This window comes from Lissotriton vulgaris, chromosome 9 (genome assembly GCF_964263255.1).
Source record: "Lissotriton vulgaris chromosome 9, aLisVul1.2, whole genome shotgun sequence".
Taxonomy (NCBI): Eukaryota; Metazoa; Chordata; class Amphibia; order Caudata; family Salamandridae; genus Lissotriton; species Lissotriton vulgaris.
Genome location: NC_141697.1, coordinates 724,386,422 through 724,458,510, shown reverse-complemented (window position 1 = coordinate 724,458,510; position 72,089 = coordinate 724,386,422). Strand labels below are relative to the sequence as shown.

The following is a 72,089-nucleotide window of genomic DNA, read 5'->3' as shown; positions in this document are numbered from 1 at the left end:
TGTTGCTGAACTCATGGCAGGGCCCAACCTATCAACACATTGTGGCAGAAATTATGCAATTTATTTGTTGTGGATAATGAGCTTCAACAATAAATGGCATGTACTCTAGGTTCTGCATAGTCTGTTCTCCATCTCTGTCTAAAGATGGTGTATAATTGAAAACACGTGTTACCTCATCCAAACCTGGGCAGATAGGATTCAGATTTTTAACTTCCTCCATGCTCCCTCGGAAAAATATTAAACACTTTGAGTTCGAATATTCTGGAGGTGCCAATGAACATTATGATGTGTGAGATATGAGCAAGGTAGATTTTTAATAGAGACTATCCTGAGACCAGGTCGCACCTTGACACAAATCGTTGAATTTATCACCTTTCTGTATTGTGAAATGCCTTTTTTTCCTATATATCTTCTGCGATAAGAGAAGTAACAGTATGATTCAAATGGTTTGTGCGCGAGTGGACTCACAAGCCCCAATTTTGAATTTATTTTCTTAGATGGTTCTTGTTTTGGAAAACTGAAAAGAGGCTTTTACAAATGTACAACGTTGCAAAACAAGCCAAAGTATCACGCTTGCTCCCTTTTTCCTGAAGATTAATTCAATGCTAACTTGGTCATCACCCTGAATTAGTATACTGTAAATAATGAATATTCATAAACTTTTTGGAATGTATTCACGACACTTGCATAGTCACAAATTCATTTCAACATGGATCACGTGTACCTTACGCATTAGTATACAAAGTGTTGCTAGGTGCACAAATCAGTACATTTCTAAAATAGAAGGTTGGAAGAGTAGGCATATTTGTAACAAGGGAAAACGCTGCAAAAGTAATACAACATACTATAAAACTCCTAACCCTCAGTTTCCATACTGCACACTGAGTTCAATCACAAAAATCTAAGTTCAGGAAAATTGTTGTAAATCACCAGTGAGCTTAAATACCATGACGTGTCTTTTTTACCGACTCGAAAACTAACCAGGTAGCCGTAAATTACTCTTTACACTTGTACATTTAAATCTTCTTAATCAAAGTTCTTGTGTGTTTTTGGTGACCCTTGAAGTGTTCCAGTTTTGCAGACCTCTTGGCTACCTGTACAATTTGACAGAAATCCACCCGAATACGATGTAGTTTGCCGAGCTCTGAGCTGATCTTTTAAAACAGCCAGAGAGTGTCACACCTGTTTGGCAACCCTTAATCCAACTGTTTGCTAATCTGGGTCCCGCCCTCCTTATAACACGCAGGCCATGTTTCCGTTCCGCCTTTTCAACCTGCGTTCATTCGCAGGCTAAGTTACATCAGCTGTGCTGGTCGAGGAGGTCTGGTTACAGTTCCCTTCAATATGGATGCCAGCTTTTAAAAATATACGATACAATGCGGATAAGAAATGGTGTGAGTATATTTCTTCTTCAGTTAAAAAACAGTTGTTAAATCAACATTATAGTTAGGTGTTGGAATGAATCACAAGCAAACATTAGAAAAACAAAGAAACCACTGAAATATGGCAGTTGAAGTTTAGCGAACTTTAACTTGCGACTTCTTCATGCACTACTATGACCTCACATATTACATCACTCATGAAATGCTTAATGACATAATTGATGACATCACTGATTATATTTAAATAACAACTAATGATTTGGACAGTGTTCTGTAGACTTTGCGAACAATCACATAGATTCATCATCGGCATGTTTTGCGAGTCTGTAATAGCGATTATTAAGGAATCGCTATTACAGACTCGCAAAACGGGATTCATGTAGAAATCGCAATATTTATTGCGATTTCTACAGCTTCCTTATTTGCGATCAGCTAATTGCTAATCGCAAAAAAGGAATCTCCCCATTCATTCCTATGGGCCTAAAGGCCCATAGGAATGAATGGGAAGACATATCAATGTGCGAATCGCTATTAGCGAATCACATGTAGAGTTTGCGATTTCAAGGGTGCAGGGGTGTCCAAAGAACACCTTGTTGCACCCCATAAATGATATTGGATGCTGGTGTTACGCACACACATGTCCCAAGGACATGTGTGTGTGTGTAACATACAACTTAGAAAAATGCACTTAAGTGCATTTTTCTAAGTTTCCGCTATTTACCACAAGGTTTGACTTTGCGGTAAATAGCGGCCCAAAATTGCGAATTCGCAATTTGTACATGTTTCATGAATTGCATTTAAGGAATCTCAAATAGAGATTCCTTAAATGCAAATCCTCGCAAATTTGCGAATTCTGTAATAGCGATTTTTGCATTTGGGATGATGAATCCCAAATGCAAAAATAGCGCTCGCAAAGGGCCAGATTCTCAGAATCTGGCCCTTTGCGAGCCGATTTTGGCTTCATGAATCTACCTGTAGGAGTAACACAACTACCCAATCGATGGTTGGACTTTTGTTGTAAGTTTTTAAAAGATGCAAAAGCAATTGTATAATTTAAAAGTGAAGTTACTTGCATTCACTCAACGGATGGGTGAAGTGGGGGTAGGTCACTTGCAGAGCGATGTCTGCTGAACGTCACTGAACAGGCCCTTTTGTCAACCATTGCTATGAAGGGCTGAAGGCTGAGCAAGTAAGGTAATAGGTGGTCATGGGCCAGGCCAAAGGGCAAGTCCTCCACTCCATCTCTATAGTATGTTGGCTGCAGGGTCTGGTGTGGCCTTACTGACTACCTTCACTGTGTAAATCCAAAGTCTGTGCATAGTGAGGGTTGGCAGCATGGAGGGACGGGGGGTTGCTACAGTACCCTGGCCACAGGCTAAACCCTGTGTCAAACGTGTCCTTCATATGGATGAAGATTGTGTGTAGTGGAGGTTTGATGCTCGCAGAGGGTTGTGCGCAAGACCTTGTCAGAGCCTAAGCACTGAGTTAATGTCCTCCTACGGATTGGATGCAAGGTCTGGGCAGAAGCTATGACTGAAATATCATGAAAGATGTTATCATTTATTTCATGTATCATGTCACTAATGATGGCTGCCCGGCAGCACTAAATATCCTACCACTCAAATGAGCCGCGATGCCTGCAATGCGTGAAGGCTGTTTTAAGAAGTGCACCCACCGGATTTGCGGCAGGGACCTGGATATTCGCAAGAGGTCCTGGTGCGAGGCCGGGGTGACCAGGGAGCTTTGTATTAGCCCCAGGGCTCACGAAGCAGAGAAGCGGCAGACGAAGAAGGTACAGACGGCATAGAAAGGTGGTCTAGTGCTTGGCCCCTCTGCCCCCGCAGGTGAGGACTCTGTGGTGCAGGCCCCGCTATGGTCGAGAGTGGCCAGGGACCAGGAGAGACAGTGTCAGAGGACTTGGGTGGGCCCCTTGCCGCATAGACCCGGTGAGAGAGTCCTGGAGGCCTGGGGAAGCCAGAAGAACCCCCCACAACTCGCACTGATCGGAAGCGGAGCCTGGGCATAGCGGACTCACCTCTGTCCTGGGGGGCCCAGAGAGATGACAGCCATGAGGCTTGTCAGGCCGCCTGGTGAAGCACAGCGGTTGGAATCTGCCTCAGGTCGCTCATCCACGATCGACACCCACACCCCTCCCCCAGGATACATCAACTGGCTGAGGAGAGGGGAGTGGGTTCAGACACACACTGGTACAGACACGATTTTGTAGTAGTCACACTTAGTGAGGAGTGGGTACACTTCATGGATGTGGAGGCACAAGCCTCTTGGCGGCAGGTGGAGGGAAGGTGACGGGAGTGGGAGCCGGGCTGGGTCCGAAGACTTGCGATGAATGATAGATCATGATGGAAGGACCCACAGGCTGTCAGGATCCACAGCACAAGTTCTCCACATGTGTCACAAATCATAGGAATCATAAGAAACACAAGATGTTGGAGGGTGGCTTGGAATAAAAACAACTCCAAGATGGCTACTCTAGTTTTCAACTAAGAACAGTTCTAGTCTTTTCACAGCCCGTGAGCCCAGAATTCTAGAGGAAACGTGCGCCATCTAAAAATAGCACACTTCACTGAAGTGAATTCCAGAGTACGTACCTCACAGGCTTTCGGCTGTTGAATGTAGAGAGTCAATTTACATAAAGTTCATCATCTTTATAGTTATTCGGTGAGGAGTTTAGGGGTCGCTTTACAGTAGTCTGTCGGATTTCAGTCTCCTAAATTACCCGAAGGCAAAAGAGTTCTTTAACTGAGTCTGCGCCCTAGGGAAGATTTCCCTTTCGCGAATGTTCAAGATCAGTGTTCCCCTCTCTAGTCATGCGTGCGACTCCACGTTCACGTTATATCTGTTTTTTGTAGTTGACCTTCTTCATTAAAATCTTTTTGTAAATAAAACTTTTTGTATCTCCTGTAACAATCCGGTTTGTTAACTCTATGGAAGTCTTTCTTCAACAATGCAGGGGACATGTGCTATTTCTCAATTCTCAGTCTTACTGCACATGCGCGAAGGAACAGTGCTCTTTATCGCGCCCATCTCCTCCCTCTTAATTCACGCAACAAACGCCCCCAACGACTTATTAACCAACTGTCGTCTGGTATTAAAAGGGGTAGGACGATACAATGAGTTCCTCCCCTTCCGCTTGGTGTAGAATCGGGGGTACCGACGGACAGGTGAGTTACCTGTCAGGCTCTCTGCTTCTCTCGTAATTCACATAGTGGGGAGATGACTAGAAGGAGTCTAGAGTACCCCTCAATCTTATAGACTCTGTTGTCCTTCGTGGACCCTGTTGAGTTACAACATTTAAGGGACTTAATAAATATCGCAGTTTGTTTGCTCTAAGTGTCCTATGAGTACCTTGCTGTGGGTAATCCTGAGTTTAGGCGGATGGGTTTCCAACACACGTTTGTTGAGTTAGATGTGTAAAACAATTGGTTTGGACACAGTAGATTTGAGTACTAACTGTGCCCCTTTCTTTACACTATAGAGCGGGGCCCTCATACTCCCGAGCGGTCGCCGGGTGAGGTGAGGTCTTCACCCACATAAAGCTGGGTGAGTATCACTATGAGGAAATGCCTCCTTGTGATAAAGCTAATATGCTTTCATTTACAATGCAGAATGCAAATTATTCATGCAGGTGTCTTTCCATGCCTTTTCTGTGTATTCATGCGACAGTGTGTGTGAAACTTAGTGCTGTTGAAAGAAAAATGTTTTTGTTTTTTGTTAGGAAGAAGACATGCTTCTTTCCCTCCAGTGGACTCATAATCATTCAAGTTCCTGGTAGATATGTAACTTTTTCTCATTACATCCTGTTATTACTCACCATACACATGCTTTGTAGTTGCAGTAGCCATTATATATATCTTAGGTCCTGAAGAAAGCCAGGGCAATTCCCTAATTGGCTGAAACATGTCGACCGTCCTGCACAGCGCCAGTGGGCAGTCTTTCCACTTTGGCATGTTTTTAATCTTGGACACATAGACTTTTATTCGGACCTACGTCGAAGTCTGAGTAGTCAATTTTAATTTTCACTATCACTGGAGCACTGCACTGTATCAATACCACTCTGAGATGAGCTTCATAGGTATAGTACTGACATTCATCCCTACACCGGCACGACTAAGTCGGATGTGGCGTTGATTGTTCAGTAAAACCCCCACATGACGTTAACTCCAGCAAATGGCTGGGCTGATGGGTTTGGTTTGTAGCCCATGTATCTCAACAGCATCTGCTCACACATGCGTTCACCTGGTTCACAGTTATCAGCATGGGTAGACACCATTCCTTGACCTGGTCTGCTCTGTTGTGTGTTTTGTACTTTGTCAGCAGGGGAAGGAGCAGACAGGTCGTTAAAACCTTCCCCAGGACCCTCCACACACATTTTTGTTTTTTAGTCGCTTTACAGTAGTCTGTCGGGCTTTCAGTCTCCTAAATTACCCGAAGGCAAAAGAGTTCTTCAACTGAGTCTGCGCCCTAGGGAAGTTTTCCCTTTTGCGCATGTTCAAAATCAGCACCGTAACGAAGTGCAATTCAGCTACATTTGGAGTCTTCTCTAAGCGCATGCTGAAAATTTCACTGTTGGGAAGCTGAGGCGGTCCAGAGCTTGAAGTCTGTGCAGTGGTTTAGCATTTTCTTACACCTACGAGCTCTCGCTTCTTTAGAGAATTCCTTTATGACAGAACCGCAGTGGTGTTGGCGATTTTTCAGAGCTCTTCAGTGACTAGAGCTGTGTTCCTCAAACCAGAAAATAAAGCTAAGTAGAATTTTTGGGGGAAACTGCTTGTAGTATCGTGTAAAGTACATTATACGTTAAGACTGAGCAGAGAAAGAAAAGAGACAATAGTTACCAGAGTTTCGTTCCTCAGGAATCATTCACCTGTTAAAAAAGAAAAAGAAAAAAGTTAAAGATTTGCAAGAAAAGTAGTTTCTACATAATAACAATTATACTATTATACGAAAGGTTTTTACTTAGGATATCATCTACTCGCTTCAACAGAGGAGGAGCACAGGTCTCGGATTTACTGGGTATGTTAAGTCAAGTGAGAATTTTAAAATGTATAAGTATAGTAAGTGTCTAGAAAACTATTGTCAATCTTCAGAACTCTAACTACACGTCATGTTTAGTTTTGTAGGTACTCCAGAAAGAAAGACGCTCACATCAGAACTAGATAGAGGAGGTCTTGATTGAAAAAAGTAACAGAAACCAAGAAAACTCAAGGCAGTCTCTTCTTCTTTTATTATTTTGTCCCTCAGGGTTTCCAGTAGATAGTCTGGTCACCTGAGGAGTTCTGGGAGAGGCATTGGGAAAGATCATAATTCTGCTCCTATGTAAGCCAGAGGTAAGACTCTTGATACAGTGAAGTGCCCCCTTTATCTATACTTGCACCTAGGCAGAATGGCTGAGGGAATACATTTACAAACTCTCAGGGAGGTGTTAGAGGCAATCCAAAAATAACTAGTGGCAGTCAGGAAAGAGAATACAAATTTGAGACAGGAATTGGTGACTTCAAGAAGAAAACCCTCAGACCTAGCCTCTAGAATGACTGGGATAACATCAGGGACAAATTTTTGATTTCCCGTCTCAGAGAATGAAGCATCTAGTGCAACCGCAGGTCCCACATCTAGTGTAACCACTCAAGTATTGCATTTGTTATCTCCAGTAATAATATTAACTCCACCAGAATGCTTTAGTGGGGACCCACTGAAGGAACAGATTTTCCCTGATGCACAATCTCGTTTGGCATTCATCTTATCATACCTTAGTGAAGATTTTGCCTCTTGGTCAATTCCCTTAGTTTCTCCAGATGACGCATTACTCTACAATTTTGAGGTTTTCAGAAAAGAGTTTTCTTTGAATATTTGACCAAAGGAAGATTTCACAAGCCGTTGATAATTACCTTTTGTGGTGTTAAGGCAAGAAAATGGAGACTTGGTTGCCTACCTAACACAATTCAAAAAACTAGTGGTAGAAACAAATTGGCCAGAAAGTAAAAGAGCAGCAGTTTTTTATTGAGGTTTGAGGGAAGAACTCAAGGACGATTTGACACAAATTCCAAACAGACTCACAGAAATATCAGCATTAGTGGACTTGGTGCTGGAGACTGATTTCCATCAAAGTGAAAGAAAGGGAGAAAGAAGAAAAGAATATCGACTTAATGTACCGAGTTTCAACAGGGTAAAATTAGGGCCTTCCAGAATGATTAAAATTCAGCAAGGGGCAGAAACAATGCAGAGAGGAGCAATTCGGGGTCCTTTGACAAAAGATGAGAAGGATAAGAGACGACAAAACAATTTATGTTTGTTTGACGGTGCAAGTGGTCACTTGTAAGGCTATGTCCAAAGAAAACAAAAACACCCCTGAAGGTGAAGGAAAACTAGAGGCACCATCAGTAGGTAGAATTTGACTGATGAGTGCAGACGGGGAAATAAGTATAGTTGGACACCAGCTGGCTAATACCTTACAAGAGTCATCCCCTCACTTGATTTAATGTATGTCCCTAAAATTTAGACAAATCATCCTATCAGGCAATTCTGTGATGATAGATTCTAGAGTCACAGGACATTATTGTGACCTGAAGTTTTTGCCAGAATTGAATGAAGAGCCATTTGGAAACTCAAGAGTGAAACTGTATGTGCTGTGGATGGAACAAACCTGTCTTCTGGACCAACAGTGAGTCATACCGAGCAAGTGGAGTTAACTTCTCAGGAAGGCCGTAAGGAAGGAATCCAGTTCAACTTAATTGTCACCCCCCAATTTCAAAACATTTTGGGATTGCCTTGGTTCGCAGAGCATAATTCAACCATAAATTGGAGTGTTGAACAAAGGTTATGGATTCAGATTTCTGCAAGGAGAATTGTTTTGGATAAAGAGAATGGTCAAGCGAACCGAATCCAGAACCTCCGTTATGTAGCACAGAAGCATTGGTGTGTGCGATACATGCAAATGAGATACCTCTTGGGTACAAGGATTTTGAAGACATGTTCAATGAGGTATAAGCTGATAGACTACCACCTCACCGCCCATACGATTATAAGACAGATCTAGAACCAGGTTCTACTTTACCTTGTAGTTGAGTCTATGCATTGACGGAGAAAGAGAATCAGCATTTAAATGAATATATAGAAAACTACTTTGCAAATGGATTAATCAGACCCTCTCAATTCCCCGTGTCATTGCCATTATTCTTTGTACCAAAGAAAAAAGGGGACGTAAGGGCTTGCATAGAGTATTAAGCAATTAACAAAATCACTGTGACGAATCGGTATCCCTTATCACTCATATTAGTTCTGCAGGACAAGGTGAAGGGAGCACAGATTTATATGAAGCTTGATTTGAGAGGAGCTTATCACCTGTAAGAATGATGGATCGTGACAAATAGAAGACCGCCTTTCGAACAAAGTTTTGTCTTTTTGAGTATCAAGTGATGCCTAATGGGCTATGCAATGCTCCGGCGGCTTTTCAACATTTTATTACCAACATCTTGAGTGAATTTATTGACCAGTGTGCCATAGTGTACATAGACGATATACTGATCCCTTCCACTTCTGAAGAAAAATATTGAGAGCAGGTACAGAAAGTCTGACAAAAACTACAGGAGAATAAACTATACATAACATTGGAGAAATGTGCCTTCAATGTAAAATCTGTGGAATTTCAGGGGTTTGTGCCTTCTCCAACAGGAATCACAATGGATAAATTGAAAATAGGAGCAGTGGCGGAGTAGAAATCACCAATGTGTTAAGGAAGTGCACAGCTTTATTGGCTTCGCCAATTTTTATAGAAGATTCATTAGTGAATTCTCGCACTCAAGAAAGGGGTTCAGTTCAAATGGACAGAGGAGACAGAGAAGGCGTTTGAATCCTTGAAGAGAGATTTTACCTCAGCACCCATCCTCCTGCATGCAGATCCCTCTGACCCCTTTTACTTGGAAATGGATGTCTCAGATCAGGTTATTGGAGGTGTGCTATCCCAGAGATACTATAACTGGCAAAAGTACTTACCAGAACCAATTTAGGGGAGAAAGCACAGATGCTGGGGCCCTGATTGGCAGGATCCAAGCAGACTAGGTCAAATACATGCTGACACCAGTCATAAAGCAGGGCTAACCATGAAAGCAGATCCTCTCAATAGTTATTTAAAATTGTGGTTTAATTATTTTTCTAGCTATTCCCATTCCTGAGATACAGTATTACGATTGTTAATCTGTTCTCTGGTTTTCTACATAGAACTGCTAGGCCTGCCATAATGAAAAATAGCGTGTGGGTGCTAGTTACTTTAAGGACATCTTAATTCTAAATTTCTAGATGTTCTACTTTTAAATACTGTGAACCCTGACTTTTGGGCATCACGGCCTACATGTGGGCAGGGGGGGGGGGGGGGTTATTCATATGTTAAAAGGAGGTTTTGACCTCTCAAAAACTTTTATTTTAGCAGGTTGATTTGCAGTTTTTAGACTGCTACAGGTCTGAAGCCAGGTGTACACAACCACTGTAGTGGAAGGCACAATAGTCCACAAGTGTCATCTAATTTCCAGGCCCTGTGTCATACATGCCAACATTTTAGAGCAGGCAAGTGGGAGTTTAATAAAAAATAGTTGGGAGAACGTATTTTCCCTGTTGACTTAGATTGAAGAAGAGTGAATCTGTCTGAATCTGGTCAATTGGCTTGTATGGTGACAGACAATCAGTATTTCATTTTTGGCAGTTTAACCTGTTTACCGCGGCGAACATTCCTCCGCGGTGCTGGCGTTCTAAAGGGTGGGCAGGGCTGCGTCGTCCAGCGGTCGTTCGCAGCACCAGGGAGGGAGTGCTCCCGTTGGCTGATGGGAGCACGGAACGGGTCAATTATATAGCGCAAAAACAAAACAAAGTTCTAAACTCTGATTTTTGTATGCAATGTGTAAAACTGCCAAAAATTAAAACATCTAGGCCTGTCACACACTCTTATCTCCACCTCCAAGAATTAAGGGCAAAGCAGATTTCTTACACAAGCATTCTATTACCCTTCTGCTTTGTTCCTGTGCTGAGGTGACAGCTTTTGAGTGTTACACTGGTACAGCGACCTGAATTCTATTTGCAGTAAACTGCGCAGCTTTATTCAGGAGAATAATCATACACTGCACAAGCGTACTTTACGACTATGAGGTCACACCCCAGGTCCTTTTATTTTATATCCCCCATCCCGGCCGTGACCATTGGGAATAGACAGGGAGGGTTACCTTACAAAACACCCCTCCTGAGGTTAGCATAGTGGGCTAAACTTACTAATGTAAACATAACATTCCTCTTTTACCAACAAGAAGAAAAACAACATGCAGAAAGGAAAAAATGAAAGAGAGTGCATAACAGACATCAACATCAGGTATTCAATGTAACAGAAAATCCTTCAAACGAGATGACCTCGCAGGGTGGGGTCGAAGATGGTATCTCTCTGTCCCTTGGCAACTGGCATCTCCACTTGGCTCATTTGGCACAACAGGCAGTGGTGTGGTGTCTCTAGCAGATGGCCCAGACGAGCACAGGGGCAGAGGGCATCGACCCTGTGGACTTGAGCGCCGCAGGATGGCTAACTGGCAATAGCTCTTACTCAGACAGAACTTCGACTTCAACCATCATGGGCCTGTTCACAGGAGTTTGATAAATCTTGAAAAACAAGACATTTCTGGTGATGGTCACTTCAGCTCATTGCGCCGTGATCATGGTTCCTTTCACTGTATGCACCTGAGGTTCTGAAAATTACGAATTCGTTCGACCTCAGCCTCCATTTTGAGATCGTCGCCATTTTGTGTTGCCCTCACTCAGGCAGCTCGGCGAACGCAATGTTTTTGTCATTTCTACTTTGAGCGTCAGGTGGCTTCCTTGACTATGTTTACTAACGAGTGTCAGGGTCTGGCCGAGTACACTAATTCCTGTCTGAGCTGAATAATCCCCGTCCGGACTACATGTCATTTCACACTATTGTTTCCTTTAAGTTATCTTATCTGCTGTCCTTCGCTACACATCTCATGCATTCTCCTGTTTCTCGACTGTCCTTCTACGACACACAGCTGTGTTTTCTATGCCAGCAAACTGTGTTTTCTCTGCTAGTAAATTGAACTGTGTGGATTCATTTGTGGTTTACTTAAAGGGTCGAGTGGCAAACATACTCGGGAACTTGAGTTGTTTTGGACTTAAAGTATTGTCTATAACGTTTGCCTATAGTTTATGTTTGTGTGTGATTGCATTTTTGCATTGTGCTGTATGATATATAAACCTGTGCGCCACGGAGTTAAGTGGCAGTCTCTTTTGAACCTCGTTGTACTGACGACTTCTAGGACCACTGTACTAGCTGCAGCTAATAAATACCATCTTCTACGCCAGACGAAGAGTCTGTGTCTCTGTTTTGACAAGGCCGGTGAATCCCGGGGATTTCAGGTGTACCCTGCGCCGCCGAGCCTTAAGGCTGTGGTTCTCCAACTGGCGCCCAACGTGGGGCGACTTCAGCGGTAGCGGTTGAGCCCGAGGGTCGTGAGGAGCCCCGCAGGAAAACTCCGGAGGAAGCGCACCATGTAATCGACCCCTGCATGTCGGAAGTGGACCGAAGGTCTTTGACGGCGCGGCTACTCCTTTCCAACGGCTGCTGACGACTGCTGCCCTGACTGTCGCCCTGCCTTGGACCCTTCTGAAGTTTTGGTAGAGCGAGACGATAGATGGACCTTCGCTGGATCAGAACGATTTTTAGTTAAGTATTTGGTGGGTCGCTCCCACAGACCTTTGTTTTGTTTTTATTCTTAGTCTTTGTTCAGTCATTGCAATTACTGAAGCCAAGGGGTAAGTATGATTGTACTGTATCATTGATTTATACCCTTTGTTGTTTGTGATCAGTCTAGAGAAGTGACGATGCCTGGGCTGAGTAAGTTCAAAAGATTTTGTTGTTTGGGTTGTACAAGGGATTCCCAGTTGGAGGAGTCATGTCCAATTCCTCCGGTTGGAACTCCGACTTATGAGCTCTATTCGAAACATGGTATTGGTCCCATTACATTTAACGAGACATGGGTCCGATATACGAAAAGTAGTGGAGTTTTGAGTTGGCCACAGAATGGTAGCTTTGATCCCGCTATATTAGATAATTTGGAAACAATTCTTTTCAGACGAAAAGCCCGGCCGGCTATGTTTGACTCCTTTCGCCTCTGGCGTAAAGAAGCCAAACAGAAAGAAATTAAACAAGCGAAAAAGGATAAGAAAGCACAAGACATGTCAGTCCTTCAGGCTGCCCAGCAGTTTAAAGATAACGAAGTAGATGATGTGAAGGAGATATCAGAGAGACAACATCGTATGGCGATAGATAGATGCTATCCAGTGTTGCCTACTTCCTCTTCAGCTAAGAGTAAGGAATTGGAAGAAGATCCCCTAATGACTTGCTTATTGAGTTCACCTCCGCCCTATGTTCAGAATGCGACTGCACCTCCATTACCCCCTCCTGTTGCTCAACAAGTGGTTGCTCAATTACCGATTGTCCAGCGACCAGCTCAGCCCCTAATGCTTCCTTGCCTACTTCTGCTTTGCCTTCACAGCTTGGACTTCAGCCCCCGCCTTCCCCTTCTCTTATTCGTCGACATGCTACGTCTCAGTCTCCGTTGCCTTCTACATCTACGATACCCCTTATTCTTTCAAGGGATTCCCCTGTTTTACAGAGGAGGATAGCAGATGCTGTTACAAATTTCTTCTCTCCTTTTGTTAGGTCCCTAAACATGTCTCCAGCCTTTTCTAGGCGACAATCTCGTTGCCAGCTTCCTTTTGCAGACGAGAAAGTAGCTCTGGGTTCTCTCGCTCGCAAATTGATTGAGCATGGGCCAGAATATACTACAGATGATATTAAGAGTTGTTTTCATCAATGGGGGGAGCCCACGCAGAGATATGTTTTCAACATCATGTGTCAAACTCTTATCAGAGGCTGGGAAGATATGGAGTTAGATACAGTACCTTCGGACCTTCTGAAATTACAAGGTGATTTTGATAAAGGTTTTATTGTAGGACACCGAGTTGAGGAGGCGGTAACTAGACTTATTGCATTTCGAACAATGTTTTTATCCCTGTCCTTTTCTGAGGTTGATTCCGTTAATAAAAAGGGTAGTAAGAATTATCTGATGCGCAAAGTCCCTCCCATATGGAGAGACGCGGTGATTGGTCCACCTGCTGTCCCTGCTCATTTCCAGCGTATATGGGTTCACGAACCCTGGAAGAGGTCTGAAGTATTGGCGCTTAAACAGACTCTTCCCGATCCCCGTAAAAATCCTGCTGGATATTACAAAGAATTGTCCCAAACAGTTGATGCCTGTATCATGAATTTAGCCGACATTGATATGTTATTCTGGAATGTCGTTCCACAAGGTATATGAGCACGGATTCGTAGGGAAGATCATTTGGTCGAATTAGGTGGTGATTGGGCTGCTATTAGAGCTGCGGATGCGAATCAGGTGGGTGGTGCAAAACCCGAGGATTTGATTACCGCTTTTCCAGGTAGAATAATTGAATTGATGAAGACAATGATGCCGGCGGTACGATTAAATTGGGATAGGTTGGCCGCGTGTAAGCAAAAGAAAGATTAAAGTGTCTCGGATTTCTTCACTCGTTTTGAAGAAACGTTTATAGACCATAGCGGTCAGGATTTGAGTGTAGAGGGTGGCCAGCGATTGTTTGTGGACAAGTTTGTATATAATTTACTCCCAGAATTATCGAATAAACTAAAGAGTTCTGAAAGTGCATGGGCTGCCTCTTCTCCTGCCAAAATATTGGCTACTGCACAGTATTACGAGAATAGGGATAAGGAGGAGAAAGAGAAGTAAGAGAAGAAAAATAAGGATTTGAAAACTAAAGTTCTTTTACAGCAGGCGTATCCGCCTCTTTCGAATCAGCATCAGCAAAACACTCAGTTCCAGCAGCCTCCACAGTTTCAGAGACTGTTGCAGAAACCCGAGAATTTTACGCCGAGGCCTTCATTAGGTCCTAATCAATGTGCATATTGTAGGGAGGAAGGACATTTTAAGAGTAGTTGTCTAGTCTTATTACAGCGTAATAGTGGGACGTCTGCTTCTCTAGGTCGAGGTAATTTTCAGACGGGATCTAGGGGACGAGGACGAGGTACGCCCTCTCAGGAGCAGCGTTCTCGTGTCCCATCTACATCGAATTACTTTGAACAGCAGGCAGTTCGGTCTACACAGTATTCCAACGATGATTATTACGTTGAAGAAAGTGCTGACAATTTTCAGACTGAATAGGACAGCCAAGGACGAAGTGAGGGAGTTGTGTCGATTCCTGTAGATCAAGATGGACCATATGTCACTGTTAATACCATGGGTGTCTTAGAACCGTTTCTTTTGGATACTGGTGCGATGAGAAGTTTGATTATTCATTCTAAACTCCCTGGGGCCCCTTTGTCTGGCTTAATAAATACTTCTGTGGGATTCTCTGGTGCTCCAGTTTGTAATCCGGTTTCTAGCCCCCTGCCTGTGTCAATTGGTCCTTATGATTTGGAAGCTCCACTGATATTGACAACTGGTTGTAACGAGAACTTATTGGGTTTAGACTTGCTAAAAAGGTTGCATGCAACATTGTAGATCCCCTTCTGGTGTGCATCTCACGTTGGGAAAAAGATTAATGTCCCCTTTGTATTTATCACGGGACAAGTGTCCACCTGAGTTCTCTCCCAGACAGTCTTTGGGCCACGGGTCCGAATGACGTGGGTCGTCTTGCGATCCTACCGTATGTCGTCACAGTTAAGGATAATGTTCGAATGCCACGCATTCCTCAATATCGTCTCTCTAGTGATGGAGAGAAAGCATTATTAGGGATTGTTGATGACTTCATTCAGAAAGGTGTGGTCGAAGAGACTAGAGGCAATGTCTGTAATAGCCCTGTTCTTCCGATCTTTAAAAGGACGGATCCTTCACAGCCTCCTATCTATAGATTTGTTATTGATTTAAGGGAAGTCAACAAAATAGTGGTACCACAGTTTCCTGTTGTGCCGGACATTACAGCCTTATGGACGATGATTCCTGCTTCGGCAGCTTGGTTTTCAGTGATCGACCTTAAGAATGCTTTCTTTAGCATTCCCATTGCTGAGGAGAGTAGAGATATTTTTGGTTTCTGTTTAGGTGGCCGAAGTTTTCGCTTTAAGAGAGCTCCTCATGGCTATTGTGAAACTCCCTGTATTTACGGTAAAGCTCTTAAATGTCAACTTGATACCTTTCATTTGCCTCCAGGTGCTACGCTTGTTCAGTATGTGGATGATTTGCTGGTGGCTGCTGATACGGAAGATGTGTGTAGGGATGTGACTGTGGCGTTGTTACATCATTTGGCTGCTTTGAATCATAAAGTATCACCCTCCAAGTTACAGTATGTCCGACAAGAAGTGACCTATTTAGGTCATCTCTTGTCGAAGGAGGGAAGGCGATTGACCCCAGAACGTATTCATGCAATTTCGCAGATGTCTGTACCCACCACACAGAGAGAAGTGCGTGCCTTTTTGGGTATCACTTCCTACTGTAGACAATGAATTCCCAATTTTTCTCTCTTGGAGAAACCATTGGTGGCATTTGTGAGAAGTTGGCCTGGAATATGATGCTCACTAGTTCTAGTGATCACCTTGTACCATGCCAAGCAACCCTTATGATGATTGGTTGTAAGTCAACCTTATAGACCAGCTATCCTAGTAGCGTGGACAAAGCAGTCTTAGGCTAAACTCTGTAAAGGCATGTGAAGCAAGCTGTTTTACCATACACAATCCCCTTGAATACCAAATGAAAGGACACCACACAGATATATATTGAAAATATATATATATATTATTTACTACAAATCCCCTATACTCTTTATGAGCACAGAAGCAAATGCGTTAAAACAAAACACAGTTTAAATACACAAATGTTGCACAATATGGATGAGCCCTAGGGGCCACCTAAACCATATACTAAAATAGTGGTATAAGAACCACCTAGCTGAAAGGAAGTAGGACTATGGACTATGGCCTTGGGAATCGCTGGAGCTGTTCGGGACTAACAGTGAAGAAGTCGGAAAAGGCCCGCGGGACTCGGGTGCAGCGCTTAAAGTGCACGCATACACCAATGCAATGTCAATGGTGCGTAAAAGTTATAAAGTTAGGGGGTCATTATGATAGCGGATTTTCCGCATCCTCGGGGCCGGCGGAAGCCACCGCCGGCCCCGAGGATGCGGAAAAATCGCAGCGGACTGACCAAAGACCCACCGCCAGATTAGGATGGCTGGTGGGCCCTGGTTTCCGTCCGCAGCTTTTCCGCCGCGGTCGGATTACAACCGCGGCGGAAAAGCTCTAATATGGTGACGGTGTCTTCCAGACACCGTCCACCATATTAGGATGGCCAGTAAAGTATGCTTTTCCGCGGCGGGTTTTCCGCCGCGGAAAAGCATACGGAACGTTGCGGGCCCCCTAGGTGAAGGGGGGGTGGGGGGTGCACATGGGGGGTACCTATGGTACCCCCCTGCATTTGCATGCAGAAAGCGGCAGGCACCGCGCGGTGCCTGCCTCTTCCTGCATGCAAATGCAATGCGTGCATTTTTAACATTGCCGCGGGTGCAGCTTGAAGCTGCACCCGCGGCAATGTTAAAAATAGAGGATGTGACCGCCAGGGTGGCGGTCACATCCTAATTGCACCCGTCCGCGATCGTAATCGACCCCTAAGTGTTTAAGGAACCTTCTGAGTGACTTATAAGGATAAAACTTAAGACCTACACACTAGAGGTGTATACTAGTGTAGGAACGCCGGCGTTGCTGAGTTACCTCACCCACAGGAAGCGGGTGCACAGGTGTGAAGTAGTGTCGGGTTTCGTCACGCAGGTCGATGGTGCCTGAAGATGAAGATGCTGCAGGCGGGTCATCGAGGAGAGTTCCGGTGGATCCAAGGGTGGATCTGAAGTGGTGAAGACCTGAAAGCAGAGGGGACAATGTTCAAAGTCACTAGCCAGTGACTACCGTGGAACCAGGATGGAACCGGGCGATGTCGGGTGCAAACAGGCAATGAGGTGTAGCTTGTCTCTGCAGCCACGTGGACACGAAGAGGTCGAGGACGTCCAGGAGTCGATCAACAGCTTTCCCACGAAGGCTATAGCTGATGGCAGTGTCGGAAACTTGATTGGAGCAAACAGGCCTTGGCTAATGCAAGCCACCCAGGAAGTGAGGAAAGCTTATCACTCGGACCAGCAAGGTCAGAGCGGGTGCTCCTTTTCAGGGGAGCGAGAGCAAGTCTGGAGCAACCAGACCCGCAGTGTTGATTGTCGGTTTTTTATCGCCAAGATGGCCGCTAGCCACGTGGCAAGTGGCCGGATGGCGCGTCGAGTGGCAAAGTGCAAAAGGCCCCCACGCAGATCGTGGAGATGCTGGGGAGCTGATCTTTGGTGCAAATGCTGCTCGGTGGGGGGCTTCTCAAGCCCCAGAGCACAGCGTCGAGGGTGCCTCGGGTGCTGCGCAGTCAGCTTCTCGGGGGTCTTTTGAGATGTCCGGTCCCACGTCTCTCGGTGCCCACACGGGTCTCTTCTTTGCAGGGACTGTGGATCGGACTCTGAGATGTCTGGGAGTCTGGGTCTCGTCGGGCTCTGGGCTCGGGCTCCGGCAGGAGGCGGTGGCAAAGCAGACGTTGAGTTGCTGGATGGTGCCTGTGTTCACAGGGTGGCCACTCCTAGGCCACAAGGGAGATACTCTTCAGTCTTCTGTGCAGCAGAATGTCGAAGTCCAGTCTTCTTCTTTGTTTCAAGTTGATTTCAGGATGATCTGAGGTGCTATGGCACTGCTCCCACTCTTATTCCCAATCTGAGGGCTGGATCACCTGCTAGGTCCCTCCTCTGGGTGAGAACAGGAAGGGGGCAGTTACACCCCCTTTCCTTTGTCCAGCTCCACGCCAGGACCGGGGCTGGAAAGCCCCAGCACCGGTTTGGACTGGCTTATGCACGGGAACACCTTGTGTGCCCCAGGCATGTCTCAATCTATTCAGCCCTGTCCTACCCAATACACAAAATCCTGTCTGGGGTGGTGCTCGCACCTCCCAAGGCAGGAAACCCTTTGTCCAAGCCTCCCTCGCTGGAAGGACTCCCAGCAGCAGGAGGTCAGACTTGTGTCTGTGGTGGCAGCATCCATTTTGTGATGCTGAGGCTCTGGTTAACTTTAACTGGGGTTCAGGTTATGTACACGTCGTGTCCCTCTAGAAGGGTGGAATGCTATCCCCGTCGACAGGACTGTCGAGGGGATAGTATTCCAAATCGTATGACACCTTACTCGACATGTTTTGATAAAGCCAAACCAAAGTTAGCATATAACCGCGAGGATTATAATGCACTTAAGAGTATATGGTATGGCAATATCCCGGAACAGCTAAGGGAGTGGTTCCCTACACCTGCAGACGGGCTCAGCTCGTGCCAGAGCGTCATCTCACATGAAACCAAGCACTCTGCCTCCAGGATTGCTGAGGCCTTCCATAGGAGTGGCTTATAGGTTAACATGTGTCCAGTTAGGTTAGATATAGGGATACTATGTCTAAGTAAGAGGTGATTACACCAACTTACCATAGCTGAGGTATCAGCCAGTTGTGTCAAATATGGAGGCCAGGCCAGGGCTGGCACAATACATGCTGCAGCCCCTGGTAGGTCTTGGCTTTACCTATCCCCTGGGTACCTATGGTACACTGTTACAGGGGCCTATAAGTTGAACCAATTCCAATTGTGTATGCACCTAAGGTACATGGAGTCCATTTTAAAGAGAGAGCAATTAGCCTGGGGCCCTGAATAGCAGGATCCCAGGCCAACTATGTCAAAAACCAGCTAAACACCAGGCACAAAGTTTGGGGGTAACCATAGTCAGATATCCACCTTTCTACAGCATTAACGCTGAAAGATACGCCCCATCCGCTCCCTTGGACGGATGAATGTCAGAAAAGTTTTATTGATTTACGTACTGCTCTGTGTTCCGCTCCAGTGTTGGGTACCCCAGATTATAGTAAGATCTTTACACTGTACGTTCATGAGAGAGAAGGTTGCGCGTTGTCAGTCTTGACACAGCAATTCGGAGAGAAGCAGAGGCCATGTGCCTATTTCTCCGCTACACTAGACCCAGTAGCTAAGGCTTTACCCAGTTGTCTTAGAGCTACAGCAGCTGCTGTAATTTCTATTATACAGTCTGCCGGATTGGTATTAGATAACACACTCATTGTTATGGTTCCACATGCAGTGGATACTTTGTGGAATAGTACCAAGACGCAGCATCTCACGAGTGCTCGTTTGTCTGGTTACGAGCTGACACTTCTAGCGAGCCATGTACATATCAAAAGATGTAACACGTTAAATCCAGCTACATTGTTGCCACTCCCAGATGAAAAAGATGACCAGGAAAAGCATGATTGTTTTCTTCGAATAGAAGAAGAGACGAAGGGGAGGATTGATTTAAAGGACACTCCGCTCAAGGACCCGGACGGGATCCTATGGGTGGACGGTTCTTGTTTTAAACTTCCAAATGGAGAAACCACTTCTGCCTATGCTGTTACTACCGTATGCACTATTGTTGAGACGGCACGTATTGGACATAATTCAGCCCAAGCAGCTGAATTAATAGCTTTGACTAGAGCTGGTGTACTGTCGAAGGGAAAGAGAGTGAATGTGTATACAGATAGTCAGTATGCGTTCGGCGTTGCGCATAGTTTTGGAAAGTTATGGAGGGAGAGAGGATGTTTCACCTCTCATGGGACAAAGATTCAGCATGGTCAGTTGGTAACTGATCTTCTTGAGTCACTTACTTTGCCAGCACAGATAGCGATTATAAAGTGCAGTGCACAAAAGAAAATCACAGACGATGTGGGTCGTGGAAATGCGTTTGCAGACGAGATAGCAAAAACCACAGCTAGAAACACCACTAGTCGAATGTATGTGGCAGGCCCTGCAAATTGGGTGAGGGAAATTGGAATGTGTGAAGATACGATTGAGAGTGTGAAAACGATACAGGGAGAAGCTACTGAGAAAGAATTGAGCGTGTGGAAAGAAAGGACAGGAATGTTAGATCCAACGGGTTGTTGGACAGAGTTGTCAGAACATCAGCGATGGTCGTTACCGGACGCTTATGTGTTGCCGGTCGTGACTATGGCTCATGGCCCGGCTCACATTATTGCAAAAGGCATATGTAAGCTCTTGGCTCCAGTATGGCAGAATGAAGGAATTCCGAAATGTGCAGAAAATGTGGTTAAACATTGCATTGTTTGCTTAATGCATAACCCAGGGAAAGGAACCCCAACTCCAGCAGGCCATTTTGCTCCTCCGTCTTATCCTTTTGAGGTGTTGCAGATCGATTACATTCATATAACAATCTCAAGTATGTTCTGGTGGTGGTATGTGCCTTTTCCCGCTGGATAGAGGCCTACCCCTTGAAAGATAACACTGCTTTGTCAACTGCTGAAGTGCTAATTAAGGAATTTTTCACCAGATTTGGTTTGCCGCGCATTGTCTGGAGTGACAATGGAACTGAATTTGTGGGCCAGATTATGCAGCAAGTGTGTTCTGGTCTTGGTATTAGGCAAAAATTCCATGCGGCAAACCATCCACAGTCAGCAGGTTTGGTTGAGTGTTACAATGGTACGCTCAAGCTTAAGCTGGCGAAGATTCAAGCCAGTACAGGTCTTGCTTGGCCTGATGCCCTGCCCCTAGCTCTTTTGTCAACCAGAAATACTGTGCACTCTCGTATGGGACTTAGCCCATATGAAGTGGTATTTGGATGCCCAGCAAATGTTTGGGGTGTCCCTCGTCCCAAAAGATACTCAGATATACCATATCCTTTGTTAATTGACTATCATCACGATTTGACTACTAAATTGAGTGTTATTCGTCAACAGGTACAAAGTGTTCTGCCAGAGGCCTCCACAGACCCAGGTCACACCATCGTTCCCGGCGACTGGGTCTGTGTGAAGAACTTTCAACGGACCAAGAATTTGGAGCCTAGGTGGTCCCTGCCTACGCAGGTGCTGCTCGCTACTCGCACGGCTGTCAAGGTGGTGGGAAAACGAAACTGGGTACATGGAGTGCACTGCAAAAAGGTGCCATTTCCATTACCCTTCAACCAGTGGACTCGTAGTGGTGTAAGAGAATCAGACACTGCAGCTGTTCCCAGTTTTGTCCCGTTCAGCGATGCTCAGATTTATGGGACTCTGTCTGAAAAAGTGGATGACGATATTCTTCAAGCCGCTGTGCCTGTGCATCGTCGAATAGACACCACCAATCCAGAGATACTGTTTAACGATCAAACCGTGCCGAGCAAAACACGCTACAATTTAAGGCCAAGACCTAACGAACTGAACTCTTGAACACTTTTTTTAATTAAAGACATTCTTTTTGTTCTTTTTGCTTTTTGTGTGATATTAGTATTAGATGTGCCATCTGTCTCCATCGCAGGGTCATGGTAGGAGACTCAGACTGTAACCTGATTCTGTTCTTTAGTAAACGGCTAGCGCCTCAGGTATACAGAAGTGATTAGCTGAGTGATTGGAGAAGAGTGCCGTGAGCGACATTTTTTTTAGATAAAGATGGATGGTACAATAATTGTAGGTAGGGAAAATAGGAAGCAAGAAATGAGAGTAAAATATTGTAAACTACTACGTAGTAGATTTGGCGTAGCTTTCTGTGTTCTTATTTTTTTGTGTATTTTATTAGCATGCACAGGATGATTGTTCATATCCTACAATCAAGAAATGTTGCTAACACTACGACTTCTTTGACTTCTCGACTTTCTGTCTTTTCACATAAAATGCATACTCTACCCCCACATGAACGGATAAGGAGAGCCGAGTATATGAATAATACGTTTATTCAGTTGTAGCATCAACATCAGTTGGCCATCAATATGACTGATTGTTGGGTGTGCGGACTCATGCCACACAATACACAAAAGGGAATGCCATATCTGGCTCTTCCTTTTTCATACGAAGGTTCAGCTTGGGCCTATCTGACAATGTTTTCGGCCGCATACCACAACAGACTTAGAAGCCCTGTGAGAACGCCTGGGAATGGATTAGATTTCAGTCATAGTTCCTTGATAAAAAGCATAGTGGTAATGGCCAAGATTGTAGAGAAGAGTAAGATTCCATTGGATGAAAAGAAAGCTTATGATGGATGGAATGTTACCCACTATGTCTCCATTCTCAGCGATAAAACTAGAAAAGGCGAGTCTTCCCCGGTGTGGACTGTGGCCCATAAAGGAAATCTTTGTCTCCAGATTAATAGCAAGAAGATTGATGATATCCAGAAATGTACATACACCTATGTTCTTTCGTCTCTTGATTTCCCTCCGCTAGTTCCATCTCAAGGAACATATTTTGTTTGTAACGATCGAGCCTACACTTGGTTACCTTCTAACTTTTCTGGAACTTGCTACATTGCTTTTCTTCTGCCCCCTACATATACAGCTTCATCAGACCATCACAGAGTTAGACATAGCAGAGGCGTATTCAATACCAAAGACACGGTAGAGCAAGAGGGAGGAGATTTCCTTAAAGGATTCCTTCCCTTTTGGGGTCCAATGGTGAACAGCAGACACATTAGGCAATTGGTTCGAGTGGTTGAGACCACTATTAATGTTACTGCAGGTGCGATAGGTAACATTACAGCAGAGCTTCAAGCGGACCGTCTTATGACACTTCAGAACCGAATTGCGCTAGACGTAATTCTAGCAGATCGAGGAGGTGTCTGTAGATTGATCGGATCTAGTTGCTGCATTTATATTCCAGATGACGCTCCAGCAGTATACCAGGCCATTTCCAAATTGCACACAGCCTCCGAGTCGATACATCAGGATGAAGGAGATTGGTCTTTTATGGGATGGTTTTGGGGAATACTGTCGACTTCGGGATGGAAAATCTTAACGTTCCTTGGAGCAATTCTAGCTGTCATATTCTCTTGTTGTTTGTGCATTCAGTGTGGTCCTGCAGTGTGTGGCCTGTTGGCTACCTTGTGCGTTCCACAATCTGCTGCTCAGAAGACAGAAAATATTCAAATGATGGTGCAGCAACAACTTGAAGATTTCATGAATATCAGTATTGACTCTAACTCAGATTAGCATGAATTAGTTTGTTTTGCCTGAGTAATGGCAAAAGGAGGGTCTTAGGTTCTGAAAATTACGAATTCGTTCGTGCTCAGCCTCCATTTTGAGATCGTCGCCATTTTGTGTTGCCCTCACTCAGGCAGCTCGGCGAACGCGATGTTTTTGTTGTTTCTACTTTGCGTGTCAGGTGGCTTCCTCGCCTATGTTTACTAACGAGTGTCAGGGTCTGGCCGAGTACACTAATTCCTGTCTGAGCTGAATAATCCCCGTCCGGACTACATGTCATTTCACATCATTGTTTCCTTTAAGTTATCTTATCTGCTGTCCTTCGCTACACATCTCATGCATTCTCCTGTTTCTCGACTGTCCTTCTACGACACAAATCTGTGTTTTCTTTGCTAGCAAACTGTGTTTTCTCTGCTAGTAAATTGAACTGTGTGGATTCATTTGTGGTTTACTTAAAGGGTCGAGTGACAAACATACTCGGGAACTTGAGTTGTTTTGGACTTAAAGTATTATCTATAACGTTTGCCTATAGTTTATGTTCGTGTGTGATTGCATTTTTGCATTGTGCTGTATGATATAGAAACCTGTGCGCCACAGAGTTAAGTGGCAGTCTCTTTTGAACCTCGTTGTACTGACGACTTCTAAGACCACTGTACTAGCTGCAGCTAATAAATACCATCTTCTACGCCAGACGAAAAGTCTGTGTCTCTGTTTTCACAAGGCAGGTGAATCCCGGGGATTTCAGGCGTACCCTGCGCCGCCGAGCCTTAAGGCTGCGGTTCTCCACACCTTCCATGGAACATGCTCAAAAGGTAGCATGAAGTACCCCCGCAAGAGTCTATTCCTTACTATCACCAGGTCACCCACTTTGATTGAACTCTGTTTGGCTCTGCGAGTTCGGGACATGTGTTAATTTCTTATTCAGCGCTTCTGCAACATGTCCGCAACCTGTTCTTGCCTTGCTGACACAACTTATATGTGCGGAATGACATCACCGCTGGTGCGATTCATGCATAGCGAACTTGGACTGGCAGGAGTTGTAGAGTGAGGAGTCAAACATACTCCCTCAGAAAAGCATACAGGGCGCAATCTATGTTCTGTCCATTGTCCAAGGCGATTCTAATTACCTTTATTTAGAGTGCGCATGAAGCGCTCCGCATCTTCATTCACTTGTGGCCAGTGGGGTGTAAACTTCCTGTGGCGGACACCCCAGGATTGAAAATATTCAGTGAATGCTTAGCTCAAGAACAGAGGGCCATTGTCAGTGCGCAGTTCCTTGAGTAATGAGTGAATAGCAATAATTTTACCAAACGAAGAATAGTCTGACTGGCGGTGGTGGATATATTGAAAAGTCATCGATGACCACCAGCATGTTTCAGGTTTCAGGTTTTTATTAACTGTACAATTAATTAAAATCTTTACAGTAAAAAGAGAAGGTACAGAGAACAGTAATTCTAAAAAAAAAGAAAAAGACTTCTTTGCTTGTTTAAAAAAAAAAAAAAAGTGTACCCTGTGGTAATTAAAAGAATGGTATAAAAAAAACAAAATGAGAAAGAAGGATACAGCTCCCACAGTCTTAGTCCCATTGATTGGCGTTTCCCGGGATTGTATGCGTTGGGACAAGTCCTTACTTTCTTCCATATGGGGGCATGCAAGTGGCATTGTCAATGAAACTGCGTGACGATTGCACTTCAACTCTGATCAGTTGCTTTTGAGGTGAGCCTCCTGAATGATGAAATAATCTCATTATGGGTTTTTAGTGCTAAACTAATTTGGTGAACGAATTTCGCTAATCTCGCTAGGAACATAGTGTTGGTGGTGGACAAACACAGGGCTGATGCTTCCGAGCATGTTGTTATGCTCCGATTGAGGCAAATCGGGCGCAACAGTCGCCGGCGTTCATTCTTGAAGTAAGGACAGCAACAGAGAAGGTGCAGCCAGGATTCCCTTTTGTACGTACATAGCCTGCAGGATATGGAGTCCCCTCTTTGGGCCCAAGCGGGGTTGAAATCTGCTATCTCGAACGTGATCAGCCTCGTGGATAGAATTTTGCTTCGGGCCTGTGTTGTGATGGCCTCGCTTAGATATGATTGTGCTTTGCCCACAGTGTAAGAGTTGTTTAGGGGTTCCAAATTGGGGCTACCACGAAGGGATTTATAATCAAGTTCAAAGGAGATTTCGTTCACTTGTTTGTTAATGGCTCTCTTCCAAACGTTCAGCGGGATGTCCTGCCTCACGAGATTTTCTTCCACTATCTTAAGAGCTTTAGTTGCAATTCCCAGCCTAGTGTGCCATGTCGATGCTGGGTCTTCAAAGATGTATCTCAAGTGGTGTTTTAGGGAGTTAGCCGGGGCCTTTAATATCCTCAGGTGCAACTTGATAAGGTCCCCCTGGCCGATCACGTCAGGCCTTGCTAGGCCAAGCTCCAGTCTCAGCCTGGTTCTTCTTGCAGACCTAGGTATATGTAACACCGACTTGTAAGCCTTAACTTGGGCAGAGTTGAGAAGTGCGTCCAGCTTCGCAGGAAATGCCAGATGTCCGTAGGAGATTGCAGGAAGAAGCTTTGCTCTTAAGGCTATCAGAATTGGGCTAGCGGAAGGGCTGATCAGATTCTGGCTTAGTTGTCTTAGCAAATGTGTTACCTTGTTGGCTTTCGAAGTCAGCTGATTAAGGTGAACATTGCTTTGGCCCGTTCCGAAAACCAGACCCCCAGGTAGTTGTAAGAGGCCACAGAATGTATTTGAGCATTTCCCAGCTGCCACTGTGCTTGCCGTTTCTGATGGTAGGATCCGAAGATGATGACCTTAGTTTTCCCTTTGTTGACTGTCAGGCTATTGGCGATGTTGAAGCTGTTTAGGGCTGTTAAAGCTCTTTGTAGGCCTATCCTCGTGTGATCCATTATGGCTGTGTCATCAGCGTACTGTAAAACTGGTAGCCTCAGTCTTCCTAGTCTGGGGGCTACTAGACTGGCACCTTTTAGGGCCTCACCCAAATCCGCGGTGTATAGATTAAATAGGATGGGGGCCAGCACGCACCCTTGCTTCAGCCCGTTTACTGTGGCTATTTTGCGAGTGATAGTGCGAGTGCTTGTTTTAACCCGCACCCAGGTGGCCTCATATAGTGACCTAATAGCCTTTAAAAGTTTCGGTGATATCCCCCATTTTTCTAATTTCCACCATAGGCGTGACACTCATGCTGGAGACTACCAAAATCTGCACTGGCCCTCTGAAAGGTGAATGGCAAGATGATTTCAAAGATAATCGGTACTGGCGGATCCGCAGGACCTGCAGCTTGGCAGCGAAAGCACTTGTGAACAGCCTGCTCTACTCGAGTATTGAGATTGGGAAACCGTTGTAATACTTTATTCGATAACACAGTATCATTAAAGTAACTGGAGATTCATCAAATGTAAAATGAGGTTGGCCCAAACAATGGGGTCATGGAGAATTAGATCGCCAGGTAAACCATCCGGGCCAGCAGCCTTTCCAGGGGCTATGCTGTTAATGGCTGCTTTGCACCTCAGTCGAGACTTCGTCCTGACGACCCCTTGATGGGCTAGATGGGCAAGATCAACCACTTGCTGTTGAAAAGTCCCACAAACCACTAGATGTGACCCTCTCATGTGACAGCCTTCCGGGGACACCACCAGCTCCTCGCGACCATTGTGTAGGGAGTCTAATGTCAGCCTTGCATCGTCTGTATGGTATGTCGTTTTATCATGCAAGGCACACCATCTTCCAGACCGCACAGCAGAAATGCTCAACTGGATGCACTTGTCGGTGTTGGTGGCTTCGATGATCTCCTCAAGGGAGATAGGGAGTGGTCTGGAGTGCTCAACAATTAAACAAATGTATTCCCCCACCTCTTCCGCATCAAGCTCTTCACTTTCGGTAGCAGGATGAGCATGTATGGACAGGTAGACTCCAGTGTTCTGAGCTGCTGGGTGAAAAAAGACTGTGAATTGATATTCCTGCAACTGCAGAATCCATGTTTCGATTCGTGGCAGGGGCTTGGATGATGACCCCATGATCAACGGAATGAGGGGTTTATGTTCAGAGTGTATGACGAAAGGTTGGCCATGAAGGTACAGATGAAAATTACAGCATCCCCAATGTACAACAATGGCCTCTTTTTCAATGTGGAAATACCCCTGCTCCTCCTCAGTCAGCGATCGGCTGGCATATGCCACTGGAGCCCAATCTCTGTTACTCTGTTTCTGAGACAACACTGCTCCAAGGCCAGATGGGCTGGCATCAACTGACAGTTTAGATTCTTTGGAGGGATCAAAGTAGACTACAGTGGTGCCAGCCAATAGTGCCAGCTTTTGAGGCCTCGAAAGCCTTCTCCTGATCATGCCGTCAGTTCCAGACGGTGTTGGATTTACCTAACTCCCTCAGGGGAGCGGTGAGGTCAGTGAGATTATGAATGAACCGGCCACGATACTTGACCGTGCCCAGGAAACTTCTCACTCTGGTCACATTGGTGGGTGCTGGGGCAGAAAGAATGTCCTGGACTTTGACAGGATCAGGTGACACCCCATTTTGGGAAAAATTATATCCAAAAAACGCAATCTCCTTCTGGAGAAAAGCATACTTTTCCCTATTAAGCGTTAGTCCATTTTCTTTGAGGTGTTGAAAAACGGCCCTCAAAAGATCAAAATGTTCCTCCAGCGTGGGTGCGTGGACTAAATTGTTGTCACTGACATTGAGAACTCTGTCTAGGCTGACAAGTACACTTCGGATGGTGTCCTGAAGACCTCTGCATCAACAGATTCATCTGGTAATTGCCTTGCATGACACAGCAAAAACAGTTCTTAATCAGGGTTTGCTAATGGTTCGAAATAGGCTGTTAGGGCCATACGTGAACGGTGGCCCAGCTTCTGCTATGGACTTTCCAAACTGTCCCTGCACGGAACGTCTGTCACATCGAGGTCAATAGCCGCAAATTAGGTCTCCAAACGCTCTACCCAGTCTTTCCACTTTGCTGCCTGCGCCGAGGGATGGACGTCAACCAGCTGTCATAGCGATCATTCAGGGTTGCAAAAAGTGGTGTTCTGCAGACTAATTATCCCGTCCAAACCTCCCTTCTGTATGAAAAGGGTGTACAGTAAAAATATCAAGTTTTTTTTATCGTTTACATTAATATTGATTCAAAAATATAGAATGGACACAATATCGACTGGACAGAATATAGACTACAAAACTATCGACTAGAATAGCAATAATATTGATTCCAAAATATAGAATGGACAAAATATCGAATGGACAGAATATAGACAACAAAAATATCAAATTATTGGTAAGTTAATATCAATTTTTTAAAGTGTTTTTTATGTTACTATATGTGTGAAAAGTGTACATTTAAGTTATAATTTATTGTAAATAATTAATTTTATGGTATTTTTTGTTGAGTAATATAAATCAGTAGCGGGTTGTGTGTTTATAGGGTGGGAAGTAATTTAATTATAATTAATTAAATATGTTAATTTATTTATTGGTATTTATTTTGAATTGTTAATTATGCATTAATTGGTGATTAATTAAAATGTAATTGGTAATTCATTTTAATTAATTGAATAATTATTAATTATGTTAATTATATTAATTTATTTTCTGTAGCGGGTTGTTGGTTTATAGGGGAATAGGGTGGGAAGTAATTTAAATAAAAATAATTAAATATGTTAATTTATTTATTGGTATTTATTTGGATTTAATTTTTAAATAATTATTAATTGGTAATTAATGAAAATGTAATTGGTAATTAATTTTAATTAATTGATTAATTGGTAATTAATTAAAATATAATTGGTAAATCATTGTTAAATAATTTATAATTGGTAAGTAATTAAAATATAAATGGTAATTAATTTTAATTAATTGATTAAATGTTAATTATGTTAATTTCTTTTCAGTAGTGGGTTGTGGGTTTATAGGGGAATAGGTTGGGAAGTAATTTAATTATAAATAATAACATTGTTTAATTTATGTATTGGTTTTTGTTGTATTAATGTAATATTATTTTGTAATTGTTCATTAATATATTGTTAATTGTTGAATACTTTTTATTAGTAGGTAATTTTTTTAAAAATATATTTTTTATTTGTATTTTTAATTGATTAATTTATTATAAAAAATTATTAATTATTTAAAAAATTATTTATTGGTAATAATATTTAATTAATTTTCATTCATATATGAAGTATTAACTTTCCCTACTGTTGCACTCTCTGGAGTGGGAATAGTAATTATTACCCCTACTCTATCCAACGCTTTCCCTACTGTTGCACTCTCTGGAGTGGGAATAGTAAATTTTACTTCTACGCTATCCAATGCTTTCCCTACTGTTGCACTCTCTGGAGTGGGAATAGTAAATTTTAACACTACGCTATCAACGCATTTCCTACTGTTGCACTCATTGGAGTGGGAATAGTAATTTTTACTCTCCCGCTATCCAACACTTTCCCTACTGTTGCACTCTCTGGAGTGGGAATAGTAAATTTTACCTCTACGCTATCCAATGCTTTCGCTACTGTTGCACTCTAAGGAGTGGGAATAGTAAATTTTACCACTACGCTATCAACGCATTTCCTACTGTTGCACTCATTGGAGTGGGAATAGTAATTTGTACTCTCCCGCTATCCAACACTTTCCCTACTGTTGCACTCATTGGAGTGGGAATAGTAATTTTTACCCCTACGCTATCCAATGCTTTCCCTACTGTTGCACTCACTGAAGTGGGAACACTAATTTGTAATCTCCCGCTATCCAACGCTTTCCCTACTGTTGCACTCTCAGGAGTGGGAATAGTAATTTTTACCCCTACGCTATCCAATGTTTTCTCTACTGTTGCACTCACTGGAGTGGTAATAGTAAATTTAACCCTCTCGCTATCCTACGTTGAAAATATTGTATATGTTTTGTTAATAATATTTATATATATATATTTATATATGTATTAAAATTATTTAAAAAAATCTGTTACATTAATAATTTTTTTATTTTAGGTTTATTTAAGTATTTTAAGTATGTTTAAATTAATTATATTTATTACTATATTACTTTTAAATTACTTTTAAGACATGTAAAAAATTCGATATTTTGACTGTCTATATTTTTTACAACGAAATTTTGGAGTCGATATTTTTGTACTTCTCTGTTTGAACATAGGAAGTCGATATTCTGGCATTCTATATTTTTTACACGATATTTTGGCAGGTCGATATTTTGTTCCTCGATATTCTGTCAGTGATCCGTATGAAAAGAGATAGTTTGGGCACAGCCACTACCCCTGACAGAATTCAACGAGGTAGGCAGAGAGCACCCACAGCAGGCCCCTCATCTATAGCCAAATGCAGTTGGGCATGTGTGAAAAAAACAACAGAGGGTTATAGTCCTCCAACCTGGGGCTGCTGGGATTCACACTTGCAGGTTATAGAGGATAGGACCTCCCATTGAGCCACTTGGGAGTCACTACGATGAATGAGACACAATGTGCAGCATGAGGTGCACAGGCCACGCTCCCTCAGCACCCTGGGGCGGGCAGGAGAGCCGGAGAGCTTCAAACGCCTTGCACGGCGAGCCAGGACATGCCCACAAGTATCACCGTACCGGCAGCTAGGCTTCCCTCCTCCCCCGTCCTGTGTCTCAGCCCGGGCTGCTGCAGTGCAGCTCGCGCTGCTGGGTGCTCGGCTGGGCAGTGTCTGGAGTGTTATCTCCAGCACGCCCGAGTTTTTCACAGGTCTTTAAAGACCATTAGCATATTTACATGCCTTTGTTAACTGGTTACCAAGGCTTAGTTTTTTTATGGTTCCAGTACCCCCTGGAACCTCACTCACCCTGTAGTCACTCCTTTTACCCTACTCTCACATTGTTGCATTGCTCACTGTGCATTCACATGAGCACTCTTGTCACCCACACAGTGCAGAAGGTTAAAGTGCCTAGTACAAAGAAGATGTACCATGCACATCACAGAACTGAGTGTGAGTAAACTATGAGTAGTGCTATAAAAAATGAAATGTTTGTCAGACAGGTGCTATAGAGAGATAAGGTGTATTGTAGGTGACAGGTAGTGAGGGAATTCATGGAGAAGGTGGAAAGACTGTTGCACCGTGTGCGGCCACTGCTAGGGCCAGTCCTGGCTGGGAGTGTTACCCCCCGAAGTTCGGGTGTAGTGGATTCCCTGCTTCTGCCTATTATTATTTACATTTGTAGTGCGCTACTGTTACCAAAAGGTGTCCTGGGGCTAATAACCGTCTGCCTGCAATGTGAGAGAGGGGTTGGGAGAGGAGAGAAGAGAGGGATGGAAGGAAGGGGGTGAGAGGAATGGTGCATGGGTAAAATGCTTAACTCTGCACAAGACCGCAAGGTTTTGGAGGGACCCTTTCTGCTCCCGGTAATTGCCAGGTGAGCTTCTAATGTGGCAGCGCGTATTCCTGTGGAGTGGGAGGCCCTTCACAAAGGTTGACTAGACATCTTTCTGATGTTAATTGCTGTATTTTGGTTATAAACTGGTACTGATGGGGTGAAATCTTTCCTCAGTGTTACTGTGTTTAAAAAATTTCAAAATAATAAAGCAATGCTATCCCAAAATACGCAGCATCACAGAACATTATTTACATTTTCTACTCACAAAGTTTAGTCAAGCCTGTCGCATAGTTTGGTCCTCACCTGCCTCATAATTCCAGTAGCCCTGCCTAGAGGTTTAGAATTTTTTGTCAGGAGGGGGTCCTTACGCCTGAAAATGTTGACAGGGGGGTCCCGGCATCCAAAAGTTTGAAGACCTCTGCACTAGTGGGTGCAAGCGTGACGTAACTGCCGGGCGGGCGGCCGGAGATTCAGGAACCGGCAGCAGAACCCTCGGCACAGCGTTGCACGCCAAACTGTGTGTCACCAAGAAGAACACTGGGCCTACAAGGGTTGTCACGGCAGGGCGCTCGAGGAAGCAGAGCCCAGCAGATGAAAAACACACAAGGTAGGTGGCGGATCCAGACCCTTTCATCGCCAGTTGGTGGGTGTTACACTAGTACAGCAGCCTGGCTTCTACTTGCAGTAAACTGCGCAGTTTTATTCAGGAGTATGACACACTGCACAAGCGTACGTTATGACCATGAGGTCACACCCCAGGTCCGTTCATTTTATATCACCTGTCCCTTTGTCACGCCATGACCATCGGGAATAGACAGGGAGGGTTACCTTACAAAACACCCTCCTGGGGTTACCATGGTAGGCTCAACCCACTAACGTGAACATAACAGCCACCTCATTAGTAACGACTGTCAAGAGGACGAGATGAACAATGAGGATAACTGGTAAGAAACCTGGGCATTAACACCTAGAGTCTGGTGGGGTTATGTAGATATATATATATATTTGGCTGGACAAAGCGCTTGACTTTTCAGCCCAAGCCACCAAAACTGCCTCTACATGTATCGGGCTGATGAAAATGCTTCGCAAGGTGCTCCCTTTGCTCCCATTCCAGGCCAGGAGGATCATGGTCCAGACCCTGATTCTCTCTCGCCTGGATTATGGGAATGCCCTTTAGATAGGAGCCCCGGCAGCAGTGACCCACAGGCTCCAAGTCATACAAAACTGTGCCGCCCAACTACTGTAAAACATTCCCCGCTGGCAGTCAGCCAAGAAATCTCTGAAAGAACTTCACTGGCTCCCAGTAGCGGCCAGAGTGCAGTTTAAGGCCATGTGCATTGTGCACAAATCTTTTCATCGCACCGGCCCGGCAATTCTGCACCCTATAGCTACGCCTTACGCACTGTCTAGAGCCTGGCGCTCTAGTTCTTTACAGCTTGCAACTACTACTAAAATCAACAAAGCTCACTGGGGCGGTCGCTCCTTTTCTCATACCGCGGCCAAGCTTTGGAACTCTCTCCCCCCCTCCCTTCGAGAGAATAACCGTATGTCCTTCAGAAAGGCCTTAAAAACTGACTTGTTCGCAAAAGCGTGTTGATCCACCCTGAGCCCGCCACAAGCAATCAGTCTAAAGCGCTGCGAGGCCTCCGGGTAGTTACGCGCTATATAAGTGCAATTTTTCATTTCATTTCATTTCATATAACTTGGTTACCCATACCGACATTAATACAAAATTAAAGAAACTTATTAAAGTGAACTTTGTTGCACATGGACGGTGAATAACAAAAGCCCTGTATATAAAAAGCAAGCTAACTTCTACACAGGGCACATAAACACACATAAATACCCCCCAACCCATAAGCTCACACACACGAGCGCCACCTACATTACTTTTATGTAGGGAAAGGAATTCTCATACCAGAAAGTTATACTGTCGCTGACCCAAAACATTCGTCATGGAAAATGAGATAACTATTTGACATTAAGGTTTTGACGTCACTGTCCACCAGGTCATGTTCACTTCAGCCCCCTTAATTGGCGCTGCTGCAGACACATCCAGCTACTGCTACCCGCGCCTTCCTTTACTAGTAGTGACGCAAGCACTCGCCAACCTTCCCGCCCAATTTCAGTCTCCAGTAACTCCCCTCCTTTGGCCACGCCTTCGATTGCGAGAGTTAACCAAGGATACACGGAAGCGAGGTTCGAAACGCATCCTTTGCTAGTACTCATAAGTGTAGCGACCATGGTATAGACGATTCTTGGACCAGTGTACATAGATACGTATATCCAAAAGGCAGAAATAGAATAGCGCAAAATGTTGAACTTTGTATATTTGAAACGACAAAACCCACAATCTAACTGAAATAATTAGTTCTGACTCTCTGGCTATATTTTATATAAGAGTTAAAAAACGACCTCGATTGTATTTTCCTGTTACAATAGTATAGATACGTTCACGTCATGATTCTTCCGAGGGAACACTTTCACCCAACATGCAGTGATAGATGTGAGGCGCTCCTTCAAAAAATCCAAGCAGGACAAATATTATAAGACACGTGCCTCCTCTGGTACAGGCGGCTCTAAAAATGGTGTACCATTTGTTATCATGCCGCATGCATAATTCTGTTACTAATTTAAAATGTATTTATGCAGAAAAATAAAGATAAAAAGAGTCTAAAATCAGACGGTGTACGCTGGACCCTGGTGCCTTCGCTGTAAGATGGCTACAGTGCCTGAGCCGGGGTGCCACTGCCGCCTCTTGCTCGCGCTCCGGCTGCTAGCAGGGAGCAGGGCATTGTCTGAGCTGCTCAGAAGCCCTTAAGAGGGAGGTTGTTTGGGGCCTTAAGAACCGCCCCCATCCCCCCACCACCCCCTTCTGTCAGTGGCAGGGGGCGTGCCTGTGCTGGGACTCCCTGTCCCCTCGCGTCTTTTCCACGCCCTGTCTTTCCAGTCGGTCTTCAAGAGGCTTTCGCTGCCCAGGTGCGACCCAGACTGAGAAGAAAGGACTTTGGAGGGCAGCGGACCTCGCAAGCTTCGGATAGGACTTCAAGCCCGGGACACAACACCACCAGTCGCAAAGATATGGCAGACACCTTGAAGAGCGCCTCCAACGGGGATGTCGCTAACGGTGGTCCCGTCTCCCCAGTCCGCGAAGCTCCGTCCCCGGGGGGATGGCAGCGGATTCGCGCCTTCCTTGCCTCTAACGCCCTGGTGCTGCTGACAGTGCTGGGTGTGCTGGTCGGGGTAGCCCTGGGCATGGGGGTGCGCGCCGTGGGGCTGTCCCATGCCCAGCAGCTGGCATTTGGCTTCCCCGGGGAGCTGCTCCTGCGGCTGCTCAAGATGATCATCCTGCCGCTGGTGGTGTGCAGCCTGGTGGCGGGGGCAGCCTCGCTGGACCCATCCGCGCTGGGCAAGCTCGGCGGCTGGGCCATGCTCTTTTTCCTGGTCACCACTCTGCTGGCGTCGGCTCTGGGGGTCACCATGGCGTTCATCATCCAGCCAGGGGCCGGTGCCACCATCAGCAGCCCGTCCCTGGGGCTCAGCGACGAAGGGATCCCAGACTCCAAGGACGTGGGGGATTCTTTCTTGGATCTCGTCAGGTGAGGGGTACGGTTTGGGCACATGTGGCATTATATGACATGCTTTAGGGGCGTCGCACCTATGATTTAATTACTGGTTATCCTAGAAGCACATACATATGGAGAGGTGTTGCGGAATCTGATTCCATTCTAGCTGCATGACAATGCCGCCGTATCCTGAATAGTTATTAAATACTAAAAACGTGCGTTGAAAAGTTTAAATGTGGCAAACTCGCCTCTAGCCTCCTTACAGTAGCCTTTGGTTGAGAGCAGGTGGGCTGCGGAGAGGAGGTTTTTGGGACCCAAATAGGAGGACAATTATTGGTATCCCAGATTGTTTGAATGCCAGAATGTGTGTTTATAATGTCCGCACAAAGTGTTAGGAGATTACTGAATTATTCGCCTTCTGTGCCAGCGATCGTTACTTCCACAGTGTGGAGTGGAGTTGGTGCCTGTTTTCTGTGCGTCCGTTGATATTTGCAAGGACACCTCATCCACGCACCGCCCTCCCCAGCGCTGGAGCTCAGCCAAAAATAAAGCTAACCTTTCTTCTCCGCTCTGCGTGGCGCCCCTGACCCGGGATCCCACGCCAGCTGTCAGATGGTGCCTGCCTAGCCCGTATAGAGCCGAGCCCTGCTGCATTAGCAGTGTGTGCGTGTACTACTGCCAGCTGCCATGTGTCGACTTCCCGGCTGTGGCCCCTCCTATCTCCTGGTGTCTGATGCAATGCTAGCAGTAGATTGAGTGACCGAAGAGCACATGGCTTGTCGTCGTCACCAGAGCTGCGCAGGCGGGCCCACTCCAGGGCTTCGTGACACACATGCAGCCTGGCGTGGGCGGGGAGTTTGTGGTGTTCTGTAGTTAAGGACACCGCTTGGTTTGTTTTCGGTGCATACCCCAGCTTGTCCAACCACCGCGCCCTACCAGATGCACACCCTTGATGGGACTTGCTGAGTCATGTTCAAATGACACATTTTTGCCTTCCATCTAGCCCTGACGCAGCACATTTCTTACCATACTTGTTCTTTTGTGATGTAGATACATTTTGAGTGCTAAACAGTAGCTGAGCTTATTTATAGTTAGTCTGTTCGCCTTGATTTTGTAGAGTCTCCCTGACTTCACACCCATCATTTATTCAACCGAAGGAAATTTGTTAGTTTTTGCTCTCCTGCCCGAGTTCCCCAGTAAATAGTCTCTATGATGAAAAGTCGCATAGGTCCATGGAGGCAGTTTCAGTGCCACATTTTCTGGATAACTGCCGTGTAAACGAGCTGCACTTCAATTCAATGATTGCAAATGAATCTCGTGTGGACATCCTGTACCGAAGCCGGACAGGATATCTCAAGATAGTAGACCGCGACAGACCCATCTCTTGGTTCTGTAATATCCTGGTGACAGCCTGGTGTACCAGTCTGTTTCATCTTTACTGAGACTGCTGACTCGTTTGGAATTGTATTTATTTTTGGACTTTATATCAGTAAATTGATACTTGTATAGCGCACTACTCACCCGCAAGGGTCTCAAGGCGCTTGTACGAATACTGCTGTGGAACCCATCCTGGCTTTCCCTGTGAGGCATCCACTTCTGGGCACCCCCAAGGTGGAGGCCAGGCATCCTTAGCGTTGTGGGGGCCATTGTGGGGATTAAGCAAGCTATTGCCCAGAGTTGCAGAGTGGGACTCCATGATTGGAATAGGCACCGAGGTGAAAATAGTCAGGTCCGTGGAATTTTGAGCCCAAGACCCGCCGAGGCGGGAAATTGAACCCTGGTCCCGGGCTAGACATCTGCATTAGGGTCTGCCGCTCTAACCATTGAGCCACACTTCTCCACATGGGTGTGCACATTTTACATCAGAACTCAGTTCTGTAGTGCGTGGCTGAACGTCTAGCTTGTAATTGCCCAGTGGGCTTCATTTCCACTGCAGCATATTTACTCCTCCTTTCTGCACGAGGTTTCTAGGGTCACCATGACCCCACTGAGGATTCTGACTCCCATGGAAAGCGGCTGTGGTCCTCCTTTAGGGTATCATCCTGCGGGTCAGTGCATCTTACTGTGTAGAATTTACGTGAAGGGTATTTGAAGCTGGTTATGTGCTGGCCCCGAACTTAAAAAGTGTCCTACGAGTTACAGTAGAGAACAATTACTTATCACACCATCTCGATCAGTTTGGCTGATTATTTTTCTTATTGGTTTCGGATGCTTCATACCAGGTAGTCAGACTTTCCTGTTGCGGGCCCCCACACTGTGGTTGACGGCTATGGAATGAATGATCCTTCAGTAGTGACCTTTCCAGGTGAGCCGGATTTTCCTTGATGGGTACAGATTTGATTTCTGTACCTATGACTGTGGGATTTTGGTCCAGGATAGGGTGGAGTACTTTTGGCCCAATGGCCTGCTTCCATTCTTTGGTTGATTGCGCCCTGGTTCTACTGCAAGGTTATCTGTGGTCTGTTTGGTTCCCTGAGTTAAAAGGAGGTGTTGGAAGGTGATTGTGTAACTGTTTGAAATGTATGGAGTAGCACCTGAAGGTCTTATCTTAGGCAGCTGCTTTACACAGCGATAGGAGGGCCATATTTAGGAGGCTAGATAACATTGCTATTGCGCTATTGATAAGAACAGCGATACCAGTGACACGCTTGGAGTCGAGCCTGTCTATGTCTTTGGCATTTGTTGATTTCTGGTCTGCTTAACATCTGCAGATAAATGAAGCCTCTGATTGTTGGTTTTGCGTAGAACAAAGGCACCCCATAAATATCACACGCCAATTGTCATCTTGCAACTTAGGTTTTCACTTGCAAGTGTCTATTTTGGAATCAAGAATCCTTAGTAGCTGGTAGACATGAGCTTTATTGATGGAAGTATGAGACAGACAATTTCGTGCTCCAAGTGGTCTATCATCTAAACTAAAGTCACCATTGGATGACATCAAACTATGTGTCCAAATCAGTGCACAGACTACCTCCATCAACTAGCCAAGCCCCCCCCACATGTGTGTGGAGAGCCTCGAATGTGCTGTATCGATGGCATCAGTGACCTACAAAGAGTCCCGGAACACAATCACTAGCTCTACGTCACCAGTTGCCCCTCTCACCTCAGATATAAACACTGTAGCCAAGTTGCAGGAAATCATTTTTGACCAACTACTATTGTTCGTAACGCCTTTCAATAAATTTAAGGGACACATATTTGCAATCCTACTGCTTGTAAATAAATTCAGTCAAACGCCTGCCACGACTTGAGGACATCTGCCCAAATCCCCGCTCTCTTCTATCTAGAGTACCCAAATGCAGTAATCTGGGAATTCAATATGGCGACCTAAAGGCACTTCAGCAGGGCCAAATATTTAAACGAGGCAACAACATTGTGCTTTAAACATTTCCACTTTATTACAGAGACAGATTACCAAATCCTCTGGATCCTCTAAACTGTCAAAGTATTCAAGGCATGCACACATGAAACCATGCATACCTTGGTTATTAGCTTATACCTCTCGGCAACCAACAACAAACCAAAACCACGACACTCGCCAATCCAGCACAGAGTCTCCCACTATATTCTGATCTTCGGGGTGGCTGCCCTTACCTCTGAACAAGGTTGGGTGCACATTTTTGATTCTCTAAAAATTTAGAACGATTTCCAAAAGTTGTCTTGGAAATCAGTGACTGTTGCATACAATTCTTAAGTGCCTGATTATTGCCAAAAGCGGAGGTGTGCAATCCCACATACAGTAATGAAACACAAATGTGCAGATTTACATTTAACCTATTTTTCTGTTTGTTTCTCCAAAGGGAAACTATTGTTGACCAATAGACACAAACCTACAAATTTGTGGGTGTTCACCAACGTTTTCTAGTTGAATATAACCTAAATATCCATATGTATTCATCTTGACACTTGTCAATATAGAAATTGCATCACCCATTCAGAATTTACATATTGGCAAGTCAGACTAGCAAGACGTCAATTTTTATTTGACTTTTGCTTCGTAAATATTTTGATTGCAGGGAATAGAGAAATGAACCTTTTATTGTGTTGGCGTTGCGGTGTTGTGTTTTGAGGCTTGGTATTTTTAAGTTTTTGAAAGCCTGGCTTTGCCTTGAAGGGGAGGAGGGTGACCGGGTCAGACCACGCTCTAGTCTGTAATCTCCTTGAAGAGTTAGTTCTTGGTAAGAGGGAGGGGTTGACGTCACTTTGCGCTCTCGCCCCAGGACGGATTCCTGATGTTTTTCATTTTTGGATCCTGGGCTGTGACCACATGCTTTACTGATTTGCTCAGCAGTGAATGCGATCTTTATTTGACTGTAATGGAGACCAGTTTCCTGAATTTTTAGAACTAGCTTGAGCCGGAATGGCTGGGGCACAGCCCAAGCGTGTATAATGGCTCATCCGTTCCAGCACTCATGGCGGGCAGGGAGGTTGCGAAAGTAATGAGTTACTACTGCTTCTACTACTCCCACCATATCAGCCTACAGCAGTGTTTTTCAAACTGTGGATTACGACCCACTGGTGGGCCACTAGCAGATGGGTCGTGAAAGTTCAAGCAATAAATAAAGATGTTTTTTAATTAATGTATTTATCTGGACATATTTGTTGTGCTTCAAAGACTGAGGTCAAATGTCAGGCTGTCTTCTGCGCATGGTGTTTTTTTTAACATGTGTACTGGCGTTTGCAAACTCCTCATTGGAGTCAGAGAAAAAAAAACGTAATTTATGTCACAATCTTGCAGGGATTCATGAGGTGTGGAAGGAAAGGCTGTAGGATGTCATTTTTTTAGCACCACCCAACAAAATGCAAATACTTGTAATTGAACTGTACACATTCAGCAGTTGAGAAAGCACTTTTTTTTTATAATTCTGAAGTGTGATAGAAACAAATATTTTAAGAACAAATCACAATACTTTTAGATGCATAAATTATAAATATTACTGAAACCCGATGTCCACGCATAAATGAGTAAATATAGTGTTATCAGAAAAACTAAAATCTTTGCAAAATGTTGTGAACATTTCAATATGAAATGTGCTCTCTGTATATGACAGTGTGCTACAACATGATGTTTTAGTTACATTAAAAAATCGTCTGTCTAGTCCATTAAAGCTGGGTGGGTCGAAAAGTTTGTCTTAGTATATAAAAAATAAAATGGCCCGGGGTTCTAAAAGGTTCGGGCAGCACTGCCCTACAGTACGCGCCAACTCTATTAGGTCTGATCTTCTATTCTGGTTTTATTGGAAGGAGGGTACTTAACAGGTTCGTCTTTGCTTCTACTTCTAAATGAAACCTATGTGTTAAGTAGCATGATGTTGTGGTTGCAACCTCTCTGCCATACTCCTGACCAGTCTGATGCATAAGCTTCTATTTGAAGTTGCATGTTTCTGATTAAGTGTGCTGCACCATTGTCCTCTTATTTCATTCTTCAGTTAAGGATATTATTCTCTTCGCTTGATCAGTGCTGTCACATGTAGAGTCTTCTTTTGTTTTCATCTGACATATTCAATAGCCTAATTCCCCCCATTTGTTTCTGCATTTAGCATTGCTTTGGATCTAGTTAAAATACCACATTCCTAATGCATTTTTCCCCCTCTCTCCTCAGAAACATTTTCCCATCGAACCTTGTATCTGCTGCATTCCAGTCGGTGAGTGACCCTTGCATACAATCTGGTTTTAAGAGGGTATCCATTAATGTTGAAATCAAAGCTGTCACCAGTTCCTTCCCATGCTCTGTGGCACTCTGTTAGACAGTTTTGCGGTGGGACTTCTAGCAAACATGGAGGATCAAGCTTAAGTCTAATGCTTTTGTAGAGGGCTCAGTAGAATGAACTGCGTTACTTCCTGGGTGAAACCTTTGAGAACTTACATACCAGCAGGGCACAAGTCCTAAAAATAGCAGTGGGGGGACTAACCTAGCATTAATCTGAATGCGCATGGCATCACAGCACGTGACATCACAGGAAGTGGCATCATAAGAAGTGACATCAGATCTTCAGCCCTCAAATATATGTTTATTGAAAACAAACAAGGGAACCCGATAATTGGCTAGGGGCCACGGGTAACAATTCTATTAAGAGGAACAATGTCCCTTAGCAGACTGAAGAATGACGAACAAAAAATACAATATGGGCCACAATGGGTTACTATATGAATCCACTGACCAGCCGGACGTGGAGTTTTATTCAACTATAATTAGGAATATAATCAGCAATTTCTGAAACACAAGTTTCTATGATAGGGCACAAGCCTGTACCCTATAGGGTTTCAGGTTGAATGCCCACCTTTGGTCATCATATTTTTTTCAGTCACACTGTAGAAGGAACAGTATTTAGCCCTTAGGATTCGCAAACCCCTGGTTTCCTATGAGTGAAGTAGACTGGGTAAAAGCCTGGTGTAAGCTACTGTCCAGCTCAAGGCTGGGTGACATTTGAGGTAGACTTTGCAAGGAAGATCAGTGCACTGTTTACCCCCTCCCCCCACCACTCCACATGCTGCTGAACTCATTTGTGGGCATTACTTTTCCAAATTTGCTTTGGCTGATGGGAATGACTTCCGGGCAGCAGTATTCACAAATATTTCTAAGCTCACCTTTACCTCTCGGGGGTTAGTTAACACTTGTCAAGAGGATATTTGATTGGAAAGGGTGCCAGATTCATCGCTATAGAAGTTGAACAATGCTTGCTCTTGTTATTGAAGTTAAATATTTGAGTGTTAACACAATTGTGTTGCTTATCAGAAAAGTACTTTAATGCCCATTTCGCCATTTGTCTCTTCAGTATAGCACAAGTTACAAATTGGTCACCATAAAGAAGAATATAACGGACGAGCTAGGAGGCCTCAACGAGACCATTACTGTTGAAAAGGTATGTTTGCATCCTTGTTTGTCCAGATGTATACGGAAGGAGTTTTCCTTCATGTAAAACCCAAGATAACCAATGTTGATTTTTTGTGTGTGTTTTGTTTTGACCTCGTTCAGTTGTTGTCCTGCTCATCCCTGCATGCTTTCTGTCACTCCACCCTCCAAAGGTTTGTGTTGCAATGATGCATAGTTTCTCAGTGCAGCCTATGGGTGGTTCAGGTAATTACTATAATGTGCCACATGCTTCTAAGACCAAGCAAAGATGGAAAGAAAATGTACCTCCCTGCTGGTTGGACAACCTCGCAAACCCTCACAAATAGAAAATATACATTGTTTGCTTCAAAATAAAGGTTCAGTCCGTTATCGCTTCACATTTATTCTTGAATGAAGGCTAAGATATAAGCCACTCGTGGCAATATCTTGGATCTAAGTCCCTCCATTGCGAGAAAACAGAAACGTCCTTAGATGTGGGTATCTTGGGCTCCAGCAGTAACATTCAACCATGATTGGACTAGTGCTAATTTGCAAGTTGTAAACTTTTTAAATGTGCCCGTAGTAATTTTTTTTCTCCATCTTATTAAATTCAATTATGTTTTTGGCTGCTTTGGTTTAATGTGGTGCATGCGGGTATACACTTTTTGTAAAGATAGTTTTCCAGGCATATTTAATTGGGCATATGTGATCAGAGAATAATGTTTCATCCTTTTCTACCTTGTAACTCTTTCTGGTCCTACCTGTTTCCCCAGGTTCCATTTGGAATGGATGTCGATGGCATGAACATCTTGGGGCTTGTCGTGTTTGCCATTGTGTTTGGCATTGCTCTCCGAAAACTAGGGGAAGAGGGTGAAATCTTGATCAAGTTTTTCAACTCCTTTAACGAAGCAACTATGGTTCTGGTCTCCTGGATTATGTGGTACGTTTTGCCACAGGCACAATGTTTACTTGTCTGTTTATCCACATATTTATGCATGCTTTAATACTCAGCAGGTAAATCTGTGCCCATGGTGCATGCAGTTTATTTTGTGTTTGAGTTAGTCTGCTTTCTTACTCCGGTATTTCTCGTTTGCCTCGGTCTTAGTAGACAAGGCCTCTTGATGCACGACCTTACCTGAGAGCGTTGCTTCTTAGTCCTGCAGAGCAGAAATTTCACATGCAACATGTGGAGAGACTACTTAATTTTAGGTTATGTCCCTCTGAGTGGTGAAAGGGGCCATGTTTACTTGATTACAATTGTGAGAAACTGCTGTGTGAACATTGATTTTTGAAATCGACTTTTGGTAGGTTGTACTACCTGATCAAAACTAGCTAGCGCACAACCCAATCAACAACTTTTATTAGTGTTTGGGCTTTTTTCTCACTAGCATCTAAAAGTTGTTTCGCTCATCCTAGTATTAAAATTTTAAAAGGAGATGTGCCGTGTATCACCCCTTGAAAAATACTGTGCAGCACAATAGGATACCAAAAGATGGTACCTGATGTTTTCAGGTACTCAGGTACTCCTGCCCTGGACCGTTCGTTCTTTACATCTGTACCATGCAATGCAAGAGTACGGCCATTCTGGTGGCCTGATCCCTCTGTTGTTCTAGACTTTTCCTTTATTAACCTTTTATATTCTGGTAGTTTAATATTATTGTCAGGGGCTCAACTTGAAAAGGAGGGTAGGAATTGGGGGGAACAAGGATTTGCGTATACTATCTAAAATTATTTTCAATAAATAACAGAAAAATAATTGGTGAAATTAGAGAACTGATGTAATCCAATGGTAAAACAACAGTAATAGGATAATTCGGCCCTTTTGATCTGGCTTTATTTGCGGACTATATGTACTTTGTATTATCTGCATTAACAGTACACCATCTATGTTTTGTATAGCGCATTGGTGCTTTCTTTTACTTGGTGCCCTTCTCGCACAGTTCTACCGTTTTGATTGATGGGTTGTGTGTTACTATGTGGTTAGTAGAGATTAGTTTGTTAACTTTTTCGATTGCTAATGGCATGTGCTACATAATGTGTATTCGCTAATACCTTATGAATGGCATGACTCCAGTTCCATACATAAGGACATATAGGAAACAACAACGTTTTTACTTTTTCTGCCCTCCTGATCGAAATGGAGGCAACCCAGGTGAAATAGTCTGCCTCACTTCGATTCCCACAAATGACTGGTTTTCCTTCTTTGACGTAGACATGGTAGTATCGTGGGCCTTGCGATTGGATGCTGTCATCAGTGACGTTTTAACGATTGGCTACTAACGTACTCATCTGCTCCGTCTGTCTGTTTCCTCGCACAAAACGACCTCCTTCTTGAAGACTTGCATATAAACCAAAAAAAACCTGGCCCGGCCAAAAGGCAAGTTTCCGCTGCCCAAAATAGAATGCCCTTCTACTCCTTTGAACAACAATTCTGCAGATGTAAAGAAGGTCATCTGTAACAAGAAAGTGCAACAGAGCTGTTAAACATAGTCCTTGGCTTTTCCAAAGGAAAACACCATATGCAGAGAGGAATTCCCCTCTATGAAAGTCAAGTAAATATGTTGGTGCAAGAGGGGCAGTGGGAAGGAAAGAGGTGAGATTCCAAAGTCAAATTTAGATTACATTCTCCAACTGGCCTCTGCTAAATTGAGGTCCATAGTCACATTTTCTAAAAAAACATAAAACGAATGTTCCCAAATTATATGAAGGAGTATCTACTTCTCCATGAGAGGGCAATGCAAGCAGAATGTGCCAGTCAAATGACCACCTTGGAAACTGACCGGGTCAAGTATAGCTCACTGCATTAGTTCTACAGTTGTACTATCGCTGTAAACCCTTCTCGAAGTTGCTTGAGTCTCCAGGTGTTGCTGCCGTTGGTAGGGATGTTTTTTAAGCAGTGACGTAGCAGTGCAGTTTGCCGTCTGTGGTGGTCCTAGCCTTTGCCACCCTGCAGTGGTCGTTAGAGCAGAGCGCAGGTGCTGGTGAAAAAATCCCCAACTACCACCCCCCCCCCCCCCCCCCCCCCGCTAGGCCACTGTTTTTAAACGGTGGGAGCGCAACCAGAAAGTTGAGTTCTGGTTCAAATCCCTGTTTTGCATAGTCGAACGGATGACCCTGGCTACTGTGTCCTGTCCATGTTGGTCTTCGACTGCTACATGTTAAAGTTTTTTTTTGTTTTTTTTAAAGGCCTGGGAGTCATTAAGTAAACATTAGCAGATGGTGGCGTAGAAAGAATGCAAGGAATGTGGAGAAATGCTCGGCACAGGCTGATCACAGCTGGTGGCCAGATGCACCCTGTCATTGCTGTCAGAGTTCTTCTCTTCTATTTGGCTGGTTATGCACGCTTCTCTTGTTAGAATTTTTACTCTGCCTTTTAAGTCAGTAGGTGCAACTGCGAAGGACTTCGCCTTGACTAAAGAAATTGTCCCTTTTTCCAACGTTGACCTCTGGGCTTAACTCAATGTTTACATGGAGGCCTCCTCTCAGTTTATCCATAGGCTTCGAGGTGTTCGGTTTATTCTATCTGAGTGGTTATTTTGTTTATGCTTGTGTTGCCTGCAGGTATGCCCCAGTGGGTATCATGTTCCTGGTTGCTGGGAAAATCGTGGAGATGGAAGATGTCGCAGCTCTCTTCTCCAGTCTAGGCAAATACATCTGCTGTTGCATCGTGGGTCATGCCATCCACGGCTTTCTCGTCCTTCCACTCATTTACTTCATCTTCACCCGAAGGAACCCGTACCGCTTCCTGTGGGGCATCTTCACTGCTCTGGCCACAGCATTTGGCACCTCCTCCAGGTAAGCGTCCAGAGAGTGTGGTGTTGAGTGGCCAACCGCAAATAATGCTGAGCAGGTTCAGTGTGAGCTTTGTCAGCAGTCTGATGGGGACAGGGTAGCAACTAGACCAGACTTTGGTAGTGGGGGGAGGTTCTAGTATGAAACCGTGTTGGCGGGACTACAATTTCACACACTGGAGGCCGAGACCATATTGGAATACACGTTTGGAAGACCAATAGGTCTGGGTTTAATGTGCTAACCTATGAAAAAGGCATATGTCCATGCCCGTTCTTTCCTGCAGTGGCAACTTAAAGCCAGATCTTTTGTCTTCGCCAGTGCATTCCCTTGAGACACAGAGTAATGCTGAAGCTCAGAAGGTGTCCACTAGACCTGTGAGCATCGGATGTTTGCAAGATGGTTGGTCTCAAGTGAATCCTGTGCATGTCAGAAATGAAAGCCCTGGTGGCTTACTGGTAAATCGTCTTTTCTGAGTAAAAGTAGCATGAACTGCATATGCTTCCAGGGAGACAATACTATATGTGTGCAGGAATCTCACAATGTGCCGAATAAAGTGCTCCCACAGACAGTGAGACATAGACTTGGTGTTTGAAGAATAAACCGGGATAAAGAAACTTGCGGGAGCTTCTAGTTGGTTGTCACAAAATGAGGCGACCTCAAAAGGAAGGGGTATCCACAAAGAATAATAAGTTGGATACCTGTTCATGAAATACAAGTATGCATTTGTTGGTATTTCTATAGCGTGGATCTAACCCGAGAGCAATAGAGCATTACTCATTATGAGAGGTGATGGAAAATGATGCAAGTAAATATTCATCAATTGGTGGCTTATATCTTTTTGATACACGCACTTGCACTAGAATCACACACAATTGTAATTTTTGGCACATTGTTATTGTGACTGGCACTGCAAAATGTTCAGTCTATGCCACGCTGGGCTGAAATCAAGGTCCTCAGATCGACAGCTTAGCCACTAGGCAACTCCTTCCTTAGTTGATGTACTAGAACTTAAAAATAAGCTTCAAACATTCAATGTTACTACTCCCTGTGAACACTCCTGGTCTGTTGATGTTTTAGAATTAGGGCACATTCCTCATGCTGTCTGGTGTGTGGATCGGATGTAAATTATTCTGGCAATAATAACAAAACGAACCGAGCAGTGTGGGCTATTCTGTGGTGGCACTAGTATCAATATAATATTCACAGCATATTTGAATGCTTAACTGTTTATGACCTCACTGCCAAAGAATTGTTGTGTAAACACTATATTTGAGAACAAACTTAGCCAGGAGTGCTCTCTATCTATGTACTATTTCCTATTTATGTAACATTACATATCGCAGTCAACTAAACAAAAATCTTTTGATCAACATTCCATCCATGAGTAACATTTATATCTGATACAGTCAAGTGGTCCTTTTAATTCTTCTCCTTTTTATTAGTATTCTTTATAATCATCAGTTAATCAGCCCAGCCAACGTGTTTTGTCCATGCAGACATCATTAGGGCTGAAAAGTCTAAAAAAATAATATCTATATAGTGGGTATTATATACATGTGAAAATATACACATACAGATTGACTGACATCCCCACAAGAACACATAAATAACACAAATGTGACTCCGACAATATACTGACAAAAATATATACGTATTATAACTACACTATATGGACAAATACATGCATATAATTTATATATAACACAATAACAACTAGGGGGGACCGAGAGTGCTATAAGGTCAAATATACATGCTCCAAACGGATACATATATTATGATTGGTATGCAGTTCCTAAGTAAGTGAGAAAAGAAAATCGGTGGTAGGAATATCAAAGGAGTTCTAACAGGTCAAGTTGTTTGTAGGGTGGTTCCTTTTTGTATTTAGAGCCCTCACACAATCAAATGAGTGTCATACTTCATCAGGACACTCATGATAATACCGCAGCGACCTACCCCGTCTCCGAGGCGTTGGGTAGGTCGCCGCAGAATTATCGCCAGGACGATCATGTTGCAATTCAGCATGCACCTCTAGACATCCTTTTACTACTATCTACTTTCTCTCTCTCTCTCTCCCTCGTCAATTGATTCTCTCAATTTTTTCTCTCTAGTGAATTGCTTCTCTCAATCCTTTCTCTCTCGCGTGAATTGCTTCTCTCAATCCACTCACTCTCGATTGGTTCTCTTAATCCTCCTCTCGTCAATTGCTATTTTCAATCCTTTCTCTCGTCAATTGCTTCTCTAAGTCCTTTCTGTCTCGTCAATTGCTTCTCTTAATCCTCTCTCTCATCAATTGATTCTCTCGTCAATTGCTTCTCTCAATCCTTTATCATCAATTGCTTCTCTCAATCCTTTTTCTCTCTCTCTCTCGTCAGTTGCTTCTCTCAATCCTTTCTCTCGTCAATTGCTTGTCTCAATCCTTTCTCTCGTCAATTGCTTCTCTCTTTCTCTCGTCAGTTGTTTCTCTCAATCCTTTCTCTCTCGTTAGTTGCTTCTCTCAGTCCTTTCTCTCTCGTCATTTGCTTCTCAATCCTTTCTTTCTCGTCAGTTGCTTCTCTCATTCCTTTCTCTCTTGTCTATTGCTTCTCTCAATCCTTTCTCGTCAATTTCTTCTCTCAATCCTTTCTCTTTCGTCAATTGCTCCTCTCAATCCTTTCTCTCTGGTCAATTGCTTCTCTCAATCCTTTCTCTCTGGCCAATTGCTTCTCTCAATCCTTTCTCGTCAATTGCTTCTCTCAATCCTTTCTCTTTCGTCAATTGCTTCTCTCAATCCTTTCTCATCAATTGATTCTCTCAATCCTTTCTCTTTCGTCAATTGCTTCTCTCAATCCTTTCTCGTCAATTGCTTTTCTCAATCCTTTCTCTCTTGTCAATTGCTTCTCTCAGTCCTTCCTCTCTCGTCAATTGCCTCTCTCAATCCTTTCTCTCTTGTCAATTGCTTCTCCCAACCCTCTCTGCTTCTATCAATTCTTTCTCCTCTCTCTCTCTCTCTTTTGCGCTCTCTCTCTCTCGCTCTGCAATTGCTTCTATCAATCCTTTCTCTCTCACTGTCATCCATCCTCCCTCCCATCTATCTCCTCCTCACTCCCCATCAGGAATATTAACCTGGGTGAGAGATGTGATACTCCCACAGAATATTAGCTGGTGCTGGTTTCTCACTTCCCACAGAACCTCGGGTTTTACATTATAGGAATTATTAATGAAATAGCTCAACTCTGGCTGTGAACTGGCTCACCTCAATCTATGTCTGGGCAGGGGCTCCCCACTGTCTGCAGTGGAACTCACCTGCATACTTGGAAGAGCTCTGCTCTGTCTGCCCAGGTTCGCATTTTCTAAATATGCAGGAATTCCGCTCCAGCTCAATGAAATAAATTACCAAATGGTCTCTGCTCTTTCTGTGCCTGGGTTCGGCACTATGTATTTAGGGACCTGGTTGCATCTCTGCTGGAGCTCCGCTCTACCTGCAGAGATGCGAGTTCAGCTCAAAGATAATGATATGGTATGTTTGTAGCATAGCTATGGCACCATCCTGCTCTTTCCCTAGCGCTGGCACACAATAGGATACTGAGCGCCAAACACACCTTTACACAATAGTGCAACGTTGTCTGTGTGAGTCTAGCATAGGTTTTCTACTGGAAGGGTGCCCTTCCAGTACAAAAAATTATGATTTGACTAACTTTAAAATGTTTCCTTCTTCGGATTTGTGCTCTACAGTCCAGCACACATACAAAGTGGGAAAACGTAGGAGAAATTTTAAAATCATGTTTAATGCCAGCTTTTATTTGTTGTTTATTGTTTGTAAATAAGGTTTTATGATAAAATCATGGGTGATTGCACGGGTACTCACAACAACACAGACCTGTTCCGTTTGGTGCTACAGCTATGCCTGGTCTACCCTCCTATATATTTTTAGGATTGGGAAATAGCCAGCATTTCAAGCTATTCTTTTCTCCAGACCAGGTTCACCACATTCTAATCATTCATTAAAAAAAGAGAGAGTGCTTTCTTCCCCTGTATTGCTCGTTTAATCATCACCCCGCTGACAGTCTCAGAGCGAGAGGCAATCGGGAGGAAAGAGTGGAACACCTGAATAGTGAAAAGAAAAGAAATAGTGGAAAGAAGAGTGGTGTCGCCTCACGGGAGTAACACCATGGAGGCTCTGCAGGAAGGTACTCGCCTGCCGCCTAGGTTCTCATCATTAGCGTACACCACTCAAGAACCAAGTGTGAAGTGTAGAGAAAAGTAAATAGGTGCAGGTGCTAGGGCAACAGTACCTGCAGGTACACCGGGTTGGTGCACCACAAGGCTGTACCCGACAAAGTGAAGAAGGATGACAAAGGTAGTGCCACCCTTCGTAAGTGAAAGTAAAAAGATGAGTTCTAGCTCGCTGGCCCTCTTAACTTTATTCCTGGCTGCGGGTAGACTCAAAATTAAAAAGCCGACATGTTTCGTTGCTACTTAGAAAAATTTACAGCAACTTCTTCAGGGCTTGGGTCTGTCACTTCGCCCTGCACCCTTTCACTGGTGTTCCTAAAACATAAAATCAAAGAAGCACTCTCTTCATCAGTAACTGGCCGATTATTTCCACAGCGTGAATTTCACATAGTGAAGTAGCGTGGCTCACTGGTTAGAGGCGGCAGACCTGAGAGCAGAGGACGGCCCGGGACCAGGGTTCGATTCCCGGCGCGGCAGGTTTCTGGACCAGGGTCAGCGGACTCGATAATTCTCTCGCCTCGGTGCCCACTCTGATCAGCGATCACACTCGTCAACTCTGGGCATTAGCTTGCCTCATCTTCACTAACGGCCCCACCAGACCGCCGGGGATGCCTGGTCTCACCCTGGAGATACCCATTAAGGGACCATCTCTCAGGGAAGCCAGGAAGGGTTTCGCAGCGGTCGAAGCGCCTTGGGACCCTACGGGTAAGTAGTGCGCTATATAAATGCCTATACATTTACATTTACATTTACAGCAAGAATGAGTGCTCCAATTGGAGCTCTTTTGTATGTACTCATTATCATCTATTCAAACATTTACCGTGTCATCTACTGTGGGGGGCTTACCTATACCTCCGTGTTGATATTGTCTGTATCCCTTGTTTAGATGGGATTTTATACACAGCGAACTGCTCCCGTCCGTCTCTGTAAAGCAATACATTAAAAAGGAAATTGTGAGAGGCGTGTCAAACTGTATGTATCACAGTTCTAATTCTCCAACTGCAAGTCTTTTTTGTTCAGATTAGTCTTTTTATACATAAATATCCTTCATTTCCTGTATATCCTTTTCTGGTGTCCCTATTAATTTGGCTCTTGCCACATCGAGAAAGATTATACCACTATATGTATTAGTGCTCTGCAGGGGTAGCGATCATAGTTTAGGGTGGAATTTTTTTTCTCTTTCCTCTCTCCCGGGTGCTGGATCCCTTTCACCTCCCTTTCCGCCTCCGTTTATTTCTATCAAATTATTGCATGCATGAGCGTCAGTGCACAATTTGTATCCCATCCGTTGTGTGCCCGCTGGGGTGTACATTCCATACGGTCACATACTCTAAGTTTCACGAGTGACTTATGCAGTTCGCCCTCTAAGTATAGTTAGTTCTACGCCCGCTAGTGTGCCTACGTTGCTCTCACCCTTCCGTTGTTGGTTTCTCCTTACCGCGAATCAGGCTGGTACCGGGCGTTGTCTCGGCAGCCCCGAATTCTGTGCGCGGTTTGTTTTTAGCGGAAGTGGCGTGTATCACGTCACTGTGGGGAGGACCTCATCTCATTCATTGTGGATTTACGGCCACCATCTTGTAATGTGTTATGCTTCCCGTACACTGCATGTAATTCAAGTCCTTCGCATTGTTTATAGTGCCATGTATATACTGATCCCAGTAGGTTGGTGTCGTGATTCCTATCCTATTATGGCTGGTATCTTCCATCTTCGTTGTTTATATATAATATGAACCTCGTTCATGTGCATGTATTTTCAGTCACTAGTGTGTATTTACGAGCCCCTTTCCCGTGAGGTGCTGTCACCACTGGATCCCTAGGGTACGTGTTGATAGTCATGTCCTATTGTGGCTGGCGTTTGCCTCATAGGTGTGAAATATATTATGCACATCATAGAGTTGCATATATTTTCGAGCCCCGTTCGCGCCAAGTGGCAACACCCTCAGATCTTTGATTAACTACAATTGTTTATTACCTTGGTAATAGCTGGTAGCTAATAGTCTTGTACTGGTCGTTTTAACCATCCCCGGGGTTATATGTATTTTGAATCTCGCGTGGGCTAAGTGCATTGACACGATGTAGGATAACTCAGATCTAGTCCCCCGAGTATAGATCTCACTGTGGTCTGGATATCATGATGTCTAATATTTCTGATTCACTTAGTTTAGACATCCACCTTACCCCATTCAATGGAATCATTCAGACCCATTTCCTCCGCACATTCTTGATATATCCATCGGGCTTCTCTGGTGCATAATTTGCGTTCTATGCTGTATTGATCACCTTGCACTTTTTCCAAGACCACCCACCGGAGCTGCTTAGGGCTATGTTGCATTATCTTGTAATGCTGGACCAATTTGGTGGTCAGTTTTCCAGCTCGTAAAGTGCTTAGGTGTTCCTGTATCCTTACTTTCACCTTCCGTGATGTAAGACCGATGTAATGCAGTTCACAAGGACAGGTTAGCCTGTATACCACATTTGTTGAATTGCAGTTGCTGTATCTGTTGAGATACCACGTCTGCTTGTTCCTTAAAATAACCGTCTTCGTAGTAGTTGTTAACTCACATACTGAACAACTCCCACATGGATAATGTCCATTCGGGAGATTGGATTCTCTCAGTATGGATTTAGGACGTGTATGTACCAGCCGATCTTGAAAGCTGGTCGAACGCTTGAACGCAAATCTGGGTTGCGGCATGGTCATGTTTTTGGTACTCAACAAGTGCCAGTGTCGTCTAATAATCTGGCGTGTTTGAGTTGATAACGGTCCAAAGGTGGTTACTACTGGAATGCATTCATCACTCTCTTTAACTGTCCGTTCCAGTAGTGCAGGTCTAGGGGTGTTTAGTGCTCGCTTCTGCGCATGGCGTATGATTTTTTTGGGGTAGTCCCGTTCCCTCAATTTGGTGGTCAATTGTTGGGCTTGTTCCCTGAAGTCATCTGTAGAGGAGCAATTTCTGCGGTAACGTAAAAATTGTCCCACAGGTAGATTGTCTCGCAAAGCACGTGGATGGGAAGATTTATAATGCAATAACGAGTTCTTATCAGTGGGTTTTTGATGAACCCCTGTGACCAGTTTATTGTCTTTGACATTGATGTCCAGATCGATGTAGGGGTAGCCGATGTTCTGCTTGTGGTCCAGGTGAACCTAAGACTAGGATCCAAGGTGTTTATCCAGGTGAGGAATTCCATCAATGTCTCCTCCGTGCCTTGCCAAATATATAAGACATCGTCAATATATCTCTTCCAGAGGACAATGTTCCCCTGGAAGAGATTTGTGTCATTGTTGATATTATACGCCTTGAATTGGCCTACATAAATACATGCCAGGCTGGGGGCAAATGTTGCCCCCATAGAAGTCCCAGAGACTTGCAAATAGACCTGATCTTTATATGCAAAGTAGTTGTTTGTGAGGGCTATCTCTATGCATTGGAGGACGAAGGCTTGTGGCGTGTCATAGAACCATTCGCATTCCCTCAGGGAGCGCGCTGCTGCCACCAGCGTCGCCTCCTGAGGGATGCTGGTGTACAAGGATTCTATGTCTATGGTGACCAACCAGTTCACTTGTACATCATAGACCACTTCCTCCAAGATTCTTAGTACGTCCGTTGTGTCTTTTACAAATGATGGTTGTGTTACAACACATTCTCTAAGAAAAAAGTCTGAGAATTGTGAGAGGGGTTCTAATAATGATTGTATCCCGGACACGATGGGTACGCCTGTGTATGACCCATGGCATGCCCCCTTGATGCAGAGTAGCCAAAAGCAGAGATTTGCACTGCTTTGCGTTACTTTTGAGTCAATTAAATGAAAAATTTTGCTCAGGTTTGCGTCACTTTAGTGATGCAAATGGTTGTTATCTGGGTCTAACTGAACGGTAATGAGAATGCGGGAGGCAAAATTCTGAAATCAAAAAGATGGGGTAAACTCTTTGGTGGTAGTACACAGCACCACTTTTAAAGATCACTAGCTGCCACTGACGCCAATACAAACTGATGAGATTTGGCCTAGCAGCCTGGGCTGCCAACTTTGGAGCTGGGGTACGAGGTGTGAATCACATTGTCTGCTCAATATCCCATTCCCCTTACTATTTACAGAAAAATCTAGACTGCTGGATGGTCAGTGCATTTAAAAAACAAAAACCTCTTTCTTCCCCTCACATGAGTAGTAAGCACTATATAGCAATGATATTACGAATCAAGACAACTTGGGATTTCTGTTTTGTTTGCTTTTAAGCAGAGCAGGATGGAAGAGATTGGCTTTAAAGTGGAGATACGGTCTCACATACCAGAGTTCATGGGCAAGCATTGTCTGCCTTTAAAATAAAGGAGATCAGTAAAGCGCACTGCCTTGCACAATTAAAAACCCTTTATGGTAATTTGGTACTAGACGTTGTGAATGACCTGTGACACCCCTCTCCCCTCCCCCTCTGTGCCTCCCTTCCCCCATCGCCTGCTACAGTTAGGGAAAATAGTTTGGGGCTATTGAAGATCTTAGTACTTCATGCAAAAAAAAAAAAGCTCACTGGCTTTGAATTCAATTGGTATTTGAATAACTGCTCTGTCTATCTAAGTCTAAGGCCATGGGCCTTCTTCCTTTTTTGTAATAAGAGCTACTTATATTCAGCGAAGTACCTCTGGAGCTACTAGTCTGATTAACGAAGTAATAGTAAACACAAGACAAGAATGCATTAGTGTCCTCCGAATGCATGATAACCAGCAGTGATTAACTCCGAGCATTGGGTATGGTTGCAGTAATGTAAAAAAAAATGCTTTGCCACTATGGAATACTTAAACATGGGTAAAACATAACAGCAATAGCTGCAATGTCTCTTGCACCAAGCTAATCATATTAGTTACAAGCCTGTCACTCCCCCCAACCATTTGATTTTTATCAAATACTAACTTTAAATATATTTTGGAAATTCAGCCATTGTTCTCCAAACATCACCTTATGATTTCTGAAAATACACACATTTTTGTCTCAAATACATGCTTTCCAATATTGGTATACATATATTAGCTCAAATAAGCAAAAGCTTCTAATTTAGTTCATTGGGCAAGACACAGGAGAGCTACTTACAAGTAGGTGGAGAGCTATCAATAGGTCACAAGCTACTTGTTGGAGAAACATGGTCTAGGCATTGACATATCATATCTCAATGAACCGCACTGTCCACTATAAATGTCCAGTTTGAGGGCAGGGATAACCAATGAGGAAATAATGTGTGGTGATACAAATAGAGGTGGGGGAGACTGGACAAAGTAGCCAGAAAAAGGGCTCCCCACTAAAAGTTTGTGAAACCATAATCACAGCAAGGGCCAGGTTGGAGATGGGAGGGGGCAGCTGGGCCATGGACACTGCCCAGCAAAAGTGCATTTCCCAGTGCTCTCAGAGCTGGGAAGTAAGAGGGGTTGATTTAGCTGGAAGGTTTGGCGTCCCTGGGGCATTTAGTAGAGGCCTTTCTTTACCTAGTTTATTTATGTTGATATTGTGCTTCATTGCCTGTTGGTGCTTGGAGTTGTTTGTATATACCTAATGAGCATTACTAAATGTTCTGTGCATACATTCTGTCTGCTAGTTTAGCTGATACATGATGTTGTCTCTGTACTTTTGGTACTTTCCTCCCCTCACTATGCCTTCTCCAGTTAGGCCTGTTGTCCCAGGAATGTGCTTTTTCCATAAACATTTAAAATGTTCCAGGACCCTACAGTGGTTTCCCCTTATACCTGCCCCAAACGTGGACTTGCCTTGTAATGTGTTTGTGACTGTCTTTTATGTAATACACTGGAGCTACTAGCCTGGTACTTGGTGCAATTATGTTGCCATCCAAGTTTGAAAGGGATAAATGGTGCCCAATGTTTGACCACGAGAACGGCATCCATGCCATATTTTTTACTCCGGTCCACTTTCCTGAAAATCTGACTTGGGCCTAACTGTCGAGTTGAGGAGAGGGGCGGGGGGAGCGGTATGACTAAAGTTGAGGATCTCCAGGCCAGAGGCAGGAAGCCAAGGGGTGGTGGGGCATTTGTTTTGGAAGCTGGCGTGAGGTAGGACGTTTGTAGGTGCTGGCTAGAGGAGGGACTTCTGTCGGTGCTGGCTAGAGGAGGGACGTTTGTCAGTGCTGGCTAGAGGAGGGACGTCTGTCGGTGCTGGCTAGAGGAGGGACGTCTGTCGGTGCTGGCTAGCGTAGGGACGTCTGTCGGTGCTGGCTAGCGTAGGGGCGTCTGTAGGTGCTGGCTAGAGGAGGGACGCCTGTCTGTGCTGGCTAGAGGAGGGACGCCTGTCGGTGCTGGCTAGAGGAGGGACGCCTGTCAGTGCTGGCTAGAGAAGGGACGCTTGTCGGTGCTGGCAAGAGAAGGGACGCCTGTCGGTGCTGGCTAGAGGAGGGACGCCTGTCTGTGCTGGCTAGTGGAGGGACGCCTGTCTGTGCTGGCTAGAGGAGGGACGCCTGTCTGTGCTGGCTAGAGGAGGGACGCCTGTCGGTGCTGGCTAGAGGAGGGACGCCTGTCGGTGCTGGCTAGAAGAGGGATGCCTGTCGGTGCTGGCTAGAGGAGGGATGCCTGTCTCTGCTGGCTAGAGGAGGGGCGCCTGTCTGTGCTGGCTAGAGGAGGGATGCCTGTCGGTGCTGGCTAGAGGAGGGACGCCTGTCGGTGGTGCTGGCTAGAGGAGGGACATCTGTAGGTGCTGGCTAGAGGAGGGACATCTGTAGGTGCTGGCTAGAGGAGGGACGCCTGTCAGTGGTGCTGGCTAGAGGAGGGACGCCTGTCGGTGGTGCTGGCAAGAGGAGGGACATCTGTAGGTGCTGGCTAGAGGAGGGTCGCCTGTCGGTGGTGCTAGCTAGAGGAGGGACATCTGTAGGTGCTATGTAGCACAGACTAGGTAAAGCAGAACCAGTTTTTGGGAGAGTTCTTACTCTGCCTCCCATTGTGTTTGTGACCTCGAGTTTACAAATCTTTACCTCCATGGGCAGTTTGGATAGGCGAGACTTGACGCACCACTTTCTCTCTGCAGCTCCGCCACCCTGCCCCTCATGATGAAGTGCGTGGAGGAGAACAACGGGGTTTCGAAGCACATCAGCCGCTTCATCTTGCCCATCGGCGCCACAGTGAACATGGACGGCGCCGCTCTCTTCCAGTGCGTCGCCGCGGTCTTCATCGCTCAGCTCAACAACATGCCACTCAACTTTATCCAGGTCATCACCATCCTGTGAGTAATGGGGCATCCTTGTGTACCCTCAGCCTCGAGCGTTAACGGGTGCCTCGGAGGGGAGGTGGGCGGGGTCTGAAGGGCAGTAGGGCACATCATGCCCGTGATATTTTTAATTAGACAAAATCAGTTTTCCCCCTCTTTATGTTAAGAGTCAACTGTCCCCGAATGGTTAATCCCGACATTTGAGATACCTCAGTTGAAATGGAGGGGGGAGAGTCTCCTGTGCTGCCAAGGTGAGGGAGGGACAGACAGCTGAACAAGAAACAGGCCTTCTTGCCAGGGTGTCTGCTGCCTGGGAGGAATGAGAAATGAAAATGTTATTCTGCAAACGTAGGGCTGCTTTGAGGCTGATCTTGGATTTAATTGATTGAGTCATTTAATGTGAAAATACCAATAAAAACATTTTTAAAAAATAGTATTGTTTTTGTGAGGTATTTAAAGCTGACCCGATGAGCTGTCTTTATGCCTGCTTTTAATGGCCCGTAAAAAAAAGTTCACCGTTAGGTGCAGTCTGCACATTCCCCTCTGCACTAACAGAATTCAATTCTCCGATTTCTGCAATGGTTGCGTTAATCAATAGAGGTCTCAAAACAAAAGAATGCCTCTCTCACTAATCCGTTTAATTTGTAATTATGCTTCATTTATGGTGTTTGTTGTTTTACAAGAGGTTACTTGAAGGTGAAAGAACAACAGAATTGTTATAGAATATTTTGTTTTTTGATTGACTCATTGGACACACTTCGCGGACTCCCCCCCCACTTCCCCCGTACTTTTTATTTATTTATTTCAATGCTCCTCCACTACTGACCTGCAGCTTACAGAGATGAATAGAACCAGAGTGTAGTGCGTTTTTATTTAAACATCTGATGCTACCCAATCGATTAACCATTCTTTACATTGAGTCAAACCGGCATAGCCAAATCAAATGCAGTGTACAAAAAATAAACCACGTTTTGCCACGTGACTCTTCTGATGACGCCCTGTCATATTTTGCAGCTCCTTCAGGATTATACAGTTTTGTTCTGTTTTTAACTTGGCTGTCATTGTGGACAGGCACAAACCTATTCCTCCGAGTAAACGTGTTCCCTGTGAGGATCTTTCTTCCAATCAGTCTTAGAGCCTGAAGCCCTTGGCAGCCAGTGTCACGGGGCCGGCAGTCGCGAGGCTGACGCCGACGCCCTCCTGAGGAGCTTCGGATGACGCAGTGCGTTTTACCGGAGGTGTCTTTTGCTGGCAGTCTGTCTGCCCCGAGTTGCTGGCCGCTTCAGACCCTGTTAGATGGATCCCAGATTTAAAAGGAGCCATGCTTCTCTCCTACCCGAATATGGCGGCTTGAAGCACCGTGTTAATTTGCTCATTGGAACCGGTACGGCTGCTGTTCCTGGCAGCTGGAGGATTCATATTCTAGGCTAAGACCCGAAAGCTGGGCGTATAAAGTACGCGTCCGCCCACTCCCTGGAGGCAAATAGTTTCATGTAAAACCAGTTCTGCTGGCTGCAGTGGCACTGCTCAGCTGCAATGGTTGCGCAATAGGCCGGTTCTTACAGAGTATTGTGCTGGCACATGTCTGAGGTTGCAATGTTCCACGTGCTTCTAATGATGACCCTTTTTCAATGCCAGAGATTCCATTTATGGTTCAGACTTGAAGCCTGGCCACTGACATCTAGTGTGTGCTGGTCACAAGAGTTTGAACCTCGGAGAGATAGGCTTAGCCTTCCATTCTGCCCTGGTCAGCAAGTTGAGCACCAGTCAAACAGGGTAATAATAACTTACTTTATTTAGAACACTTAAAGTGCCGGGACTGTGTTATGAAGCGGTATATGAATGTATTCTTGTTAATAATGTTGGCGCCTTGATGCTCCCTGGAGTGACTGCTGCGCGGTACAAATGCTATTTTACATTACATTACATTACATATGCAGTGAGTAAAATATCAAGCACCTCTTCTCTGAAACACCCATTATCAAGGTGGGAGCTGGTGATCTGTGTGGTTGGGACATTTCTTTTTTATAAAAACCTTTTCTCAGGGTTTGTAGAATTTGCTGGACTGAGATCTTGACTGGCTCTGATTTTTCTTCCTTACTCAGTGTCACTGCCACAGCCTCTAGTGTAGGGGCTGCTGGAATCCCTGCCGGAGGTGTCCTCACGCTTGCCATTATCCTCGAAGCTGTTGGACTGCCCACCAATGACATCTCCCTCATACTCGCCGTCGATTGGCTTGTGTAAGTATGGCCTATTGCTTTCTCTTCTTTGCTTCTACTCTTCTTACTTGGGAGAGTGTGAATATGATATCTCAGACTACGGAGTGTTGGTTTACCTCTGTCATTCATTTCTTATTTTTGATTGGTTGGCTTGAGATTGATTGCTGTAACTGCACTTGCATGTTTATATGGCACGATTGTCAGTGCAGTTTTGTAGTGGCCGCAAGATGGGACCGCACTAAAACCAGCTTAATATTATAAGGCTGAGACTAGGAATGGTGCCAGAGCAATTCCTGCTTCATTTAACACCAGTTTGTGTTTGTGTTTTGGACAGGGACCGGACTTGCACTGTCCTGAACGTTGAGGGTGATGCCTTTGGAGCTGGCCTTCTGCAAGTGTACACAGAGCGAACCGCTGCAAAAGGGGCCGATGATGAAGAACTCAGGGAAGTCAAGACCGAGACAACAGAGCCTAGCCGAGCATTGCACGAAGAAGAGGCGTCTCCCCTCATGAAGAAGGAGCTGCAGGTCTCGCTGGAGGGAGCAGGGAAGCTCGAGAAGGAGTCCGTCATGTAATGCTGGCAGCTCTCATGAACTCTTGTCATGCACAACAAACAGAAACATACACCAACACTTGAAGTATCTGTAAATTTCCAGACTTGACCCAGTCTAACAAGAATCATGACATTCGCACACATGCTGGAGCTCACGCCCTGCTCTCCTGTCTTCTGGAGGATAGGAACAGTCTGATTGGTTCCCTGCTGGGAAAGAGTTTTCAGATTGAACACTAGTTCTTCCTTTTTTTTTTTAAGGAAAGTAGGTGATTGGGGGTTACAGTTTACCCTGTTGTCTTTAACACCTGGTTTCTTCTGATGCTTTGACTGCTGTGGGGGTTAGTTGCACCTTGTCAGGCAGTGCAGCTTCCCGATGCCAACTAGCACAGCATGGAATTGAGGGTCGCTTGGTTTGTCAGATGGACTTGTCCATTGTGGCCCAATCATCGCTTGCTGGACACTTGAAGCACCAGTGGTCATCGTAGACTGGCAGGAGTGTGGTTTCTTATGATATCCTGCAGGAAGCAATACCAAGTAACCAAGGATGCGATGGAAAGTGCACATTTCTAACTCTAAATCCTACATTGGGCTGGAGGTCTATATCTGTTTTCACTTCTGCTCGTTTCCTGCCAAAATGACAGCTGCAAAGTTAGATTTGTCTTAATTTGAAATTATCTATTTATTTAAGTTTTAATTTAAAGTGTCTTTTTCCCTACTGGGAGACTTTTATTCCAAAAATATGAGAGTGAAGGGAATAGTGCTTTTAATCTATCCAAGCTTGTTACAAAATGTAAGAGCCTGTTTGTTTGTTAAAGTAATGTTCTCACTAAAGGAGGCAGATTTTAGAATTTAAGTTTCCTTTGCCTGGCATAGCAGACAGTGCCTGTCAAACATGAAAACCAGTTATTTGGACAAGAGCAATCTCTGATTAGTTTGTAGAAAGTTTTGCATCTTCATCGGTGGTTTGTAGGGCACTGCTCTAGGTTCATAAGACATTGATTCTTATAGTGAATGCAGAACTATATGTTGGCTATGAAGAATTTTGAATGAGATGAGGGTATACAATTGAAATCTACTATTAAGCACATCTGTCTTCACTACAACTCTCAAATGACGAGTGCTAAGATTTTAACAGGACAATACATTATTTTTGTAAGTCAAAAAAATTGGGTGATCTGTGACAATGTCATACCAACTTGTGAATTAATGTTTGTAATTATGATGGGTCTACTTGATATTAGGTGGTGCAAAAAAGTCTTTTTTACATGTATCTGTATTTCTTGTTGAGGTCGTCTTACTCCCAGTGACTAGGAGCCCTATCACTGGTACTTCTTCTGAGCCCGAGACCTGGGTCAGAAAGTGGCTGCCCCCAACAGGGGATGTGGTAGGGAACTTTTTGATGTGGTTTACCTGTGCATTGCACATCATGGACCCAGTGTGATGGTGACATACAGTCTTTTGGGGACTGGACAAAACTAGACACTCCCTATATGTTGCGTGGTCTACCTCTGCAATGCTGGATCAAAATTGTACTCTGGTATTCTATGGAGTGGTGTCAAGCACGTGTTCATAATGTCTGCCATTGTGTCTCCTTATGGAGGTTTATCATGTATTTTCATGGATGCTTGGAACAGTGTCTGGGCTGCTTGTAGAGTTGTAGCTTTGAAGTATTTTATTTTTTTGGTTGGGGATATAGAAGAAAAGATCCACCATGTTCATAGCGGTTTGGTCTGTTCTATGTAAATTCTCCAGCAAACTAATATGGTACCGCCTTAGCCATGTTCATCAAAGTTTCCATTTTTTTCCACCTATGTAATTGTCCGAGACTGATATTTCCTCTAGGTAAAAAGTACAGACGTCACCCACTTCCATCTTTGTCCAAGATGCTGGAAATGTTAGCCCTAAGAATTTCCCCCTCTCCTTTGGTGTTGCATACTTTCACTCCACTAACTGATGGGTCCCTTTCCTGGCAGTTCCGCTTTTGTGTGTTGGAACCTAGAGGGAGAGAAACAATTAGCTTTTTCTGTGATTAGCCTGAAGTACTACAAGAATAAGCCACATCTACTCTTAACAAAAATATTTGTGAATCTTGCCCAAAATGGATTATCCCAGTTTTCTTTGCCTGCATCTATTCCAATCAGCTTCTAGTAGGAGTTGGCTACAGTAGATATGGTCCCTGCTGTTCGTCAGCTGAAGTGTGTTCTTTGTTTGATAAACCTTTGACCTTATCTAAAGACTTGTTCTCGTCTGTTAAAGCTGAACGCTGCACACATGGCATTTAAAAAGTCAACATTGCTCTTCAGACCATTCCGGTGTATTTTTATTTAATATTATTTTGTACCTGTTTTCTGTAAGTCCCGTTAGCTCCATATGTTTATTTAAGATCCAGAATAGGTAACGCTGAGAAAACTATAAAAAAAAAGAGGATAGCTGTTGCTCTACAGTTCTCCTACAAAAAGAGCTGTTAAAGAACATGTCAACCATGCTGTAAAAGTGCAAAACTCTTAAAACTTTGTGGCACATCCACCCACCACCTTATTACGGTGAAGTTACAGAACCACCCGCCAGGACGATGCTTTGCCAGTCACCTTGTACATGCATGGAAGCTGTTCAACTTGGCTCTTCCTTGGCATTGTGCAATCGCTGTCCCTCCCTGTTCCCCTGTGCCTGGTGTTACTTGTCAGCACTTTGCCTGGTTTAGAATCTTACCCTGCTGGTTTCTAAGGAGCTGAGTGATTGGAAAAGCACACACTGTACTCTGTTCGCAGTATAAAGAGCTTCTTCTGTGAGGAAGGGAATATTTTGCCAAGCAGAACAAAAAGCCCAAGATTGCGTTTCCCTCCTTTTTAAAGAAGCCAACTTTCAAAGAAAAGGCTCTCATGTTCCCTTTCTAGCAGGTGCTGGCCTTGTGTCCGGCACTCTTTGGGCCCTGTTCGACAGAAAGAGAATCACAAATTTGTGCGTGAGTGACCTCCCTTGCTTTGTTTTTGGGATTATTATGCCTAGAGAAGTTTCTCATTTAGGTGCAGAGACCCGGTGGAAACAACTCTGCTTCTGTGGAAGGTCGTGGTTGTTCTTTATGTCATTTAAGCTGTACAGTATGAATCATTTTGTAAGATAATAAAGTAGAGTGAATTTTCTCAGATAATGTTTTTTTGCCTTTTCTCATCAAATTGTACTACTTTATGGTAAAGCTCTGTCAACAGGCTCCTTGTTCTTTCTCTCTTGAGGTGTACATGCTCTTATGTAGAAATGAATAACAAAGTCCTGTGGGCATCATCGAAAATATCGGATTCATCAAATTTCTCTGGAGATCTAGTTCAATAACATGTTACTCTGAATAGAGTACCCCCAGAAACACTTATAATAGAAGATAGATGGCTGGTACTTCCAATGCTACATTGAGTTCTATATATCTCTTGTTCAGGGCAATTCCTTCCTAGTTGGGGTGCACCAGTCCACAAATAGTCTAGTCCCTAGGAAATCCATATTCTACATGCTCATTTTTTGGAGCACATCTGTAATTACATAAAGTTTGAATCTTCATCCAGATTGCAACAAACCAATCACATAGCTTTTATGAACCAGTACACTTCCATAACAAAATGTCTTTGAAATGTATAATCTTGAGAGGTTGTCTTCAGGTGTTATTATTGAACTCCAGATAAACTTGAATGAATGCTGAAATTAATGTTTACTTTACTGGGACGCCCTCTCCACCTCCTTCAATCAATCAACATTAATGTAGCTAATCTCACTTGGAGAACCTCCACCCTATCCGCGACTGTGGAGGGACAGTACTTAATTGGGGTAAGTGGTTGTGCATTGGCAATCTTTTTTGGGAACCAATGCTTATTTTTTACCATCAGACTTTGATCCACAGCAAGAGAGAGAAAGTCAGAAAAGGAAGAGAACGGCAGGAAACCAGCGACAAAGGGAGAAAGCAGCGATGAAAAAGAACCCACAAAGGTGAGGCAGAGAGACAAAAAGTGTAGATTGGTGGAAAAGAAAGGCAGGAGGTGGAATCGAGGCCAGGTAGCATCAATATTCAGCAACCTTGGCATTTGGCTTTGCAGGCAGTAGATTTCTAAGATCCAATAAGCTTTATTTCGGGAATTGCAATACAAGCAAACACAATGGCTTTAAAATGTTTTTTTTGTTTATGGAATAAAAACATGACATAAAATGTAGAATAATTAAAAGGTTAGTTATACCCACAGTTAAAACTAGCAGCATATAGTGGGAACATCACAACAATTTTAAGATGCTAAAGTGAATTTCATCCGACAGCTCCTACAGAGATTAACTATTGTTACAAAATCTATTAAAAAAAATACATACATGACAGCGAAACGAACTAGGACAGATAAGAATCTTGGGTGCTATGTACTGGGCGGCAATGGAGCAGTCTTTTTCTGTCTGTGTCTCCACATATATTTATGAAATCGGGAGACAGCCAAGACCATTACTTGAGTTGTGTCTGCCCTGAATACCCTAGTTTCAATTTTGTAGTCCCTAATGTCCAAGTTACAGGATAACGGCAGGATACATTTCCTCCTGTGTGCATGACACTGTGGGCAAAACGGGCAGCTTAGGTCAGGTTCAGGGGTGAACTGCCACTTTGCAGTAAATGACAGAAGTAGCTAAGTCCCAATACAGAACGTAACATACAGTTTCTTTGCACCCGGAGGCTCAATTATGTCCATATACCTTTCCAGAAGATTAAACTTCTACCTTTTTGGAATTTAAAGACACTAGAATACCTGCTCCCCCATTCTGGTGCAATCTACATATCTCCAGTTTGACTCCTTGAACGTAGGCTTGGAAATGCCACTGGACGTTTCTGGGTGACCCCACATGTCAGTAAATTCTTAATATACCCCAACCAAGGATTTCTGGTGGCCTCTGAAAGTTTCGTAATTTTTTCCAAGCCCAGTCGACAGGGTAGTAGATCTACTGAGGACCAGATCCTCCTCGGGTACATCAACGGTCTGAGTTTTACTTTGTGGGTAAGTGAGTGAATGCCAAGATCTAAGCGAAGTGATACCATTGGAGTGCTGGGGGAAGGTTAGTGGGAAGCCGGAGGAAACTATTTTCTGTTGGACCCTGGTCGTTGACATTAACATGCCCCCAGAGCTACCCACCATATAGGAACCTCCATTCCCTAATTTGCAAGTTGTACATTTGCAATGCAGGTGTCATCGGACGAAAGCAGGATCCCTTCATGGCTCTCAGAAGGCCACCACTGTAATGTTTTAGTCTGAGTTTGGACTTGTGGGGTCTGGGATGACCAGCCAAATTGTTTGTTGAGAGTAAGCCACATGTATTCAAAGGTGCGGATCCTTTCCAAATGGTACCATTGAGGACTGGGTGCATTCTGGTCGTCTTACAAGGGTTCAATACCATATATTTTGTCTTTCTTTTATTGATCTCAAGCCCTCTCAGTCTGCAGAAGACTCTGAACTGATCCAGAAGACTATGGATACACATTCCAGGACCTCAAGACCAGTAAAGTGTCATCCGCAAACAAGAGGGCCGGTACTAACCTGTTAGCCAGATGTGGGTGTCATGCCTGCGATATTGTAGCATTTAAAAAAGTTGTTACTATGCAGCAAAAACAAAGTGGTTGCTAATACAGACCCCCCACCCCCGAGTCACTGGAATGGGATCAGTCAATTCCTCCGCAGGTACATACCGAACTAGGGTATAGTTGTCCAGCTGTAGCCGCTTAAACAAATCTATTAGGTATTTCGGGACTCCCATGCTTGTTAGTACTGCCCACAGGCCCTCTCAGGGAACTAAATCAAAAGCAGAACATAGGTCGACAAAAATGACATAAGGACGCCCACCCCCCCAAAGTGACATATTTCCAATAGATTAGTTGAAGTTGCAACATTTGATCGATGGTGCTTGTCCCGGCCCTAAAGCCTGCTTGGAGGGGAGGGGGAGTCGAAACATCCGCTTCCTCAACCCATGATTTCAATCTACTGAACAGATTTCGCGTGAAAAGCGTCTGTGAGCTGTCGATGTGACTAATAGGGCTATAATTTGATGGGGCAGAACTTGTAGTCTACTTATATATTGGGACAATTTCAGCTCCTGCCCATGTCCGTGGCACAGTAAGTCCATTCACATTGTTGTTGAATAGAAGGGCAAAATAAGGGTAACAAATCTTCTCAGCTTTAAGCGCTTTCCCTGGTGTAATCCAGTCAATGGCCACGCTCGCTTCATTCAATGTAATTGGGCTAGTGGCATGATCAATCTGGAGGGACAAGCCAACAACTTAGAAAATTCTAGATCTAGATGAGTGAGACTCTTTTTCCCATCCCCCCATGGTGGTCGGGCTTTTAACATATGTGGCTCAAATGAGTTCCACATTTTCCCTTGTAATCAGGGGTAATGTTGAGCCAGCAGTTAGCAACAGGGTCCCCCCATTCCTTTCCCCATCCTGGGCATTAAGGCTTATAAAATGTTCGACCCAAGCTTCCGCCTTTGTTACTACACAGCGGGGAGATACAATTGGGGCCCTTATCGGCCACTAATTGCCAGAAGGAGCGATGTTCTTTCACCTTGCATGCAGCCAATAAAGCCACTCATTTAGCCTTCTCATGGTCTCTTATAGCCCTGCCCAGTACAGCTTTATACGAAGCTCTAGCTTCCTGAATGATTGCTCTAAGCCCCCCACCCCCCAGCAACCTAGAGTCCGTCTGGCTAGTCGACATGCTTTGTATAACCATTTTACCACATGAACCAGTTCAGGCAGATTCTTAGCTTCTACCAAGGAGATGGAAGGAAGCTGCCGAAGAATCAAAGGGGCAGATTTATCAACTGTATTTTAGTCGCAAACGCGATTCGCAAAAAAAGCCGCGTTTGCGATAAAAAATGTGCAAAACGGTATGTAGTAGGGAAATCGCATCGCAAAATTAAGGAATCTCAAAATTTGCGATTCCTTAATTTTGCGTAAGCATTTAAGGAATCGCAAATTGCAATTCCTTAAATGCTATGCAACAAGCATTCAATTTTTTCGATTTCTCCTTAAGAAATATCAAATAACCACCAACTTCAAGTTGGTGGTAATCTGCCGATTCCTTTCACAAATGCACATTTTTGGCATTTGTGAAGGTGTCATATGGCGCACATACATAATTTGCAAATCGCAATTAAGGAGAACCTAAGAAATCGAAAAAAAATTGTGATTTTTTTTTCTTTTACATACATCCCTTTTTGCAATTCTCAAATAGCGATCCTCAAAAAATCGCTATTTGAGAATCGCAAACGGGGATTTTCATACATGTGCCCCAAAGTGAGCACGAGATTTTTGAGCAAATCTCATGGCCTTGAGGTTCCGTGACAATTGTAAGTGGTGTTTTCGACTCGCACGAATATGGTCGAGTCTAGTATCTATGAACCGCAAATGACGAGTTTAGTAAGTGTGCGCAGTTTCGCTGTGCTAACTTAAACCGTTCGTTTGTTATGTGGGCTTTTCATCTGTACCCACGGGTTCCATTTTAGATACGGCATCCATTTTGTCTCTTGCCCTCAAGTAGTCAGCGAACGGACGCTGTCCGCTTCGCGACCCTGGGACTCCCAAGATATTTGCGGAAGACACATGTCCTTTGAAAGAGTCTTTATGACGAGGGGGTTGCTACTGTAAGGCAGATGGCGCCGCTCGAGGCTCATCTTGCCGCACGGACTTATTGTCTCAGCCGTGCATCTCATTAGGCACGTCCCTTTGATGCCTGTATCTCGTGTTTCTCGATACCTCCCCTTTTACACCCTTTCCGATCTCCCCACTGTCTCCGTCTTCCTCTGCACCTGTCTTCGTTCCTGTTTCAATCTACTTTACTGCTGATTGGAATTTGCTAATGGTGGGAAGATGGGTTTTTACAGTTGGGAACCGCCAAATGTTTCCGCACTTATGTTCCGGACCTTGTATGTTTCAAAGCGACCAAAACGACCCCTCTGGGAGCTAGATGTGGGAACTGAGTTGTAAACCTTTGTGTTCAATGTTAGCCTATGGGTAAAAACTGTATAAAAGGAGCGATCCACAAAACCAATTTGAAGCAGTCTCCCCAAGTTGCACGTGGTGTACTTGCCGTGACTTCTGTGTTCCCTGCAGTAAATAAACCTTGACTCTTTGACGCCGAAGGAAGTGTCCCGTGTCTCTGTGACTTGTACGCCGGAGCAGGTTACCCACGAAGGTTTCAGGTGTTGTGCCCTGGCACCGCTGGGTCCAAAAGAACCCAGTCCTTCAGTTGGCGCCCAATGTGGGGCTGCATCAGTGGTACCGGTCCAAGCCCGACGATCGTGAGGAACTTCGTGTGAAATCTCCGAGGGAAGGTGCACCCCGCTTCATCGATCCTGTTGTCGAAATAAGTGGCCCGAAGACTTTTCCCGCGAAGATTCCCGCCTCCTAACGGCTGCGACGGACTGCTGCCCTGACTGTAGACCTGTTTTGGCGCCTGGCGTAGACCTTGGTATAGCGAGACGATTGACGGGCCTTCCTGAGGACGCCATTGATCTTTGAGTTAAGTATTTGTGGGTCGCTCCCAGAATCCTTGGTTGTAAACACTTTAGCGAGTGTTTTTGTTGTAGACACTTTAGCGAGTGTCTTTGTTGTAAACACTAGTGTTTGTTTTTGTTGTACACGCTGTGTGAGTGTTTTTGTCAGTGACACTTTGCTAAGCGTACTTTGTTGTTGTATTTGTTTGACGACTGCAGCCGCCAAAGACCGAGGGTTTTGTTCTTGCTGGGACTTGGTAAATCCCGTAACCCTTGAAGTTTGTGAAACTCGGCTAGCGTGCAAGATGCCTGGTCGCAGTACTTTGTTCAGTTGCTTTAGACCTTGTGGTGCGGATTCCCTGCTGGAGGACTCGTGTCCGATACCTCCGGTTGGAACTCCTACTTATGACTTATATAGCAAACATGGGCTAGGCCCGATTGCTTTTAATGATTATTGGATAAAATATACAAAGAAAGACGGCGATCTTCGTTGGCCACCTCATGGTAGCTTCGAAGCGTCGATCTTAGATAATTTGGAACTAAAGTTGTTCGAACGTAAATCTAGGCCGGCCATGTTTGATGCCTTTCGGTTGTGGCGCAAAGAAGCCCGACAGAAAGAGATCAGACAGAATAAACGTAGTGAGCGAGATAATGTTGCTACTATTGTGAAGAAAGCTGAGCAGTTTCAGCGTGATAAGGAGGATAAGGATAAGGAAGTGTTTGAGAGGCTGCAGCGTATGACCATAGATAAATGCTATCCTGCTTTGCCTACGGAGTCGGATAAGAAGGAAGAGGCAGTTGAGGATCCTTTAATGTCCTATCTTATGAAGTCGCCACCTCCGTACGTACAGGGTACCGCAGCTCCTGTGGTCCCTGCCGTACCTGTTCTCCCACCTGTTATTCCTCCGCCTGTTCCTCAACCTGCACCCGCTCTTCCGACTGTTCCTGCTCCTGTGCCTGTTTCTATTCCTACTGCTCCTCCGCTTCCACATACTCCTACTCACGCTACTGCTCCTGTGTTGTTAACCCCTGTTGTTGCTACTGTTTCTACTCCTTCTCTTGTTAGTCCTGTGTCTTATTCTTGTCCCTCTACCCGTAATCGTAATTCTCCCATTGCGGCTAGCTTCTTTCAGTCGCTCGGACCTGTTTTTGGGTCCGCTGGTTCTGATGGTCCTCAGAGACGTAGCCAGCTTCCTGCTAATAGAGAACGCGCTGCGCTCTACAATATGGCGATGGGTTGGATGGACAATCCACAGAGAAATCCACCCCGAGTTGTTCTTGAAACATTTAGTCAATTCAACATACCGACTCAGAGATATGTGTTTGACGAAATGTGTAAACTTTTACATGATCAGATAGCGGCCGTTGCGCCTGACGAGGTGCTGACCGCCCTGTCTAATCTTCGGCTTCAGTTCGCAACTGGACTGATAGTCGATACTAATGTCCGACGTGCTATCGAGCAGTTGCTGTCTTTCCGTCTAGCTCCTATTCCTCACGCACTGTTTGTAGAGGATCTTGAACGCCAACAAGCTGAGTCTGGCCAATATCCTATGCGTGAAGTTCCGCCGGTTTGGGTACCCGCTGATAATACCGATGTTAATAACCCAATAGCGGCACATTTCCAGAGAGTGTGGATACACCTCCCATGGAAACGATCGGAAGTGCTTCAGGTGAAACAAACCTTGCCCGATCCTCGCAAGAATCCTGCAGGGTATTATAAGGAATTATCGCAGCTCGTAGATGCTACGGTAATGAATCTTGCCGATATCGACATGTTGTTTGGCAATGTCGTACCGCAACCGGTATGGGCCAAGATTCGTCACCAAGATCACACAAATGAGTTAGGTGGTGATTGGGCTGCTATTACAGCGGCAGACGCCGGACAAGCGGCTGCAACTAAACCCGATCAGTTGATTGAACTTCTTCCCCAGCGAATCATTACGTTAATGAAAACGCTCATGCCAGCTATGAAGGTAAATTGGGACAAGTTGTCAGCCTGTAAGCAAAAGAAAGATGAGAGTGTTTCAGACTTCTTTACGAGGTTTGAGGAAACATTCGTTGATCATAGTGGACAGGATATGGGTACTGAGGGTGGACAACGGCTGTTTGTGGATAAATTTGTATCGAACTTATTGCCCGACTTGTGCAATAAATTGAAGAATTCAGAAAGTGCGTGGGCCGTTTCTACCTCAGCTCAGATTCTGGCTACGGCACAATATTACGAAAATAGAGAAAAAGAGGAAACTGACCGTGCTGATAAAAAGACAAAAGAGCTGAAAACTAAAGTGTTGTTGCAACAAGCATATCCGCCGCGTTCTAATCAGAATGCTTCTCATCAGAATAGATCACAGTCGCAATCGAATCGATCGCAGTCGCGTAATGATTCCTCTTTCAACAGATCTTCGTTAGGGTACAATCAATGTGCTTATTGTAGACAGGAGGGACACATTAAATTTGATTGTCCTGCTTTGAATGATCGTCATAGTGGTAATTCGTCTAGAGGAGGCCGTGGTGGTTCACAGAATGCATCACGTGGTAGAGGTCGTGGTGCTCAGAACGACCGTTCTGACAATTCATCAAATTCTAATAACTGTTTCGATCAACGTGGATCATCACAAGGACGATCTGCGCAGTACAATGTAGACGATTATTACGTCGATCAGGGAACTGACGATAGTAATTACTAGGACAGCCAAAGGCAAGGAGAGGGAGTGGTATCAGTTCCGGTTGATCAGAGAGGGCCTTACGTCGCAGTTGCTACATCGGGCGTCGTTGAGCCTTTTCTGTTGGACACTGGTGCAGCGAAAAGTTCTATCATGCATTCGAAACTCCCTGGCGCACCTTTGTCTGGCTTAACAAATGTATCCGTTGGATTCTCTGGCGCCCCCGTTAGCAATCCAGTTTCATGCCCTTTGCCCCTTAAAATTGGGCCTCGTGAGCTCGAAGCTCCGTTGATTCTAACCACTGGTTGTGGTGAAAATCTTTTGGGTCTGGATTTGCTTAAACGTTTGTATGCAACTTTGTATTGTTCTCCTGCGGGTGTAAAGCTTACGTTCGGAGAAAGGATAGTCTCTCCCATGTATTTGTCCCTCGATAAGCTTCCACCGGAATTGGATTCTCTTCCTGCGTCTTTGTGGGCGACGGGTCCAAATGATGTGGGCCTACTTGATATTTCCCCTTATGTTGTTCAGTTGAAATCTAATGTGCGATTGCCACGTATTCCCCAATATCGTATCTCCCTGGATGGTGAACGAGCTTTGTTAGCGATCATTTATGATTTGATCGAGAAAGATGTTATTGAGGAGACACGGGGAAACGTGTGCAACAGCCCTGTACTGCCCATTCTTAAACGTACTGATCCTACCAAACCGCCTGTTTATCGTT

The 72,089-nt window shown here is 44.5% G+C and overlaps 1 protein-coding gene across 1 annotated transcript; it reads left to right on the top strand.

Annotated features, from left to right (window-relative positions):
• Positions 1 to 34,762: 34,762 nt before the first annotated feature.
• On the top strand, positions 34,763 to 63,346 carry SLC1A5 (solute carrier family 1 member 5). The gene is made up of 8 exons (XM_086938463.1): positions 34,763 to 35,437; positions 41,007 to 41,049; positions 42,181 to 42,267; positions 43,010 to 43,176; positions 45,798 to 46,031; positions 57,252 to 57,446; positions 59,537 to 59,671; positions 59,985 to 63,346. The coding sequence occupies exons 1-8, from the start codon at positions 34,920 to 34,922 to the stop codon at positions 60,223 to 60,225; spliced, it is 1,620 nt and encodes a 539-aa protein (XP_086794589.1). The 5' UTR covers positions 34,763 to 34,919; the 3' UTR covers positions 60,226 to 63,346.
• Positions 63,347 to 72,089: the final 8,743 nt, after the last annotated feature.

Excerpts from the sequence above, each read along its gene's own strand:
- SLC1A5 (XM_086938463.1), top strand. The coding sequence starts at position 34,920 with ATGGCAGACACCTTGAAGAGCGCCTCCAACGGGGATGTCGCTAACGGT. Across the intron at positions 42,268-43,009 it reads AGACCATTACTGTTGAAAAG|GTTCCATTTGGAATGGATGT; the intron begins GTATGTTTGCAT and ends CTGTTTCCCCAG. Across the intron at positions 57,447-59,536 it reads ATCCAGGTCATCACCATCCT|TGTCACTGCCACAGCCTCTA; the intron begins GTGAGTAATGGG and ends TTCCTTACTCAG.